The sequence below is a fragment of the Syngnathus floridae genome, chromosome 3 (genome assembly GCF_059516105.1).
Source record: "Syngnathus floridae isolate MCC-2025c chromosome 3, RoL_Sflo_1.0, whole genome shotgun sequence".
Lineage (NCBI taxonomy): Eukaryota > Metazoa > Chordata > Actinopteri > Syngnathiformes > Syngnathidae > Syngnathus > Syngnathus floridae.
The window spans coordinates 8,132,470-8,204,558 of NC_142415.1; the positions used below are offsets into that span (position 1 = coordinate 8,132,470).

Genomic DNA, 72,089 nt, shown 5'->3' on the forward strand with positions numbered 1-72,089 from the left:
TGCACACGCTCACACGCACGCCCTGAGAGGCACTACCCGTCACTGCCTCAGCCTCCATGATTCTTGTCTCCCGTTGTTATTTGAACAAGAAATACAGCTATTTTGACTATGAAAATGATCCAAATGTATAGGAAACACACCAAAATTGCATTAAAAGCATAGACCACAGGACAGATATTACATTATGTCTTATTATATTATTCATTTTTTAACAACTTATGGTGACAGATGAGGAAACCATGTTGAGCCCTTTACCGCCCCTGGTGGCAAGGTGAGGCACTGCCTCACCTGCCTCCTATGAGTGCACGTGCCTGACCTCATTGTGGTCTGCCAAGTTTGCTGCTTACAATTGTGGAGTATGTTCAGATTGGGGACAATAAAGGTGTTTAAGCATTAAATTGCACTGTCTGGACTATTAATGGAAGGCCATGCAAATGAGCAAAAGCTCTGCTTGGCTGCCCAGTTGCTGGCTTCAAAACAAAATCAAGTGGTTATTTCCAAGTCTGCCTATTTTAAATTAAGGCTTGGGATGAGTTCAGTTTATCACCAACAATATTTAACCATGTCTTCACTGAATGAGTTGTGGATATTACTGGATAAATAGGAATATATGACTGATCTGTTGGGTTGCTTTAAAAAAAATAAGATGGTGAAAAATGTACTACTTTAATGAGCGGCTAAAACTTAAAATCAGAATGAATGCTAGCCCTATTGCACTTTTTCTATCGGAGTCAATCATCTGCTGATATTGTTTCTAATCCATTACTTCTGCAATGCACTTCAGAGACCACATTCTACTTGTCTAATTTTTATTTGAATATAAGTATCCATGATACATTTCCTATAGTTGCGAGTCAATGGTTTAAAGCTAGTAATATTTTTCTTAAGAAATTTCACCCAATACAATCAGTTAAAAATCAATCAAGGTGATTTAGTGCTGCTGCTTCTTCTGTAAGGGTGCACTGGTTGACCCTGACATAAATAGTGCACTCCAATCGGATGTTGTAGGAATAGCATTTTATCAAAGAAAAAATATATAATGCTTGTTTTTCTTGCATTCATCCTGCAGACTGAATTGGGACCCCTGCTGGCCAGTTATGGCCCGTGGGCTTTATGTTTGACACCACTGTCGTAGATGCTCACTATAGAGAAAAAGCCTAACATGGCTTAATGTTAGAAAACTACAACCAATCGTAATGATAATTCTCATGCACATCTCTTCATGCCCACCTCAATCTTCGAAAATATCAAAATAAAATATCTTAATATACTAAATGGTTTTATGAAATCATCTGGTTACAGATACATTTTAATACTATATGTATATTAGACTTTAAAGACTATACATCTACTGACAAGTGATTCCAGTTTACTATCATTAAGCTACATTAAACTCTCAGTATTACTGTATACATCTATGGAGACTACATATGTCGGCAATCTATTTTTAAAATGTATATGGATTCAGATGAATATATTTTGTACATCCACTTGATGAAAGAAAACAAAGTCAATATTTTTTTTCAGAGTACTTTAATGGTAACCTGTATGACTTTATTACAAACAAAACGACATCAGCCAAAAAGCAACATTCAAGAACAGAACCCCAACTGGCTGGAGGACCACAACAGAATGTTTACATGGTAGAAAAAAAGAAGCCAATTTTTACAGCTGAACTTGAACGTGTCATATTTTTGCGGTAATCAGTCTCAACAACAGTATCACAATCTGTTGAAATTCACTTTAAATGAAGGGTCATCAACCTCTTTGAAACTGAGAGCTACTTTTTGGGGTTTCAATCTTTGGGCAGTAGGGTTGCTCGCTAGCCAATCACAGCGCACACGGTAACAAACCATTCACACTCACACACACACACCTACGAGCATATCGGCATACCATGCATGTCTTTGGTAAGTGAGAGGAAACCCACACAGGCACGAGGAGAACATGCAAATGCCACACTGACTGAAGCCAGAATGGAACCCTGCACCTCTGATCTGAGGCGTGCGATCCAGTGCCACAACATACTGCCCAATATTTTTATTGATTTTTTTCAACCAGTTCAAGTGGCCTTGTGGTATGAGTGTCCGCCCTGAGACTGGGAGGTCGTGGGTTTGATCCCCGGCCGAGTCACACAAATAGACTATAAAATGGAACTCGATTCCTCCCTGTGCGACACTGAGCATTAAGGGTTGGACTGCGGATACTATGAGGAGCTGCGCCCCACAGTCATTACTAGCATTGTATAGCTTTACACGGAAGCTCGTCTGAGGACAACCTAACTTATGTGAAATCTTTTAATGTGAAAATGTATTATTCACAGATTTTGAATATAGACAAGTTCTGGACAAAATAAAAATCTATATAAACTAGGGCAGGGGTGTCAAACTCCAGTTCTTGGGGGGCCGCATTCCAACATGTTTTCCAACATTACCTCGTTAAGCGCACCTGTGTGAAAAGTTGGGCTCCTGCAGAACGTGAAAATGAACTGAACTTTTCACGCAGGTGTGTTTAACGAGGGTAACTTGGAAAACATATTGGAACGCGGCCCCTCGAGGACTGGAGGTCGACATCCCTGGTTTAAGTGAAAAGTGCCACTAACTAAGTACCCTAACCCTCCCTTACCCCCACTTTCTGATTGGTTGTTTGATCTGTGACGTCACTCGGACACACCACTAGGTACGCCGCCATTTTCAAGTGTACCTAACAACAGGCCACTTTATTAGGGAAATATCATGGTATTAGGTCACAGGTATCAAGCTCAAGTCTTCAGGGCCGCATTCCAACATGTTTAACAAGATTCCCTCGTTACGTGCACCTGCGTGAAAAGTTTTAGCTCCTGTAGAACGTGAAAATGACCAAAATCTTTTCACGCAGGTGTGTTTAACGAGGGTAACTTGGAAAACATATTGGAATGCGGCCCCTCGAGGACTGGAGGTCGTCACCCCTGGTTTAAGTGAACAGTGCCACACCCGCCCTCACCCCCACTTTCTGATTGGCTGTTGGATTGGTGACGTCATTCGGACACTCTATTAGGCACACCGCCATTTTCTGGTGTACCTAATAACAGGCTACTTCATTAGGGAAAAATCTTGGTCAAAGATTAAATGAAAGTGAAAAGTGCTACACCCGCCCTCACCCCCACTTGCTGATTGGCTGTTTGATCGGTGACGCATTCGGACACTCCATTAGGTACACCGCCATTTCCAGGTGTACCTAATAACAGGCCACTTCATTAGGGAAAAATCATGGTCAAAGCTTCACGGAAAGTGAAAAGTGCCACGCCCGCCCTCACCCCCACTTTCTGATTGGCTGTTTGATCTGTGGCATCATTCGGACACTCTATAAGGTACACCACCATTTTCAGGTTCGTTCGCGAAGGTTCACGAGTGAGTGACAGACAGCGTTGCTGCTATACCAGCCGACACATGTTATACCGACATTAATGTTTTAATTTTGTATTTGTTGGATTGTAGTTCGTGTTATTATACCGAATGTGTTTATATTTGAATAAAAGGTTGAAAAAAAGAATCCGTTATGCCGACATTTGTTATTTTGGGGGACACCAACTCATATAACAACGTAAAACACATATTGTCATATAAAGCAGTTAACCAAATGTCTGATTTTCATGTTTTAATTGGCGAATATAAAAACAAGGAATAAAACACCAGACAAGTTTTAACATAAATGTTTATTAAAAATATATATATATTAAAAGTAAATTTCAAACCAGCAATCCAATGTGAAATTGCAGTACATATATTGGCTAACAATATTTAGGCTTATATATGCATACACGTTATTTAAAAACTACTATAAGTGTTATAAAATCAACATTACCCAAAGAGAAGCATAATCTCTCCGTTGTTGCATAACGGCGCATCCCTTCATGCAATAAAGTTAGCTGTTAGCTTGGAGAAAACGTGCATAAAACAAGTGGTGCTTCAGTGAGTGGTTCATTCTTTCCTTGGCAAATCGTAAATGTACATTCTGGCTTACAAAGTTCACGCCAGGAGACGCAACACGTTCACTGACTGATCCGTTGATGCACGGAAAGGCAGTTCACCCATTAACTTAAAAAGTCAGGATTCTTTCCCTCACTGATCCGTTCTCGCAATGAACTGGAAATGCAAATCACTGACTTGACCCGTTCAGTTGGTGAACGGGAAATGGAATTCGCGACTCGTTCGTGAACGGGAAGTTACGTCATTTTCTTCTTCGTTTTGTTTTACGGCGAGGTGGCACCAGCTTCAATGCACATTACCGACACCTACTGGTTGAAGTCATATGAACTGAAAAAAGAACGAATGAAGTGATTCGTTCACTCTCGTTCACTGAAAACAATCTTTCTATTGAACGAAATGTTCACTCACGAGCCAACACTATTTTGTACTTACCCAACGCGCGCAGAACGCAATACTGAACGGATAAGAATGACTCAAAGTGAAAGCGGGGTAACTGCCAAGCTCGTCACGTTTGGCGAGTGGCTCCGTCGCTGCGGTCGAACACCTCAGATTTCGGGTTCGACACCCCACCTCTGCGAAATGTGCTAAGCATTAATGTACTAACGCTTGTCAAACTTCTCCCCGCAGCACAATCCGCATTCCATTGCGCCCTTCTCTGCACAGGGAAAAATATGGCAGTAACTCTTTTTGAAGTTTAGCAAGTTTTTTTTCTTTATTGTTATTTACTTGTCTAGGCTGTTCTAAAACACCAGCTTGTATGCTTGATACATATTAGATGAGGTAAAAACAATCTCGTAATTTACTTCATATGGTGTACCGGCACACCAGCTTGTATGCTTGATACATATTAGATGAGGTAAAAACAATCCCGTAATGTACTTCATATGGTGTACCGGCACAAAAGTTTGCAGTGCTGAGGACATGTGGAGCCATAGAACGAAGTTATTTTGAAGCACCAATGGCTGAGCGGATGGGCACCCTTCCAGGCTCTTCCGCCCTTGGTGGATGACAAACTCAGGAAGGTGGTCGGGTAATAGCTTTCCTGCACCTGCTTATTCATCCCAAATCCTTCACTTAAAGGACGAATGAGATTAATTTCTCCTCAGGCATCCCTCTCCTCCTAAACCTACTGACCCTTGCTGATTGAGTCATCAATATTGAGCCAACTTAAAGCTTTTGAAGTCCAACTATCTTGCACAGCATAACCAAGAGGCTCAGACTTGAAAACGAAGACAAATGCTGGAAAGGTGCCATTTTTAGAAACGTTTAAACCCGTCCTCTCGTTTAATCACTCTCAAACCACAGATTTAACTATGTGTACTGAATATGATGTGATTTAAGTGGTTGCAAACATACTGTGAGCAAGCTGTGCCAGAAATCTCTCTTGCTCTGCATCACGAAAAATTATGGCCCTTCCCATGATTTACATAATAGTTGAATCCAGTGGTTTGAATGCACGATATAAAAAGACAGATACACATCACCTGTATGATGCAGGTACACAATTGAGTGCACTCAAATTGTATCTAGCCAAATTGGATTTGTCATCTGTTGTACTATGACGTACTGACAAATGACGGGCTGGCGGATCGATTGGTGAAATTTACTAACGTCCAAATATCGCGGTAACAAACTGTAATCTATTGTAGACAGAAGCGCAGGTAAAATAACAATGAAATGACAGATAAATACAATTTGGTTCAGCTTGGTTATAATAACTGACGATGATGAACGGGTGGACTATGGCCATTGATGGATGTCGAATGTACTCACGCCTGACTGACAGTAGAAAATGTGTACGTGCACAAAGTGAAATCTTACCAAGCTGTCTTCCTTTAATGCATTGAAAAGATAGGAAGATATTTAGTTGTGGCAACTTTATGTCATAATAAGCGGTGTCAGATCACTCTGACAGCAACTGAACTGCTCCAGTGTTGGTTTGGATTCGTTGACCACGGACTGTTCGATCACACCTTGGAGGAAAATCAACGTTTTGATTCAATGACCTACAAAGCGTATGAAGGTGGGCACACTGTAAGTTTACATTAAGATACCGCCTCAATACTGTGTTTATGTGATGTGGAACCAATGAAAAAAAACCGAAAAAAAAAAAACCCTGCACCCGTCCTCCAAAGCGCTCCTCGACCCAACTCTCAAACTCACTCACGTGTACTTTACTTTTTTCTATCATTTTAGCACTGGTCGGTTTTGCACTTAAATTTTCGCGAACAACACCTGAGTTCACTTACAAACAGACCGAGATGCCTCTTCAAGATGTCTCAGTCCATTTGTTCGGTACGCGCCGGGATTTGGATGACCCCAAGCAAATCAGAGAGGAATCACGTGTTCCATTTTGTATGCCACTTCACACATTGAATGCCATCTCTATGCAATAACAAATTCATTTTTGCATGTTTTTGCACGACTGAGTGTGATATATTTGTGTCCTCAAGAGGCCTTGACAACAGCAAATAATGTTGGCCGCCAGCTCTCTAGGATGATCTGCCATTTCTTGACAAAAGAGAATGGCATCCTTCTTGCTTAGTCGAGACACGAGGACTATGGTTGAACCTAAAAAAAAATAGGGGTGGAAAAACAAATTTAGCCATTTCTGCAATTTTTCCCTCACCTCGTCTCCTGGAATGTTGGAATGGGAGGTGTATAAAAGCACCAGGGAGCACGACAAAGACAGCCTGGGAGGCCACGGACAAAATATCCCTAAAAATATGCAACCAAGCTATAAATAAACAAGCAGCAATATCCTCTGTTATGAATATATAATTTCTGTTCTTAATAACTATTGAGGCTCGGGGGATGGTCTACAAACAGCACAGCGAACACTAATATTTGAATATAACTTATATTGAATTATTAAGGCACCGGCAGACTGGTCTATTTCCTGTCAGGTGATTGGCTCTTCTGCCCACCGACGCCCGTTTGGGAGCCTGAGGTTGAATTCAAATCATCAGCACAAATGAAATGAACACCAATGACAAGGTTCAACCGCGGCAAATATATTTCCCAGATTCCAGGCAATAGAATGGAACGTGATTGTCGCTCCCTGACTCTGCAGGGGCAATAATTGATTTCTGGAATGATATGAATCCTTGTTCTTGCCACCTCGAAATGAAAAATAAAAATAAACACACAAACATACGAATGCATTTGCGCACACACGCACATATATATACGTATGTATATATGTGTATATATATATATATATATATACATATATATATATACACACACACACTATATATATATATATATATATATATATATATATATATATATATATATATTATATATATATCATATATATATATATATATATATATATTATATATATATCATATATATATATATATATATATATATATATATATATATATATATATATATATATAATATATATATATATATATATATATATAGACAGAGAGAGAGAGAGAGAGAGATTATATATATAATCTATATATATATTATATTATATTATATTATATTATATTATATTATATTATATTATATTATATTATATTATATTATATTATATTATATTATATTATATATAAAACACTCTCCCAATCTGCCACCAGTTCCCAGGGTAACAGTGTTCGACTTACTTTGTATACTGCTCCTTGTGTTTGCAAAGGATCACAATCAAAGGTGTCCTGTCAGTGAACAAACTGAGAAAAATGAGTTGGGTTTTCACAGAGAAATACATCTTGTTAGAAAAGAGACCACAACAAGTTGGCCATTAACATACTGTTTGTTTCCCTGTAAGTGGGTCACTTTGTATAATACATTGCCAAATTAACAGGAGTGCATTCTTGTCAAGAAGGAATCAGTAATAATGGAAACTGAAGAAAAACAAAATGAAACAAGTCGTATGTTTCCCCAAGGCCAAGAGCAGTCTCTCTTTCTCTCCCTCCCTCGCTCATACACCGACATACTTCCCAGGCTGATAATCAGGCGATTATTCCATAAACAATGATGGAACCGACTTGGGATTTGCCTAACAATGTCTCATTACTAGTGTATGAGCATCTTTTCCTTGAGATAATGCAATTCGTCAAGGAGAACAGATGAGGGAGGGGTGAGAGCGCGGGGGTGGACTTTGAGGGAGGAGGACAAACATTTATTAATTTGCACGGAATGGAATTAGCAGCGGGGAGTTAGAGACAGCGGAGTTTCTAATTTTACTCTTGCCCCCGTGCGCCGATGGTAAATGGAGATTTGTCACACTCCACTTGGCTGGCTCCCCAGTTTGATGAGCTGTCTCCCTCGCCTAAATCTCAGGCAGTGGCCACAATGCCAGCGCTCAAATCACTGCCACAGCCCCACTGAGACATCAGGCCAGTGGGAGGAAGTGTCACCAGATGTCACATTTCACTAGTGACACTGGATTTAAAAGACAAGTATTATTTTCAGCTCCCTTGTATGGAGACGCTGAGTCGTGGATATCCCCAATCGGACATTTTGGGGAAGGCCCTTTTCCTTTTCAGCAAGAAACTTGTGGTCTACATGGCGGAAGCGAAAACACACTCACTGCAGTTCATGCAGGAGATCGACATACGCAATGTACGGTTCTAAGGAACTGCAAGATGATCTGAAGTTTGCCATTGTGAAGTGAGTACTTGGAGACTGATGTAAAAGATAAATGGAATAATAATAACACAATCAACAAATTGATTTCGGCAATGATTCAACGGGTTCTGTTGTCATATTTATGAAAGATGACATCCACCACAAACATCTAGTGTGTCGAAACGATCTACGTGCACCTCGATCAAATCCACCAAACCAGCGATACGTCACCCTCGCCACCACATAAACACATCTTTTAACTGGTCGCAAGATTAGTTTGCTTTCTGTCACCAGTGGTCTGCCAAATTAACAAACATGCTAAAAGAGGCTTCCACCAAAATGTGCCAGTTTTATATGTCCCAACACACGTGAGCCCTGACCTAAGCACATCAAACTCTTTTGGGCTACAGTACAAAAATATGAAGCATATCCGCAGTTGTTATAACTCTAGCTTGCTAGTGTAAATATACTTCAAATCTCTCTCCTGCTATTTTCAGCAAAGCTGCAGCTAAAATCTGTTTGTGTTGTACTTGCAGATAATTGCACGCCTGCCTATACATTCTCCCCCACGTGCACAGAGGAGCATGAGAAAGAGGGGAGGAAGGAACAAACACTGTCAGACAGCCCTAAAATCAAAAGCAAGAGGCAGATCTGGTTTCCCTGTCAACGTATTTGTTGTTATGTCTGCAGATTGTTCGCTAAAGTCCCTCCATAGATTTCTCAGGTCATTCAGTCCGCGAGGCCACTGAGTGATTAAAGGGAAGCCACTGAGACACACACAAACAGCTCTTGCCTGGCGATAAGGATCCCGATGTGTCTGACAGCGAGGTTGACTGCCGAGTGTGAGGGAATTAGAGGGATTAGGGGGTTATAGAGTAGCGTGATAGCCTCGGGGATGACGGAGGGATTAGCCCGATTATCTCCGCTTCTCCCTCTTCCAGCCGGGTAGGCCTCGTCTGGATCTGCCAGATGTGGCACCCACGGAGCCAAAGCGGCAACCAAAACAACAACGGTGGAGGAGGAACCTTATGGAGAGCAAATTGTGGGGGAGAAGGAGAAGCAATGTGAGAAAGAACGGATGAAGTGAGGCAGGGATGCTTTTTACAGACAGCCAATAAGAGAAGAGAAATATTAGAGAGGAAATTGTGTGGGAAGAGATAAGCAAGGTAATAATAGCGTAGAGAAGGGATGAGACAGGAGGCACAACTCCCTGTTGGATTGCCTTCACCCTCCTTCCCTCCAGTGCACATTGACTCCTTGCTCACCTTAATGTGGGATTTCATTAAGATGGGGCTCTGAGGAGCTTTACATTTTAATTTGCACATCTCTCTCCATACCAGAGGCAGTCTACATTCGACAGACTATCAGGACAATCTCATTCGGGGCCATGTTACAAAGTACATAGTTTAGTGTCAGTTGTACAAGTCAACTTGTTTTGTCATGAAAACTTCCTTTTGGTGCTGCCGCGATATTGTTTTTGTAGTTTCGTAGTTCACATATCTAACTTTCATGTAGCTCACGTGAGCGTAGTTCATTGGGATCCTTTTTCTACTGCCTACATGACTTAACGCAACTCTACTGATGTTGACACAGAAGCAGATATTAGAAGTGACATTCATTAGATTTGGTTGCTGCATTGGTCAAGCACATTTCTCTTTCTGTTTTTGCTGCTCTTAGTTTTCTCTTTAAAAGGCAAGTTTTCTTGGCTTGGTCAGCTGACAAATTGCTGACCTCTTAGAATTAGAGTTTCGTATGTTATTGAGTTACTTGGTTTGAATGTAATGCAGTAATGACATCTTGCACTCAACAAGGCCAAAGTGTGTGGATGTTTCTCAGACGTTTTGGTTACCTTAGCAGATGTGTGCTAAAATTAGTTCAACTTGTTAATATGTCCCTTTTGTACTGTTTATTACTTTAGCTGAAACGTAGGGGGAAAGTCAAGTTAATGCATGACTTTTTAGTTGACAATTCTGTAAGATTTCGTTATGGCTTGGCCCTGTATGTCCCCTTTCCATCCTCTGCAATTCTTGTCCCTCATCTTAATGTAGGTCGTTTGCCCATTTTTCAATCTGTATAATTTAACTGCTTACTTACATTTTCAACTTCTTTCATCACATCAATGGAGTTGTCACAGGCTGCAAAACCAGACAGGCAGACTATTTAAAGGCGAGTTTTTCCCTCTCTTTCTCTCTATGTGTCACTGTCTGACACCCGAGTAGTGGCTCACACAACCTAAATATGTTGCTGACAAGGAAACTGAACCGTTACATCTCATGCGAAAGCCCACAAACCTCCAAACCACAAGCGGAACCCAGCGCTCTCCCCCTTTGTGCACTAAAACTGTTAAAGCTTTGAACACGTACCCAATAGAATAATAAGTCTGCACTTTGCACCATCTTCTTAACATTTTATTGCAGCTTTGATGAAGGTGTTAAATCAAGTGTTTTATCGACGTTTTTTTTTTCTGTGTTAAGGAGAGTTTAGTTCCGGATGTCTGACGCAACAACTCTCACAACTCTCAACACCACATGCTTATGCGCTTGTGGGTTATTGTACACTCCATTGGCTCACAACAAGACAGGATGTCGCGGCTGAGCTGCACGACAGTGCTGTTGTGGTGAAATGCGTCCATTGTTTCCATGCATTTAGGTAGTGTATGCTTGTGTGAATGTGTCTCTGTGAGAGTGTAAACAAGATTTGGTTTTGGCCTCAAATTGTGGCCAAGATGTCGTGAGCGTAATAGGAACACACACTTTCCCACAGGTTACGAGGTTAAGTGGTGTTCTCATGGTAACTCTACTCTCTTTTCCTGTTTATTCACAAAAGATGAATAAGCACAAATCAAATCAGCATAAAAATTGAACATGTTATTTTGTGGCCCTGTATTCCCAAAGTGTAGTGAAAAAACATTTCAATAATAATAATAGTACTCTTTTGGGGTGTAAAGTGTAGTGAAAAACAGTTTCAATGATAATAATACTCTTAATTTTTTTTGTTAAATGTATGTAGTTAATAAAAAAAAAAAAAAAAGTACTCACCCTTTGTGTGGTCATAACCAAAGCTGTCAGCAAGGCAGGCATTTTGATGACCATGTCACCAAAACAGACATTAGTTGCTGGCAGAAGTTTGGAAATCACATTGCCTGAAATAGTGAGTCTTAAGTTTAGGTTTCTGTGAATATTTTTTTTCCATGTTGACATTCTTGACATTGGATGTCCATGGATTTCTTTCACGTATGCTTTATTGGTGCACATGTGCTTGTGTCAGTGTTGAAGCGAGTGAGCAAATTGAGCATTAAATGTAAACATCAGAAGACAAAATTGCAAATTGCAGTGCAGACAAGACCACCCGTGAACATTTTGGCTGACTGTAAGTGAACTGAATTAGATGCTGTCTTAAAAACTTTACCACAGATTTCCGAGACGCTCCACAAGAAACAGATATGAACATCATGTGGCCTTTTGATTTGATCAAGAAGGTCTTACCACTTGCGGAAGGATGTTCTGTTCCACTTCAGATTTCAGGAAAAACATTCCTGAAATGAAAGGGCATGAATTGAATTGCACTGTATCGTAGGTTTGATTGTAAGTGTGACACATGGGAATAGATTCTGAGGTGGAAAATTGTGACTGGCACTTGGAGACAGTTATGGGCTTGCACTGCCAAACTGAGCCTGTTTCTTCTGGAAAGTGAGCTGCCAAAAATTAAAAACTCACAAGAGAAAAAATAAAGACTTGTCTCTTGTTTCTAGGAAATTTTTCTTTTAACCTCAGAGAAAAATTATCTCAATAAGCATTTTGCATCAGAAAACAAATCTTATTATAAGCATAAATGTCAAAGGTTTTCTGAGTAAGATTTACAGTTAATATTAAATTGGAGTAGTAACCGGTTACAAGCTAAAATATATTTGAATAGTTACATGAGGTCCCAGCCAAATAAGACCCCCCCCCCATTTTAAAAGCAAATTAATAGCATTACTTCTCAATTCAATTAATATTTGTAACCACATTTTTTATTGACAAGGAAGGAAATCTAATCCACGCAACAATAAAAAAAAGATTTCAACAATACTTACTGGTACAAGGCAAAAAAGCCTAAAAATTGCTTGTGGGGACAGCGAAGCCTTGCTAATTCCCATAATGCTTTTGAAGATGCTTTTTAATGGGTTTTGATTTTAGGTTGCATGACAAACAAAGTCGTATTTAAAATGACGAATTTCTATAGGCACTGTACGACAATTTTATTAAATGTTTAACACACACGAGAAAATGATTATGGACTGATTGTTCTTCACTTGTTTGTAAGGAATAGGCTACGCACATAACGAAATGTTAAGGCTCATTCTTCTCTTGTAGCGTGTGTTTCACATGATTCTGAAATCCGATTTCCATGAATAGACTGAAAGAGAAGGCTACAAAACTACAGGGCTCTGAATTGTGGGCAAGCAGCAGGAGCGAGGCTCGTGACACCATTATTGGTTTTAATGGATGTGGTCAGTGCAACTGTTGTCCTGCTTGGACTATTTTTACGAGTGACCATAAAATAACAGTGGCCTGGATGATTTCCATGTATTGCAATCAGAATTTACAGTACGCAATGCCTCATTACCCAGCTTTCCACTGGTTACTCTTGCAACATTAGCAAATATTTTCACATGGGTTGCCCTCATAAAACCAATAATCTAGTGATTTAAAGCCTTGGTGAGGCTGTAGGAGAGAGGCCTTCCCCTTTTAGATTTTAGGCTGCGATTAGATTATCTTTCCAAGAACAAATTACATCTGAGTTTGGCCAAAGAAAACAATGGAGGGGCTATCCCAGCAGCTGAAGCAATTGAAACTGCAGAAGCATGTGTCTCGCGTAGAAACAGTTTTATCTAGCTATTTGTGTGTTTTGTGTAGTTGTTCAGTGTAGGAGTATGCCCTTAGTGTGTTCATGGATATGAATTGCTTCAGAAAATGGTGGGAGTAGAGTTCAGGAAGATGTGCAGTTATCAACATGGCTAGGAGAATAAATAGGTAGAAAAAGCGGAAAATTAAAACAACTGATGTGATCATTTGGAGGAAATTGAGCTTAAAAGCCTACGTTAAAAAAATGGACTCTCACCGAAGGACAACAGAGAAGGGTATCAGGTATGAGCAAGAATGTGAGAAAATGGCTGAAATAGGACACTATAGATTTGGCTTACCATTTTCCTAAACTGACGGGTGATCTTTTGTTGTTTTTTTTGTCTCGCAAACGGTTGAAGTCCAGTGACGCTCAGTGAACTACAAAAAAGGGCCACTCACTCGCATAGTCCTCAAGACAGTTGAGTCTTTTTCTGGTTCATGAAAGACATGGGTCAGTCGCCTGCTCGTGTTTGACTTCTATTTTCGAAACCTGGGGTCCATTTGAAAGAGTCTGGCTGTGTTTTAGTTGTGGGGACCTTTTTTTTCGTCATAATTTGGCTTTTAATGTGGTGAGCTTGCCCAAACCAAAACACACATATGTTCACATTAAACATATAATCTGAGGGAACAGATGCACGCAGAGAAATTAAGACTCACCCAAGCAACTACGAGTACACTAACTCACAGACAAAAATGGCTGACGCACACAGTGTGGTCCAACGTTTGGCTCTCAAGTCTGTCATGAAGCTTTAGTGAAGGTCTACCGAGGAGGCCTGAGCAGTCAGCCAAGACGGCCTGCGGTCTCATTCAGACAACCACCTATCCTAAGTGGCTTGGCTGGCCTCAGTGCTCATTCAGTGGGTGGGATTCTCCGGTGAGCTAATCTGGCACAGCAGAGGGTGGAGGTTTGAAAAAGTCCTGGTCAGATGTGGTGATTGTGGGACACCATGAAGGCCCGTCATTTATTTGCCGCCACTAAAGGGCAAAGGCGGCTTCTTGAGTCCTCTAGACTCATCTTCACCTTCCGGCTTGATGAGGGCTCAAAGCCCACATCAATGAGAAACACATCATAAAGTCATCTGTCCTGTGTTTACACACCTCTTCCACAATAACAAACACTCAGGCACTATTTCAGAATGGAACTCAAGGCTATGAAAAGATCGCACTTTCCACTGGCACACCACAAAGACTAACACGTACACAAAGACATAGATTCACTGAACTACAACATGGAAGCTTCCTTCATAAATACAATATGAATGCCACCAAGACCAGGTCAGTCCGCTTCGGCTGCTCTCTATAATGATGTAGGATGTGTGCAGGCTATTGAGTGATTTGACGACTTCCGACATCGTATCAGAGACGGAACGTGGCCAGCCGCGATCAGAGAGTAAACTGGCCTTTCACACCCGAGCCTCACGCTGCTTCACGTTGCCATTGCTTTTTTTTCACCCACATGTCCAACTCTGTTAATAAAGCAACAATACATCGTTTCTATGAACTGGGGTTCTTATAGCTTTCAATTTTTCCTTATTCCATTCCAATTGGAATTTTTTTTAATTCAGTTTGAGCGGTTTTTTGATTTTTTTTTTTATGTAATATTTTGTTAATGTTATTTTTTTTGCCTCGCTTTAATTTTTATTATTTTTCGTATATCTGTCAAGTGCAAGATTAAGTTCACTGAATGTTGTGCAATGACTTAAATTACAATTTCCTACTGGGTGTTTGATCGTACTTCTTCTTTACAGCCACACAAGTTTTACGAATGCAGACAATCATGATTAGTCCATCACTTATTGATTTTGGGGAACAAGGAGTCAGGAAGGTTGCAATTAACATACTTGAGATGAGCCCTAAGAATGTCAAAGTACTGCATTGACAATTGGATGTTCTTCAGCAGCATATATTTTCTTGTCCTCATTAGGGTCACAGGAGCCCAGATGACATTTGGTGACAAGCGGGGTACACATTGACTGGTTGAGCAGCATTTACAAAATGTACCTCCCGTGTGCATTATGTAATTTATCGTTTCACGTTGCCCGTGTAACTGCCATGTCTGTGCCTGACTTCCCACTCAATTGCTCCACCGTACCAGACGAGATGACATTTTAGTCCGGCTCGCATTGGCAATTACGCCCGTCACACAGTAAATGGTTACCAAGGCAATTTCCTCTTGCCATTTCTCACTTTCCTGGAATGGCTTTGTCTGTTTTTTGATGCTGATGCTTTTCTGCCCTCCTTTTGTCCTCTTCTGTTCTTGCTGATGGCTAAAATGGTACGGCTGTCGTTTTTATGAGACAGTAATTGTATAGTTCAAAATGACTTGAAGCAGACACAGACAAAGATGAAGAGCAAGGATAAGGGGGAGAGCAGATGAGGGAGGAGGTCGTGTCCCCAGAGTTGCCTGTGTGTTTCCAGTGGAATTGATGACAACCTCAAGTGAAGTCTGAAACCTTGGAGCGCTTGTCAACATTTCATGCAAGTTGGACAGCATGAGCTCACTTCTATTGGAATTATATTTTCGTGTTCTGCGGTCTTGAGGCACGTCTGTTTTGCCCATGTAGTCATCTGCAGGAGGCTAATTTAAAGACACCATTTCCCATCGTCAACACCGCATTTGCAACCCACGTTTGCTGTCTTACTGATCTCTGTGCCAGTCAACATAAATACTATTCACCGCTTGCGCAAGGAGATTTCTTTAGAACAAAGATTGTCAACCAGTGGTCCACGGCCCTCGAGTGGTCCGTGATGGTATTGCAGGTGGTCCGCGAAATTGGAACTGGAAAATAATCGTAACGTTTTAAAAATAGAATTGATTCATAAATTAGACTTGATTTATTTTTCATTTAATTTTTTGAACAATCAACTGACTTTTTCTGTGTCTTCCTGGGGATGTTTTCACCAAGTGTAGCATATTTGAACAGGCCCCCCTTCCCCAAGCAAAGTTACAAGGGCCGTGGCTCGGTTATAGAGTGATAGACTTCAACCTTGAAGGTGGTGGATTCAATCGTCAAGTAAATTTAGACTAGATTTATTTTCCAGCTAATTTTGTGAATCATTTACCCGTCCAAATGATATGAAATGTAGCTGAGCTTCCCAATCTAGACATACAGGTGCAAATAAATAGCCTGTATAGGTCTATCCTCCTTTGGTGCAAAATAAAATAATATTCCGGCAAAGTTGCGTCTTGGTTATAATGGTGGTCCCTTGGACACAACCAGTTGAAAACCCCTGCTTTAGAAATCAGCAGGTACTTGTGAATTAAAACATCCAAGAATGAGACAACAAATGATGCCTGTTATGGAAGAATGGTTAGGGAAAGAAAAAAAAGTTTTGTTGGAGCGACTGCTGTCTAATTCACTCTCTGGAGTCTGGCAAGAGTAGCACCATGTTAAGTGGCTCCGTGAGTTTATCCAGTGAGGTCAGAGAGAAAATAAAAACATCACGCAAGGCCTACAATTACAGCCCTCGAACATGACAACCGTCTGTTTTTGTGCTTTTGACTGAGGGCCCGCTTTTAATGGTCGGTTCAGCTGCAAGACAAACAAACAGTCATCGGGTTAGCGTAACCTCTGTCTAGGCCCTGCCAGTGAAGACAGCCAGGGAAGCTTTGCTCTGCTGCAGAAGTAGCTGTGGTTTTGGTGGAGGGCTAAATTACAGCACACAGCAAAATTGTGGTTAGTGTGCAACCTACTCACACACTCACTCTAGTGTCTCTTCTCAAACACATAGTCAAGCGCCTGTAGACAGAACTGCTTTGTGAGAATTTGGGAAAACATGTTAACATTCTACCGATAACATTTGACGTACAAAACAGTCAAGAATATTACAGTAATCTTATAAAATGAGAAGTCAATGACATGGAAGAGACAACAACTGTTAGCTTGTCTCCAAATGTGGCCTGATACTTGCAGTTTTTGGGTTACAGCTTAAGAAGTACTAACTGACTATAGAAATGGTATCAAATAAAGTTTCAAACAAAACAATTTGCCTTGCATCTTTTTATAGCCTGTGCACTTGAGTGTCAAATATGTGATAGTCAAAAAAATGTAGAAGTATTATTTCTCCTGATTTAACAACATCAGCTTGCACTTTTGTATTGGAGTACGTGGTAGTCTGCCTTTATAATTAAATGATTCAGGCTCCATCCAGTTCTCAAACGAAATGCCTTGCTGTGGGTGCTCAACAAGGGCAACAATGACCGACCACGGCAACAGCACAAACCTGCCGGGACGGTCTTCTTCAGGACTATTTGTATTTTAAGACCAGTTCTAAGCCAAATGGGAACTTGTGAACCGTTGGGCTCTCATTACAGTAAAACCTCAACTTCCAAACGCCTATATTTGCGAAGATTTCGAGATAAGACCTGGAGCCTCACTTATGAACCAAATTCGACATGAGCGACTCTGTCAGAGCATGTCAGGTGACGTTTTGACTTGTGTGTGTCTCTACCCTTTGCTTGGCCACTTCCTGTGTTTGTCTCGGCGCGCGTTAGCATATTGACAAGTTCATTCGTAGTTTATCTTCAGTTTTTGTAGTTAGTCATGTCTCCCAAGAAAGCTAGTGCAAAAAACAGTAAGGTTACTCAGAAGAGGGTGTAGCAAATGTAGAAATTAAGCACGGTACATGATTCTCCCACTCCGTCTCTCAAGCGCTTGTTGCATCAGTTTGTGTTTGCTAGCATTCAGGCCCGAGGGACTAATCAGATTATCCTAGACAAATTTCCATTCAGAGACGCCTTGTTTGCAACTACCTGCTGGATGATTGGTTAAAGTCGTTTCAGCTCACGGTGTTCGTTGATACTTTAAATGGCTACAGAGTGAAATGAGCTACAGTGTGTCTGCTTCTATGTGCCGAGTGATTAGACATTGTGGAATTTTGGTGCTATTGAACCCAAGTTTTTCCCATGTCAGACTGCTTTTGTTCTGTCGAAATACACACGACACAGAATATCCAATTACAGACTGGAAGAAACACACGGATACGACACACCTGCTGCTCATCCTTCGCCACAGCCCCTTGCGTTAATGGATGGGAGTCTAATTACCACTCTCACACAGACGACTTTCTCCACACTTGTCTCAGGACACGAGCGCATGTGTGTGCCTGCCAATGGCGGGGTTAGCTACTGTCAACTCCAACACACTTCTCATTAGACCAACTCTCCTGTCATTCGTACATAGACAAAACAGAACGTAACGTTTCAACTCAAAAGACAAAGCAGGAGCATCTCTGCAAGGTTCGTTTTTTTGTTGAGACAATCTTTACGTCCAAGATATATTTTTCATGTTACAAAAAAGTCCTGATAGGAAGCCACAGAATGTTGAATGGAATATAAAAATGCATGACACGTCCTTTAAGTGTAAAAATAGCAATGCGAGAAAGCTGCTGACTATTTGTATTGAGATTTTTGTACACTCCCACTGTTCGTGAATGACCTTTATGTTTTGACTCTGTTGATCGGGACAGACTCTTCTGTAAAAAAACAAAAATGACCTCGAGCAAGACTTCCCGTGTGTACTGTCTCTATACCAACAAAGAGCTGCAGGCAAGTCTACAGAGGAAAAGTAGCTCAACAAAGCAAAACAAAAGGCCACCTGGCTTCGAGCGGCATGACGGACACCGACGCTCCTTGGTGACTGTCCAGGTCTTTGCCAAAAACAAAGTCCTTACCCTTGAGGCCTAATTAGCCTTTCAGCGAATGTGTTGCTAATCGTTTATAAATGTGCCTACTCTAATTTATCTGACCCACGGTGTCACTGTGTTTTAATACAGGGGGGGAGTGGTGATCCATTTACTTGTCCCAACTAATGTTGCATTAAAACAGCGTTAATGATGAGCTTTTAATGATGCAATCATTACAAGCTCTCCTCGTAATGAGTTACAATCAATGACTATATTTAAATCTTTTTATCATGATGGACTCATTATACATAGCCGGTGACCAGGTTTTCAAAATGACAATTTCTATAATTGCGTGTCAAAGGGACACTCGTTTTGTGCTATCGGGGAAAATAATATGAATGCATCTTTAGCGGGTTTCAATAGATATCAATGTGAAAAGTAAACACAAAGACATTTTTTAGAATGAGCTTTTGTATTTCCCTATCTATCCGTGTCTATGACTGCTTTTCGGATTTTGTCAGCGGGTGTAGTGACTCCCAAGTGCCTGGATAATCATAAAGAGGCCATTCAGTGTGACCTGATCATTTGACATACACCACAAGACTAATAATGTGTGCATAGCAATTATTCATTTATGAATGTTTTCCCAATCATCAGGTCACAAGATAAATAAATCACAAGATAAATATCTTGTGTAGGTTCATTAAAATTTTTCATTAATAATCACTTCAAATGTTGTATCATGGAACAATGTGTCCGCACTTGTGGTTTGCCTTCATTGTTTTGTAGGTGACATGTTGTCGATTCTGCTTTTGTGTGTGTCCGGGTGGAAAAACTGGCGTGTCATTAACTCATCTTTCTTGTTTGCGAAGAGATCATCCCTTCAGTGTCTTCGGAAGATTTCAAATGATTGAAATAAGAATCATGGTTATGTTTAAAAAAAAAAAAAAAAAAACTGTGCACCTGTTTAATGTTGTGAAGTCATAATGCTTGCCTGAGCTTGTTTCCAGCTGAAACATTGTGTCAGACTGAGCAACCTTTGGCTGACAGACTTAACAGTTCACCGGACCGTGTGTGCATGTGGAGCAGAGTCTTTGACTGCATGGTCTTGCTTTTGTGCAATAGCGTGTGTCAATATGGGTGAATGCCTGTGTGACTCCATACGCATGTCCTTTGTGTGTCTGTGTGTGTTTGTTTGCAAATCTCCCAGGGTTGCGATTCATCCTGACAGTCTGTGTAGCCCCATCACTTCACTGCCACTCCGTCGTCTCACTCGGACGAGCGATGGAAGGAGTCCGGGGGGCGGATGACAAAGAGAGTGACGGATCACATCGGACTCAACAAGAAAAAGTGCTGTGACGCACACTCAATAATAGCTGACCGTGCCATTCAAGGAGGAACAAAATAAACAGGAATCAACTCCCCACGCATCTCTGATGGAAAACTTCCACTCCGTGCTTTGATTGGCAATGTCAAAAGGGTATTATCCAAAAAGAGTTAGAAGTGATGCAGACATTTTTCTACTATTGTAAAAAGCTACACTACATATAACTTATTTAGTGGATAACTTTAAAATGGTCTGGTAAAGAGTGAGCGCAAAGTATGAACCACATACTGGTGCTGGTGGCCAAACTCCAGCTCCTGGGGAATTGGCCCACATTGCGTACATCCCTATGCTGTTTGGGGAATGGAACACACATTGTTAAAAAAAAAACCCACAGAACCACAGCTTCCTCCATTGAGCTTTCATTTTCCTTAAAAAAAAAAACCTTTTAGAAACCACAGACTGTGTTGTTATTGGGTATAAGATTCAGAATGCCGTGGCTCCTGTCTACGACAATATTTTCCTCGATTTGTTTTTGTTTAGTTTAATTTATTTATTTATTTTTTGGTTATAATGGCAATAGAAATAAAAAACAAGAGAGTATTCATAATATTACTTGTGAATTTGTATTTCACTAAGTTACCCACATAAACATTTATCGTGACAACTCAGACTGGACAAAAAAAGCTTCTCCTTCTTTCTGATTTGAAGATGATTGATTAAGTGAATTAAAATTTGTTTCCAAGGACAATTTCAACACCTGCTTCAAATGTTTGCAGTTTCGGCTTCAAAATGTTGTTGCCGTGTATCTAGACAGCCAAAGCATTTATCTTAAACTGCATTTTCGTTAAAAACAACCCCCAAGCCGTAATCTTATTTGGTGACATCTTTATCGTTGGAATAACATAAACAGAAGCATAAAAGTACATATAAAAAATAATTATGTGATTTAAAAAAGAGAAACCACCTCTCTGTTGTGCATCGTCTATTATTTGTGCTGAATAGAAATGTAGAAAAAAAATGTGATGATGATGATGACTTGCCTTCATGAATTGAAAAGAAAAATACTAATAATTTTTTGTTCATAATTTGCGAAAATAACAGCATGCTGGCTTCCTCCAGGTACACCAGCTTTCTACCGCATTTTGTGTGTGTGCGCGTGTGTGTGGGTGCGTGCATGCGTGCGTGTGTGTTTCCCTGTAACTCTAAGATCTTATTAAGTCAAGTCAAATTTACATAAGATGTTCTATTTGCAGCTGCAGTTCACACAAAAAGCAGTACTCCTTCATAAAGTCAAATATTGGTGCTGGAATTACGGTTTCCTGCATTGTCTTTTATGTTTGTGCCTCTCAAACAAATCCCTTCAAACGTGTCCAGTTGGGACAATGTTCACTCAGCTTCGGTTCCTTTCAGAGGAAGCCAAAGTAAATCGTCAATGTTTTCTGGAATCAGTCGTTCTTTCTTGTCTCAAAAATTCTTCTGACGTTTTTTCTCTTCATTGATTGTGCTTGGCTGTCAATTTGACTAAAAATCCAGGAAATGTCATCATTGTTGTTTTGAAAAACAGGACTAAGAACCCTGGACTGGAGAGAGGTTTGGCTTGCTTGAAGATGCTGCCTCTAACCAAACAATCTTCTGATTATGACCCAAATATCAGCAGAACCGCATCCAATGATTTTGTTTTGGTTTCTTCAGATGTACAAAACCTCTTTCACACTCAAATATTTCAAACTGTGCTCAAAATGTGGCGTAAAGATGTCAAAGTTGTTTCTGCACCCGATGGCCAAGTCCCTTTTTCAGAACAATGATGATGGTCAAGGTAAGAGATGACGATAAATAACGGCAAAATTAAGTTAGATTATGAAATGGCTAATTAAACAAACTCTAAATCGACAATGTAAACTCAGTTGAAACCAACAGTAAATAAAAACAGACAGGAGAGCTTGGATCTACAAGGGAGTTCCATTCCTACGACACATTTTGTGTCAATCAAATGAATCCAGGTGTCATAAACCGACTATAACACACTTGCAAAAATTGAATTACAGAATGTATTGTATGGTATACTGTAAAACACGGTCAAACGGATGTTGCGTTGTTACTTTAAAACATTGTAGGTCAAGAGTCAAGACGCACTGCACGGAAACACACGATTTTAACATACGGCTGGTAACAGCCGTGAGCTCTGAGCTTGCCATAAGGTTCTTCTCAGGAATTGTCCTGCATGGCTGCTTGTCATTTATTTTCCAACGGCGACACATGAAAAAGTATTTTTAATATGCTAAACTCAACTTTGACTGTATAGTTTTAAATGTATTTAGAAACATGTTGACTGTGCACTAATATATATTGTCTTACTCTACAGTGGTGTAAAAACTGCCCTGTATCTTACTTATGCTGTTATTTTGCTTTTATTTTGCTCCCCCCACACACTTCCTATAATTACAAATAAACTATTACAAAGATCACTCAGTATGCTTCAAGTAGCAACCCAAATTCATCTAAATGTAATATCTCAATAATAGTGTCAACTACTTTAGTGATCACTACTTTAGTATATTACGTAAGAGCGTACAGTTGTATTCTTACAATCTAGATGTTTTAAGCCTAGTTACAAGCGCCTGGGCCAGAGAGTCACTAACAATTAAAAATGTGCTAAGGCGCATCATCTGCTTCAAAGCCATTCGATGTGCTCCTAAAGAAAATGAGATTTGAAAACGATGATCAGCATCAGAGTCAAACAGTAAGTAGATAATGCAAAACACGCCATACCGGCTTTGACCAACAGAAGATGCTGTTTATTCAATGACAGCTCCAAATGGAAGAGTAGAATACAACTGTACCCTTGGGAATATTTGTTGCCCTTAATTTTCAAACCAGCACTGGCACCATCTTCCCTTCCATTGCCGCCGAAGCCATCTGTGCTGCAGCCCCAAACAACCAATCCTGACCATTCTCCATCCACCCATTATTTTACCCATTTGAATTGTGAGTGTACATGTGAATGTAAGCTTTGGTTCAGAATTTCTAAGAGCGCTGCACACACTCAGTGCTCATCTTGTGAACCCTAGAATAGCCTCTGTCTATTATAAAGACATCAAATGCCAGGGCCACTTAAAAACAGTGACGCACGACAACGAGGTGGTGTTCTTTGTGGATGGATCATTGAAGGAGTGGGCTGTCGTTGAAGAGCCACTTGAGTCGGCTCCTAAAATACATTTGTGAGTGCTGCTACAAAGAGCAGGAGACAGAAGCACACGGCGCTTCAGGTGTTCGAAAGCTTCACGTCGTGACCCCTGAGAGGATGTTGAACACGTTTCGCAGCAATCTCATCTTCACGGGCCAAGAAGATGGAACGTCTCAAGGAGTCGCTCTATCATTCACTAAGCACCACTTGAACCTCCAACCGAGGAAACCCAGGTACTCCCCGAATCCCAATTAATAAGGAAAAGGTTTCAAGTGGCTGCTCTTGACTCTGGTCGTGACGGTTTAATTGTAATTTTGGCAAGGCCCCTCTAGCGCCAATCTCCTCTACTTGAAGGTCCTGCGACCCTGAAAGGCCTCTTTTGCATACACATGTATTTTCAGCAATGGCGTCCGCTGATAGGTGACATGCTGCACCTGCTGTCGTGTATTTGGTGGTAAGAAACAATGTTTCGTCCTCATGTGTCGTAGGAGAACTATAACTGCTTTTTTTAGCACTAATTTGCTGAGCAGAAGATTCAACAGAACATGATTGCGCAAATACGTACATCGAGAGCACTTTTGTTAATTAGTTAATAATTTATTTAAATAACCTCACCTTCTAATGAATAATAGATTGATAAATCCACTATTGCAAATCATTTTTAAAGCGCAAAATAAGAGCATATGCCAATCATAGTTTATATTCAGACTTTATAGTACGTGACCTTTACATCCACTTGCAAGAATAATGAAGTGAACCCTTCAGAAATACCTGCATTGGTGCATAAAGTAGTCTGCTTTAAGCCACGGCAATCCACTTTTTTCCTGGGGACTATGAAGAACTGAACAATTATGGGCGCAAATTTCCCATGAGACAAAGGAAGTTGCAGTGACCAATTTATTACTGCAGCTCTCATTTCCCAGAGCAGTTCATTTCAAAGTTTTTTGTTTCCTTCTCTAAACGATCATCAACCTTGATGGCATTTCAAAATTGTGGTGGAATAACTAATTAAATAATTGAATAAGTTGAATCTGTGACTATAAGTAAAATGTTTTGAAGATGTACCAAAGAGAGCAGTTACAGCTGTTACTATGTACCAGCTTTTACCTCTATTGAGGTACAAACATAGCGACGCAGTAGCTAAAAGTTGGTGTTAATGGATGGACGGCCGTGTCCATTATCAATCGACAGAAATGTCACTCCAATGTGAGGATTCAATCAGAAGAATAAAAACTAAGTCGTGTTTTTTTTCTTCTTTCAGATCTTGACTTTTAAGATGAAAATAATGCCCGTAACTCATTAAGGTTATCCTATAACATCCGATATCTATTTCTGTTCTCGTATTTTTTTCTGAATTGCATACAATTGTCAAATTATCCACACAAAAAAAGCACATAGGAATATATTGAAAGATGGGATAATTCACAGTGACTTCTTTGCTGTCTGTAGTGCTACAGCTAACAATCAGCTAACGTTTATGAACTTATTGTCCTCATTACATTTCTTCCATGGCCATATCATGTCCTAGCATTCATAAGAAATTACTGAGGGAATTCTTATACTACTAGTTTTTAATAATGTCCTTAATGTCTGGCAAAACTATTGCCACAAAACGTATAGCGGAGACGGTGGTGCTATACAATCTTTTGAATGTGAGAAACCATTTATTCTTCTGCAACATCTGGCACGACACCTTCTTCCTATTAGCATAACATTAACTTTGAAAAGACTGGCCGGCCCTAAATGCATTTTTCGGCATGAATAATGTAAAGAAAGAGGATTTTTTTTTTTTTAAATATATTCCTCCTGTAACAATTTAGTAGCACACACTGTCTAATGCAGAAGTTCCTAAAAGCCTTCCCCGTCTGTGATGGACAACAAAGCCCAACTCGAGGTGAGTGTTTCAATGATGCATGGAGGTTGTCAGATTAAAGCAACTCATTACACTTTGGTGGCACTTTGTTGAGCGGTGAAACACAATCAGTCCTGAAGGATGGCTCCCTGGGGTAATGTTTAAAGAGCTAACAGCTCTCTGTTGATGACAAAATGAATAACATTAGATTTCCCCAAAGACCAAAACCTCATTAATACTTAAGTGTGTTTCAAGTTTTACGGTCGTTTTTATAGTATTTCTATTCTGTTGGATATAATAGTTCACAACTTCAGACAACAAAGATGGAAAATGGAATGTACAGTCTTTCACCTGACACGGTATGTTGTAAATGCAATAAAAACATGAACATGTGTCCTGCAAGTGTTAATGTTTATGGAACCGTAACATTTTGAAAAGTGTATTGAGATGATTGTAGTTCTTGTGACATATTATCAGCTGTGTGGCCAGAGCTTGAGAGGATGCAGCAACAGGCATGCCCAACATATTTAAACCCGTGTTAATACACGTGCTAACAAGCAAACAATATGGTGACATTTGGCATAGTTCATTCAAGTAAGACATACAAACAGGCTATCCAAAGATATCAAATGTGCTAGATATAGAAAGTCCCGGTACACTCGAGGCTAAAATTCACAAATGCCATTCTTCACTCTGTCACTTGTTTAAATGGTGATTTTTCCTGGATATACCCTAGCTCTTAACCTCGTGCCCCCTTTTCACTCAACAGTAGCTACCACCGTTTATAGACTATGGTTACTGAAAACCACTCTATGTTGTGTACAAATCTGTCATCACCTCATAACCTTAACATCGGAGACACACTGCAAGGAATGCCGGAATTAAACACACATGCTAACGTTAGCTTAGCAATGCTTTGCTCATACACTATATGCCGTAGAAGAATTTGAAGTGCAGTCAACATGAATAAACAATGTTCTTATTATCGTCAGGAAAATACACACACAAGACAACTGCAACATTGTGTGGTGTTCCACAAAAGGAATTCCTTGAAAACATAATATGATAGCCTCTGTATTTACAGCTGTGGGAGGAGCAGGGTAATTGGAGTTATTGATCAGGTTAAACGATAGCCTTTTCCAATCGCTGAAGGGTCGTTTTCCCAGCCGTGACAGGCTCTATCAGATGACCCATAAAATCCATGACCCGGCTGCAATCTCCCAGGTGACTTATCTCATTCCATTTTGTTGCCAGGGTGTGTGGGTCAGCCTTGTGACTAAAAACAGCGCACACACAAGGCCACCGGGCGCACGCACATGCACGCATCCATTAATGTTGTACAATCCTCAGTGCAAGTATACAAGTTCAAACACCTCATCTAGACTGCCTTCTGAAGGGACTACATGGAGGGCCTTGTTCCCTTGGAAACCATATTTTTTCTCTTCTACCAAAATGAACTCCATTTTCAGGTCTCCCGCTGAGTGGCTGATGAAAAAAGATCATTACACAGAGAAGACATTGCAAGTCCTGCAAAGTTGCGAGGCTGTTCATTGAAGCTTAAAGCACATTTTTCTTCGTTGTAGCTAGCGTGAGCTAAATTCCCAATTTGCTAATAGAGAATTTTAGTAATGTAATGACATTAATGGGTGCAGGTTTTTTTGTTTTTTTTTTTAAATTCCTTTATGTTATTTTTATAATTCAATGTCAAATACAGTCCAGCGCAACCATGAAAACTTAACAAAATCTTTTCAGGGATGCTTGAAAAGGCTCTAAGATTGAACAACATCTTTTCAGAAATGCTTGACAATGCTCTTAATAAGTTCCAGAGTCAACAATTGTTTTAACACTCTGTGTCTCACAAGCCATCCCACGAGAGAATGGCTGAATAACAAACTTTGCGGCAGTCCCAGTTGATTATCTATTTTTCCTCCTGTGCACGACAGCAGTCAGTGTGTAGCAACAAAGTGGGCATCACTATCAACTATGTGTTGTTCAAGCTGAAGGACAGGATAAGGTCATTTTGTTGACCTAGTTTTTATAACAGCCACTTGGACTGAAAACACAGAAAATGACACCGGGCTCTCGAAAGAGCCTTTCACTGTGCGAGCCAGTAGACCCGCTCACAGTGAGTGTCGGATGAGCTTATTAATCATGCGCTGCGCCAGAGGCGCTCTCAATTCAATACCTGACTAAAGCAGTTGGATGAGGAGTGAACTCATTTCAAATTGAAACATTACATACTCAAAGTACTTAAATTGTATGATTGCTTCATTGTACACAAAGTTTTTTCCTCAGTACATTTATTCCTAGAGAAAATCTACAATCTCTACTTCATCATGATTTTGACCTTTGAACATAATTGGATTGTCTGTGTTCTCCCACACTTCCTGTAAAATTTAAAACTGTAGCCAAGCAACCCATTACGACACATTTTATAAGGCCATGTTTATAATTAAGTGGTGGTGTTACGCACATTGTATTCATTCATGTCTCTTTTCGACATGGACAGTAGAAAATCATGGGACAAACCGGATCCACTGCTTTAAGTGAGATAACACGAGTGCTAATCCTCAATGATTTATGAGAAGGTAGATAAAATATAAGAAGGTAGAAAAACATCTGCAACGCATTCAGGATGTTTGGGATGTGAAATTTATCTCAAGGCCTACTGTGTGGAATAGAAATCTTCTCCTGGATTTTCAAGGGTGGTCATGCTCATGTTTACGAGTTAGAATAATCGGAGACCCTACATTGCTGTGTATGGGAATTGTCTATCCCGTATGTTCCCTGAGATTGACTGGCGACCTGCGGCAGCTGAGTCTCGACACACAATATTTTCAAGTGTCGACAACGTTGTATATCGACTGTACTATTGTGATTGACAATAATTGTGCAGGGTGTTTATATTGCTTTTCCAGACGACAGACGGGATAGAGGCAGGATCAAGTAAACTGTGCAAACCTCTCACAGCAGGTGGGCTTCTAGGAGACGCGTGTAGCCCCGTTGGCCTTAAGCATCTACCAGGGAGGGGGCATCCGCAGAGCCCCACCCCCAATTCCCCGCTCGATACAGCTAATTGTATGCGCTCGATGTTCGGCTGATCAATCATAGATTGGTGAGCTTGTTGGATGGACATCCCACTGGGATAGAGGGGGGTATACTTCCTACACCTCTGTTACGTTCCCATCCCAAGAAACAGAAATCAAGAGTAAAAAAGAGAACGGATTGGTCACTGCAATGTTAGCCTCATCTTTTAGAATACTGTGAAACAACTGCGTTACTTTGCACGACCTCACCTTCTTTTCACACTGTAGGTGAGTGAACACGGTCCCCCTTTTTCGGAAAGTATCAGGCAGACAGCCGGACCTGCAACCACTCCTTGGTCAGTATAGAAGCTGCCGCCTGAGCAATGAGAACATGTTTGTGCTGAGAAGCCGATATCGTAAGCAAAAGAAATGAGATTGGAGTCTTTAGTGGCCATTGAAAATATACCTCCAATGTATTTATTTTAGGGTGAGTTTGTGTGAGGGAAGCTCGCGGGATGAAGGAATCCAGTTCTTGCAGAGATGGGAATAAAATGAGCCAATCGTTGCTCTGCAAAGGATTAAAACCACCTCTGCAAATAGGTCCAATATTTGTGTAGTACCTCTGAGTAGAAGTTTCACAGCGTCTGGGTTTCCTGTGCAAATAAACAGTGGAGCGGTCCACAAGTGTTAAATGCCCCCCCCCTCCCCCACTTGTCCCTGAGGTGAAGCCCACTTTGTTGTTGTTGCTTAATCAGGTTCACTCTCGACTGAGAGCTGATCAGATAAAGCTTTGTGATAATGTCTTTCTATATGGGACTCTTGAATCAGCATCTCAGACTGCCACAGTATTTGCCAGCTTTAAGTTAATCCACTTCCTTGACCCCCCCTCCCCTCCCCACACACACTAAGAAATCCGAAAAGCGTTTTGGCACCGAGAGAACAGACAGATATTGACATGAGTGTCTAATATTTCTGTTCTGAGGACAGGAGAAAGTTGATTGAGTACTGATGTCAGAGTTGTAGTGGTATGATATGAAAGATCTGAAGATGTAAAACAATTTTTAGACTTTACCCAATCCAAATCAGACTGTCGTGTGGGCTGTTAAGACACCCTTTTCCTTTAAGGATATGAAGCTTGCTTGTTTTGTCAGTTCACTGCACACCATTGATTTGGTGCCAAAGCAGGTTTCAAAGCAGACGTTTATGTCACGGAATGAGTGGAGCTGGGCGACCAAATGCAGCTTGGACCAGGGTTTATTGAGGGAAGAGGTAGTTGGAAGGGAGGATGAGGGAAAAACCAACAGAACCGGCAAACTAACATAACTTAACGGGGGCAGAGTGACAGGGGTAACCGACAGACGGACAGACCAACTTGGAGAGAAACTAACCAAACAGAAAGACGAGACAAAACGACGCGAAATGACGACAGACGAGAACAATCCGACAGGGGAGTGAGAGGCAGACAGGACTTAAATACAAGACAGCTAACGAGAGGCAGGTAAGGGTGATCACACTGATCATGGGCAGACACAGGAGGGGAGGGGCGAGTACACAGCGATGCAAACTGAAACTATGGCAACATATACACATAATAAAACGACTGGGGACGAGTCGTGACAGTTTTATCAGAGTGTCGATTCCGTGGAGTACAATGCGGAGAACAAAGCGTAATTCCAACCAGCTTGAAAGTTGATTTTGCAAGGGAATTAAATGGGCTGCTATTTTATTTATGATTATACCCATCTGTGACACAATGTCAATCAAATATCTTATTTAATACGGCTATTTTTCTAGTCTGGAAGTAAGATGGCTGGTTCACTAAAACATTTATTTCATTTATTTATTTATTTGATGTACCGAAATCAGAACAGCCGTAGTATGTCAACTCAAGTTGTAGTGACAGCTGCTCTGACGAAATGAGCGTGTGTGTTGAGTCTGCTGGGCCAGTGCTGTGATGTCACAAAGTGAGAACCCGGTCATTTTCTTGGATTGGGCCGGGCTGCTGCTGAGAGAAGAGGAATGAGCAGGAATGCTGCAAGATGAGAAAGTGGAGGAAAACACCACTTCAGGGGTGTGGAAATAGTATTTGAATGTGGCTAAAAGCTAAAAAAAAAAAAAAAAAACTCAATTATGCATGATATGGCTCCTTTATTCATTCATTCATCATCTTATCCTCCCTCTCGAGGGTTGCGGGCGTGATGGAGCCTACCCAAGCAGTCCTTGGGCGAGAGGCGGGGTACACCCTGAACCCGTCTTTTAGGAACTTATTTGCAAAAGCTAAACACTATGAAACATTGTCATGGGCCGTGATTGGTTATTACTCAAGCCCTGAGCAACTGTAACAAACTTCCCCTATTTAGTGTTATCTAAACATGCAGAAGACAATGTAACTCACTCTTATACAACTACACCGTCATGTTAGTTCATATAATATTCTAACTTGGTCACACTCAAGTGTTGAAGCACCAAAACAAACTACAACATACTGCATGAATGAATCACTCAAGTCACAAGACTCTTCCAAAGATTACATTGTTGTTTTAGTTGTCTCATTGTTGTGCAAATATTTCGTAATGAATAATTGTTATTCTTCACATGCAAAGGAGAGTCTGATTAACCCAAAGCTTGTTCTCCAATGTTTTATCACACCCTATTCAATTAGACACAACTGAAGAAGTAGAGTTGCATTTTTGTGCCTCACCAAAAAAAAAATTAAAAGAGGCAAACATATCTCAGTCAAGGAAATTCAATATGAATTAAGAATGCTATATAATATAAGAAGCTTGTCCGGTAATCTCCGTATATACACTATGTATGATGTCATGAATTCATTTATACTGCGAATTATGTAGGCCGCCTACATTTTATTTAAAACAAAAAATGTACCATTTAGAAATTGTTAACTTACGTAACTTGTTTGTGTCCTTTGAAAATATTTCTGTAATCCTCGCTGTGCAAATCATTTGTACACCTAAATGCAGTTGTCAAATTTTGCACTGATTTTCCCGCCTCCCCCCAGTGCATATCAATGCATCTCCAGGAGGGATACATTTGTTGCTTAGCAACAGCTCCAGTTTGCACCATGCTACATTGTGTTCAAATTGTGATACACTTCATGACTTTTAGTGAAGTCAAAGCCGCCCCCACCCCCACGCAACCAGTTGTAGTCGAAAATAGCATTTCTATTATGAGTTGTTGGCTTTAATCTTCACTATAAGGTGTAGAAAAGCAACACATTTCAAATGCAATTGTGAAGGCCCACCTTGGGGCAATATAGAAGCCAAGGGTACAAATGATCGAATGTATATTTGTTTCGACAGCATCAGATCAAATCAACCATTCAAATCCAAATAGCAAAATACTTTGTTGTGTTACTTAGACATTTGAACATGACAGCTGTCTGTTTTGCTGTTTTTTCTAGTTATGATTGACTCCAACTTAGACAACAATTTATACATGTGGTACAATCAGTCTGACATATTCAGGGCTAAACTCCCCCCTCACAACTGTTTGAATGATTCACATATTTAATTGGTTTAACTCGTTCTCCTGTCAAACGTCTTCATTCCCATCATGACACATTGCGGTTTTGCACATAAATATACCACCCAGATAAAGAAATTGAACATTTTTGGAAGAGAGTGAGGACGCAACTGCGCAAGAAGCCAATGTTTGAGCGAGGTAAAAGCTTTGTTTTACAGAAAACGTTTTCATGGGGGAGGAAGAGAAGTGGAATCATACTGATATTTAGCCCCTACTGGCTTTTTTCCCCCCTGCTTTTGTTTTATGCAAAGCTCTTTTTACCACATGGTACTGACAGATTGTTTGAGCTGAAAGGAAAAGCCATTCGAAGCTAATTAAGCAGCCATTCCAGCCTCTATTCGCAGGCAGGAGGGAGAGGAACGCCGGCATTTGTCAGCGCCGAATCCAACGTGGGTTTAATTGACAGTGCTACGTGTTTGACTGACAGCTTCTACTACACTGGACCAATTACAAGCAGTACAAGAAGACAGCTGGAAGCTTATTGGATAAAATGCGTTGCTTGGGGGCGGGTCGACCCACGTGGGCTTGTGCATTGAAGGCAACACGTCATAGGCTGATGCCCTCAAGAACAGACGCGTTGTCGCGCGCTGACTTGCTGATAAAGAGAAAGCTTGGAGATACTTGAGGTCTCATTTGAAATTGCTCGATCAATTTGAGCCTGTTAATGGAAACGCTGCTGCGAAATAGGCGCTTTTCACATCGTGGGCATTTAAAGTTATTTTCGTGTAATGTTTAACAGCAGAATAGCCATGAGGGGAAATTATCATGTTTGTTCCGATTGAGTATGTTTGCACTGTTGCACAGTCTCTCGCTGTTTTTGTGTATCAATGACGAGAGTGCACTGATATTTAAATGATCTTTGTTTTGAACAAGTTGTCGGACACACCGATAGCTGTCTGACTTCAGATCCAAAATGGCGAATTCGTGAGCTCACATGTCACCCGACCAATTGGAACAACGGGTGATTTCTTCACCCCACGTGGGATTTGCTGGTTCTGATTGGCTAAAGTACCCAATTGGTTAGCGAGTGGTCCTCTCACGTCAGTCGCGTCCTCGTGTCAGTACTCAGTCTGTGTGTGGTACAACGCGCGACGGAGGAAGCGGGTGTATGCTACCCTGTGCTTTATTTCATAACTACGGACATTTATTTTTTAACTCTAGCTGTGCAATTACCCGACAACCATCCACGGGACACCTTGGAGGCTACTTTGACTACTACTGGATTTAATATAACCTCTATTTGAAGGTGTTTTTTCCCACAATATCGAAGGGGGTTCCATAGTCCAGCTGGACAGACGGAGGACGGGACCAGGGAGGTCTGAAACAGCACTGTGGAAGAGCGAAAAACGACGTAAAGCAAAAGGGAGCGGATATTTCTTGCTTCTTTGTGGTGACTTGTGCGAATGAAGGATATGCAACGACCTGTTTGTGGATATTAACATAAAACCTGTGCAAGAGGGGAGGCGAGGGAGTCACTGGAGACAAAGGTAAAAAGCGTGCGACATTACATATCCGCTAGAGAAAACGTGCGCGCGGCGGTGCGCGTGCACTGACTTTGTTCCCTGTGTCTAGGCATAGCCCACTAGAATAAGCCCACTGAGAGCGAGAGATCGCGTGTGCATGAGCGCGTACGTGTTCGCTGAACGCCTCTCAACTCGTTAGATACGAGAAAACAAGCCCAAAGTGTTTCACCAAGGGTGTGATCCAAACTATCAGTGTATACACAGGAGCGTTGTTCTCACTTCTGACTTATTCTAAGAGCTGGAATTAGATCCACGATATGTGGGAAAAAAAGAAGGTGAGATCCACTTCCACACTGCTGTGTATGTGTGTGTGTGTAGGAGAAGTGAGAGCTTCGATGACTGAGCGCCTCGCAGCCGCGAACGGTACTTTGTCCGCCGCCATCCCGCACCACCCTGGGAGGGGGTGGTGGTGAGCTACTGCACTCGGGTTACTTGAAGAAAAACACAGGAAAACAACCGGTTCCCTTGCGTGAAGGACAGATATGTATCCACAAGGCCGGCATCCGGTAAGTAGCTGTTTGATTTGGAAATTGACAAGCCCTTTCAGGTAGCCTCCTCAGTGTGGAGCTACAACACACCTTGCTACTACTCAAGGAGGATTGGCGAGACTCGAGCCTCAGTTGCTATTTCAACATGCCTTTTTAATTCAAATGCATTCCTGCATCGGCGTATTGAGCATTTGTGCACATTGCATCTGTGTGATCAAGTCTGTACAGAGGAACTTGGAGGTCGTTGACCAAAGTGTTGTTTTGGTTTTACAGGCACCTCACCAGCCAGGGCAGCCTGGCTTCAAATTCACCGTGGCAGAGTCGTGTGACAGAATCAAAGACGAATTTCAGTTCTTGCAGGCTCAGTATCACAGGTAACGGTGAACCTACTTGTGTAAACATCACTGGCTTCCAGCTGGAAAGTAGAGAAAGCTTGCAATGTTTTCTTTTTTTCGTATAGCTTTAAGTACAGCTCTGCTAATTAAAGACGGCTAATTTATGAATGAGACAACACCAGCTAAACGGTGATTGCCATTGCCACAAATGGAGTATGTAATCAAATATTTATCCTTCCCTCTCAAGTCTCAAAGTGGAATACGACAAACTGGCCAACGAAAAGACGGAGATGCAGCGCCACTATGTCATGGTAAGCAGAATTGTTGTCAAGATGTCGGTTTGAGTGAGCGCCCGCCCGATCCTCCCTTTAGCCCCAGGTAAGCGGTCACAGGTGGTGTCGAGTCGTGATGTTTTGCAGACGCCGTGTTAGCGCTTGTGCCTGCTGCCGAGTTGTTGACTCACCACGTTTGTGTATTCATTGGATTAGCTGGGGCAGGGCGAGGAGCAGTTGAAACTCGAGCAGGGGTCAAATGCCCGTCTATTGATTGTGGGGTGTGACGACCCCCTCCCCCCAGGGTCCTGTTTATGACCCGACGCGACCCTTCCCAACACACCAAGCGTGACCTGCGGTGGGTTAATGGTCGCTCTGCAGGCTTTGAGCACGAATCAAAGAGTTTTTTGTATTCCCCCCCCTCCCCTTAACTATCCCAACGTGACACTCCTGACACCCAGGGGGTCCCGAGATATGAGGGGCACTTGGTGTGTTTTTCATCAGCCCCTGAGATAATAGAGGTCATGTGTCTATTTTAAGAGATATTTCAAATAATCAACTTGGAGTCCAATCCAACCAAGATCCATGTGTTAAGATTGATGTCAAGCACTGTTTATCATTAGACAATTGGCCATTTGAAATAAATGTATTTTTAATTCAACCAGTTCCAACCAAAGCAATCACGTTGATTGTAATTTACAGGCTTTGCGCTTTGTTCTTTATATGTACAAGTCAGTACACTTTGAATTCACACTATGTTAAGTATAGTAAGCAGTAAAAACATCCCACTGATGTGTTTTGACCGCAATACGCCAAAAAATAAAAAATAAAGTTTATCAGGTGTGAATAACCCTTGTGTCAGTCCGAATGCACATTGTTCTAATGGGGCAAGATAATATGGTGCAGTTTTAGAGTTTAGCCTCTAGTAGTATGTCTTGATGTTGGCGCACGCGCAGTGGTTAGCATTAGCACGTCCTAATGCTTTGTCTTCTCTTTGGCCTGCAGTACTACGAGATGTCCTACGGGCTCAATATTGAGATGCACAAACAGGTATGTAGCCATATCGCCCCAGTCTGTGTTTAGCCAAAACAATCTTGTTGTCCCTCCGGTCTTTGTAGAGTGCACGCACGCATCTGACCTTAGTTCCTACCCTCATCTTGCAATGCCTTCAGGAGGCACACACTGGCTTTCTGTAGTGAAAATGCTGACAGGCTAAACAACAACATGAAGGCCACGCTGCCTGATGGGGATGGTTTGATAAGATTAAAGTGAAGTATTTGGCAGACTGTCTGAGAGGGTGTGTTTTAGCGTCCCGTCTGAATGCTCTCTTGTGTGTATGTGCACGGCGCCGTGCACGTCTCTGCGTTGTAATCTTGCTCCCTCGCCTTGTTCCAGATGCACAAAAAGCTCATTAGTTTAGCTGCCATCCTGCACCGGGCGGGCGGGCATGGTGCTGTAGGCTACGGCTGAAGATGAAAAGGAGAACGTGATTAGTACTTCCGTACGATGGCCGAGCTTCGCAAAAGAGGAGATGAGAATCCGATATGTCAAAGTCCTTAGATAGTGCCCGCATTTCAGACTTCAGGGTTGGTTTGTGTCATTTTTTTCAATTCATACCAGCTTATAAAATCTATCTGTTATACATCTTGACTGGGCATTTCACCGTTTTTTGATTGGAGCTTGACTTTGAATCTGAACCAAAACCATCTCCTTTGAATAAGGAATGTCACCTTGGTTACATGGAAGGCTGCAACTCGCGCTTATGTAAATAATTGTAATTTGTCGATTATTGTGTCGTTTAATCGATGAATGCGATGATGTAAATGCAAATGTTTGGTTTTCATTCAACAATATCATTATTCTACTTTCATGGAGGGTGACAGATATTCGAGAATATTAACTGCTTAACTGAAATTCAAGGGTTTTGGACAATTTTAAGTAAAAAAAACTATTTCTTAACGCTCATGATCAAAATCATAATGTGTTAATTTGGTTATCGATTTATTGTCGATTCATCGTTTCACCTCTGGGTTAAGGTTTGGTATGATGAGTGAGGAGACTTTGTTGATAGCAATTCATGCTAAATTAAAAATCTAGCCAGATGATATTTAAACAGCATTTCCTCCGTTCGTATCGGCTTTTAACTCTCAAGCCCTCATCACTGTGTTGTCTCATCAGGCGTCATTTCATATTCATTCATTTCCAGTCCCTCTCATTGTTGCATCGTGTTTCCTGCCATCATTTCCACTTCCTCCCTGTACCCTTTCATTGCTTTCCCGGCTAACCCCAGCACCCCATTGATGTGACGTGAACAATGGCCCTGCTGTCGTTAGCGCTTCAATATGATGTATGATAGTCGGAGGAAGCGAGAGGGGAGCTATGGAGACGAATCTAGAAGGTTAATGGCATCAGTGAAAAAGCCAGCTGGAACGGCAGCCTACCACACCATTTATCAGCCATTGCTATTTTTGTGGTCATGCGCTGTATGTTTTGGGGGAGCAGGATCCGCTCCCTCCCATCTTGAGTGTTGTTGCGGGTCAGCCACTGCGGGTGGCTGCCTTTGCATGGTGGTGGCGGTGTACAAAACAACAGGGTTAAAGTGGCCAAAGAGACAGGAAAGGAGCGAGACGCTTCAGGGTAAATGAGTTAATCGACTGCTCCTCTCCCGTGTGTGTGTGTGTGGGTGTGTGTGTCCTTTTATTTTATCAATAAAGCCTGCCGGTGTCAAGCGGAGCCCCTGAATAATGCATGATTCCCGCCACCCCCCTTATCTATCCCAAGCTTGATGAGCGAGTGTTTGTGATGACATCAGCGAGAGGTAAATGGACAGCCCCTTGGCCTTGGATTATTGGATGCAGGCAGCCATATTACTTTGCCGGCCTGGAAGATTTATTGCAGTGTGGAACAAAAAGACATCAACTGGCTTTGTTGTTATCAGTAACAAAGCAGATTTGAGAAGCGCAGTAAGGAGCTCACACCCTTGTGCATATAAATAAATACTCTTATCGCTGACACGGTAATGCCGGCGATATGTTGACCAAAGCACACGTCCATCCGCAGAGCTGAGGAGAGCTCAGTGGCTGCCAGGGGCTAATTTGTTTTGACAGTGTCTGCTATGATGGCAAAGACTTCACGCTGGAGGTAATCACCCTCGCTTGCTGTCAATAAGTGATTTTAATTAGTGCAGCTCATTAGACTTCCTCAGCGCCGTGCCCTGCCGACTTTGTGGCAGCGCTCGCGCTCCCTTTCCACTACTGTTGTTTTCGTTTGTAGTACCTATTTAGACGTCATTTGTCAATTCCATAAGAAGATGGAGAGAAAACACATTTGCCCGAAGAGTCTGTGCTTTTGTTCTGTGTACATATCATGTCCCGACTCAGTTTTGGAAGCGTTCCATCAAGAGGCATATTGGCTTCCTAAATGGAGAAAAAAGAGAGTGTGAGGAAGAGCGAAGAGCAGCAGAAAGCAAGCTTGTGCAAATGAATAATTTATAGCGGATTCCTGGAATTGTTTGCCAAGGTGATGATGGCCGACCTGTCTCTAAGCCAAAACAAACTAAGTCGGTGAACACACACACTGCCTCTCAAGGGAGGTTGATGAGGTTACTGGGGGTCTGTGCTTTATTTTGGTAGCCTTGCAAAGGGGAGTGGTCAGGTTGGAGGGTGTGCCTTTGGGCTTTTGTACTCCCAACCACTGGATCATCATGATAGTTGGAGTAGAGAGGAAGCGACGCTTTGTCCGAGTCTATGAAAGGCTCCGGACAGAGAGAGCATTAGAACAACATTGGCTTACTGTATTTGATGATTCCAGCCAGTGGCACCACCAAAAAATGTTGGACAAAAATATATAAGCTCTTCATTTGAGTTTTGCACGTATGCGCTCACAATTAAATGACACGCATGCTAAAAGCGTTTTTAATGAACAAGACACCTCTACACTTGGTGGTTCTTTCTTCCTGTGCTCTAGCTGAGCTGAGAAGACTATTCCCAAACAACTTCCCTCATCACATGCCACTTATTTTCCTCTGCAATTGAATTCTCATCTCTGCTCTCCACTTGGGGACTAATGCCTGCCGCGACAAACAGCCAAATGGCTTTCAACGCACCATTGACAGAGGGACACGGTGGAGAGAGAGCGAGCGAGGGAACTCTCCATGCTGTGTTGCTGCTAAACAACCCTGAGTACCTGTAATTGTGGAGCTGCAGCGAAAACCCCCCATCGCCCTCCAAGGCTTCTGTTTTCAACGATTTCAAGTGACAATAAACGTTTTCCAGTGCCTATCCCTGCCGCTAAAAGCCCGGCGATAAGTCGTCGCTTTTAAGTGGCAGTGAGAAGAATATAGGCACCTGTCAGTCAGTCATGTAGGCCTACAAGCTGTTTGTTTTCTTTGTCAAAGTACGTAGCTATTGTGAAAAGTAAGCAAGTGGCCACTTAGCGAGTCCATTTGAAAGGTTTCGTGTTGTCTAATTGTTGACTTGAGTTCCATTTAGTGCTGCAAACTCTTCATATTTTTGACAAATTTGTTGCAGTGTTGCCAAGATTGGGAGGCAAATGTGGTCGTGAGGGAAGTTGGCTACACGCTCAAATGGATGTTTGGATCTGGGGTTCCTTTTCCTATGAGAGCAGTGGTTTTGAAAAAGCCGCTTTGACAAACACCTGGCGCTCCAGATCTGCCGGTGCATTTGACGACATGGCCAATAGATTCCGGGATGGCTCCGTGTAGTGTCTTTGTCGGGGCTGTTTACTGTGAACAAATGGATGTTCTTTATGAGTGGCTTCATTGTCTCTTTGGTTTGTTGTGGCTTTAATAGCCGAGCGTATCGGCACGCCGCTGTTTTCTCTTCACTCCTTTTTGCTCCCCTTGTAGCCGTTTCCAGACAAGTGGCGTGATGGTGAAACACTCTAATCCTACTGTGTGTCATTGCATCCATCCCCCCGCTAATGATGACTGTTAATGAGTTGCCTCTCTTGTCGTCCTTTTTTGTCAGGCCCCTCCTCACTTAGCCGCTCGCTCCCCAGTTATCCCTCATTAATTTCCTGTGCCGATCACATCGACAGGCTGAAAATTCAATTTAATGACCTTCCTCTGCGCGGCACCTAATATGATTTTACGGGCTGTTCTGGTCAGGACCCTGGTCTCATTTACATAATGATCATTTCTGCCAGATAGTGTTGCCCCAGCAACAGATGTTGGATGGGGGTGGGGGGAATGTCACGTGAGCAAGTGGAGGAAGGGTGTAGTGGAGACTCCCTAACAAGGAGGGACGTGAGGAGGCGTTGGAAGGATGAAAGAGGCCAGATGAAGAGAGACAACACTGTGAGACAGGTCGGACAGAACACCGAGGTAATTCCATGCTCTTATTTTTCGTCCTGCTCGCCCCACCCCCACCCACCACCTCTGCTGCAAAATGAACAGAGTGATACAAAGGGTTGTGGGAAAAGGCCAATGGCAGCTGCTGTCTCTTCCGATCCACTTTGACCGTCAAACAAGTCTAAGGTTGAAAAGGAGTGGAATGCGGCACACACACACACACCTGCTGGGCCTCCACCGCGAATCTCTCAGAATCAATTAGTTCACCTCCCCTGCTTTAGTCAAACCACATTAGCTCGCCGTCAAATCAAAGCATTTCACGTCACCAATCTTGGCTACCCCTCTTTAAGCTTTTCTGCTTGTCTTCATCCCCTCCTCATTCTCTGCGTAGTACAGATTTTAAAAAGGTTTAAAAGGTACATTAGCTTTAAAGGAATATGTTGGGACATCTAAGTGCCGTGGGCAGGCAGCGCAACCTCCATTCATCCAAATACAACACTGAAAAGTACTCTATGTGCCTTATGATGGCCTTCCTCTCTCAGCTAATAATCTGGTCGATACCAAATGTGCCTGTGATAGATAGCGTCCGAGACTTAAGATGACTGCTTTAGCCTGCCCCAAGCGCTCTATGGGCAGTAATTATGAAGTATGGGCCTCATTAGTTTCGTTCCAGCCAGATGGCATTAGCATATTTCAGCCTCCTAATTATATAAGGGCTGAGTCTAATGGTGGCAGTCGAGAGTGTGACGTACATTTCTTTCTCTCCAATTTAGTTAAGGCCATCCTTGATCCAACTGAACCTTGAAGAAATTTGTACAAAATGAATGACACGTTTTGTTGTATTGTCTGTTTGACTGCTTCATTCAAATTTATTCTGTAAACACATAGACTGCCCAAGTAAGATTTTTGTCTCCTTTCTCCTGTAGACTGAAATTGCCAAACGCCTCAATGCGATCCTGGCTCAGATAATGCCATTCTTGTCACAAGAGGTAGGTGCAGCGCCAAGCGACTCATTTTCACAAGAACAGTGGAACCTCAAACACGATGCAATTGGGATGACCTACCTCAGAGGGTCCCCACAACTTTGAATGTTATTGTTACCACGCCTTGATACCGTATTTTCCGGACTATAAGGTGCACCTTCAATGAATGGCCCATTTTAAAACTTTGTCCTTATACAAGGCGCACCGGACTATAAGGCGCACCATTAATGCATCATGTCAGATTTTTAATCCAAATCAAATCATTCTCCTTTTTATCTTTTTTGTTTCAACTTCAGACGCAACAAATTATTTTATAATCACAAAATAATGATCCATGGTCTTTTTGATTCATGATTCATAGTCTTCAGTGGGCCACTTATGATTGATTTCATGACACAATGCTTCGGGCCAGTTTAAATTTAGGAATTTGGTCCATATATTAAGCGCACAGGACTATAAGGCGCACTGTCGGCTTTGGAGAAAATTTTAGGTTTTAGGTGCGCCTTATAGTCCGGAAAATACGGTAATTGGGAACAATTAAGCTTGAAACTCAAGCATATACACACATATACTGGATAATTGTTGGGCTCATTTTGTTTCCAATGTAAATAATGCTTTTTCTTCCTGGTGTGTTTCTTGCAGCACCAACAGCAGGTTGCTCAAGCTGTTGAGCGAGCTAAACAGGTGACAATGACTGAGCTGAATGCTATCATCGGGGTACGTGGACTTCCCAATCTGCCTCTCACCGTGTGTATACCCACTCTTCTTTTTTTATTCCACCTGAGAACAAAGACAAGCCCGCACGTAGAGAGGAGTGTTGGCACCCTTAACCAAGACAAATAGTACTGTTGATATTCAAGCGTGCCGCATGAAGCTTTCAATTGGCCCAACTTTTGCTTTCAGCGTACGCTTAAGACAAATGGGGAAAGGGCAACAGATTGGGGAAGGCAAAAATGGCTTTGTTAGTTTGGTTTTATCATCTGGTTAGATGAAACCAGGCAGTAGCGTTTGAACATTCAGACTGAATACAAATCACAACTTCCTCTTTACAAGTGCAGACTTGTCTCTGATTTCAGTGTGGTAGCATGTTGATTGTTGTGATGTTTACTATGATTTACAGTGTTTACAAAGCAGATCTCACATATTCCCTCCACGGCTGAATCAACATACATTACATCAGATTTACGATCATCCAGCACTGATTTGATATTGTTTGTCATGGCTGCTCCTCAATTAGCTTTAAGGTTCCAGCGAACAGACTTGCCTCGCCTCCCCAGTAAGCTAATGGTCTTTTTTACGACGAGTGAGATCAGAGCTAATGCTATTTATGAGCCAAAAGTTTTGCTTGCTTTGACCGTGTTTGGGGCCTCACTTAAACTTTGTATTTTCCTCTTTTTGATTCAAGGGCAGCAATCTAATTGCACTTTAAAAACCAGTAATTGGCCTTTTAATAGTTACAAGGCAACATTGCTCTCCAGCCAACGAAACCTTTTACTTATTTGGTCCTCCATCTGCTTTTATTTAACCTCAAGACGCTTCCTAATAGCCATCTTGGACCCAGATGTTAGAGTGACCCTTTTGATTAGTCCCTTTCTGTAGCAGAGGTTAGTCAGTGGTTAGCTTGTCCCAGTGGCAGGGGGTCAAGTCTAATGAGAGGTGGATAGTGAAATTCGATTAAACAAAATGAGCCCTGAGCACAGCCCCCAGTTTTAGAGATAATTACTTCCTATTTCCCCTTGAAAGAGGTCAGTCTGTCAGCAACGGGAATGACCTTTCTTTAATTACAGATGGGCAGGAACAGACAGAACGCAGGCGGAGGAAAGAAAAGCTTTATTATTTGCTAGCAGACGTGGCAGGTAATCAATCTCCCTGCCGACTTGACATTCCAAAACTGGCTCACCAAAATCCAATCAAACGAGAGACATTTTTGTGTTCTCACCATGTTCAAAGCATAGTTGGATATTTTTCATCGCAGTGACCAGCACCAACTGTGTGTATGAGGAGGTCATTTATCGTTGTCTTGATTTTCCATCCTGAAACTATACGTTAGCATTCAAATCATGCTTGGCGACGTTGCGTCTCGGTTCACAGAGGTGTACTTAAGTTGGCAATGCTACATTCTATACATGATGTTTCTCCTCATTTGTCTGAATCTGTACCCCCTGTCCTCTTTTGTCCTTCAGAAGCAGCAGCCGCCTCACTGTATCTATCCAACCTTCATGGTCAGAAATGATTCAAAGCACTACGTATCTGTTTAATCCAGCTTGCCCGCAAAATAACATGCATCGCTTTTCACAGGAAGATGTTGAGGATGATGCTTGATTTGTGTGTGTGTGTTGGCGTCTCGTCAGTCGTCCGTGTTGGGCGGGTATCGCAGGTTTGCAGGAGACGAGATGATTACTTGGGAGTAAAAAGCAGCAAGAGCCGCATAGACATTTTGCTGCTGATTAATTTGTGTAATCAGCCAGGTGTGTTTTTAGGTAGCTAATGTGCTGATCAATGATCATTGTCCCACTTGTTAAGCTTGTGTGCCAGCTGCTTTGTGCTGGTGCTGGTGTTGACGCTGCTCACTCCGCCTGACGCCTGTTTTGTTCTGCGGGGAGTCGGTTTCACCTAGTTAACTTTAATTGCCTGTTTCCTGTGGAAGTTGCCTGGGCTGCAATGGCGTTTACGCATAATGAAAAAAGATAAGAGTGAAAGGGAACCAGCTCTTTAGCCATGAATATTGAATTGGAAGCAATTTATTTCACTTCCTCCCTCCCCCTCTCTCCCCCATTCCCTTTCTCGCCCTTTTCCTCACTCGTCTGCCCAACCACATTTTACTAATGAGGCTTCTTGATAACAATCCCTGCGCACTTTTCCTCATTAGGCGCACTGAATAGGGATGCCCATGCCCCAATCCCATGCTCACTCTTCCACCCTCTTGTTAGCGGCTGATTCTGTCTCACCACACTTTTGTCTCTTTTGTTTACATTTTGTCACCTCTGTAGGAAACGTGCACATTTAGCAATAAGCAGTGCTGTCTCTCAGTTGCCTTCATTTACAAAATGCTTCCATGTTTAGTTTGAAAAACAGAACTAGTGGTCATTTTATCAGGCTTTTTTTTTAAATTTTTTAAATAATCTGTTTTAGTCCAATGTCAAGTGTGCTTATTAGTTTTTTGCAACCTCAGGTTTTACTCGACTATGTCGAGCATTTTAGTCCCTTTGTTTTTGTTTTTACTTCAAGAAAACATAATTTTGTTCATTTAGGTTTAACCAAGAAAAAGTGTCAGCATTTTTGTCTAGTGTTAGTTGCTAGAATAAACAATTTCATGTTCATACAGTTAGTTTGGTTAGCCAGCATTAGTTTACAGTTAGTTTAATGTTATTGTTGGAACATTTTTGTCTCGTCTTCATTAATCCACAAGAAATGCATACTAATTTCGTCCCCATCGTTGTTTATTAATGAAGGTCGCACTCCCGTCTAGTTTTCGTGCAATGAAAAATGTGTGTTGACAATATTTGTGTCTAATTTTTTATAGTGAAGTTAACACTCCAGAGAACCAACTAATATTCAACAAGTTCCATCTTTTTAATAAGCCTCTGTGTAATAACTCCAATGCTAGTCTATTTCCTGCATTGCATGTATGGATGAGGTCATGGTGATCCCATCTACGATCAAAATAGCAGTCATGATTTTTGTGAGCTGTTGATGGATGCGCTTAGTGTTATTTAACCTTGTAAGCTTGCACTTGCTTCCCTTTTGCCTGAGTGGCTGATTAACTCGACTCTGACTCTGTGACTAAAGTGACTGTCGACTCACTTTACCCCGACTGCCTTTTACATAGAGACAGACATCTGAGGCCTCTTGGGGGTTGTGGGTCCGCATGCGTATGACTCTGCTCCAAAGGGTTTTAGTTGAGCTGATTCTGCTCTCATTGTTTTTTAATGACTGTGCTGACCAAAGTGTTTAAACATACCTCTCCATTAAAAGCATTGATTCATTGTGACTTGATTTAGAGCACTCCAATCTGGACATCTGAAGACTTTGGAAAAGTCTTTGCTTTAAATGCTTCTGATACATCATCACTGTGTCCTTGAGAACAAGGCTAGGTCCATAATGGAAAGGTTTAATAAGATTGGTGGGGAGGAACTGTACTTTTCCATCATAGCCTTGACTTCGCTCAAACATCTTAGACCACTCACCCCAGGAATGTGGAAGATGGGGTCAAAGCTAATCTTCCTGTAATAGCTACTTAATAGCTTTAGTTGTTGACGTTATTTTGTTGCGAACAAAACTGCCAAGCTGGGCATGTCAAGAACCAGCTGTCATTCTCCTTTACGGGTTGAATTGTGGAAAAAATGATATGCAGGGAAAGGCCACATTATATTTGCCCACAATAGTGAAGTGAATTGCTTTCCTTTCAGTGAATGAGCTCAGCTTGTTGGCGATCACCGTCATCTTGCTATTATGATCCATAAATGGTTTGGCCTGGAAATAAATGTTGGTGTAAGCATGCATAGATAGAGTGCAGCCATTCAAGGATTCACTTCCCAGCCAACCCACGTGTCCTCTTGTCTTCCCTCCTGCCTCCCTCTATTTGTTGCAGCAGCAGCAGCTACAGGCCCAGCACCTCTCCCACGCAGCCCACGGGCCACCTGTGCAACTGCCCCCACACCCTTCGGGTTTACAGCCACCCGGCATCCCCCCTGTGACGGGTGCTGGCTCTGGCCTGCTTGCACTCGGTGCTCTCGGAAGCCAGGCGCACCTGCCTGTCAAGGATGAGAAGAACCATCACGACCTGGAGCACAGAGGTGAGGCGCACTCACTCACTCACTCACTCACTCACTCACTCACTCACTCACTCACTCACTCACTCACTCACTCACTCACTCACTCACTCACTCACTCACTCACTCACTCACTCACTCACTCACTCACTCACTCGCTCGCTCGCTAGAACGAGGAGGTTTCAAATGTAAATTGGTTGAGTAGATTAAATGGGGTGGGTGGGGAGCATGTTTGATTGGTTTACAGGTTACGGTGCAGTTAATTGACCGTAGTGCAATTTGCATTCACAACCCTGAACTGGAGACATTTTAAAATACCAATTTGTCACTGGCCTATTGAGCATTAACAAACATTTATTAATCAGTAATGAAGGTATTAAATATAGCCTATAAAATGGTTCTAATGATACCTTATCAGACACAGGTATTAAAATGAATTATGCAGTTGATCACATCAGCAATGAGATTAATCTTTGATCTGAATAATGTATTACTTTTGTCTGATGAAAGCACAGAGACCTGTGACACCCATACTAATTTGCTTTTTGCTTTTCTCTCTCCTGGCCCCTCATCTTTTCATTCGCCTCTGGCTATTCCTCTGAAAGAACGGGAGTCGAGCACGGTACGTTTACTCCCCACTCTTTTTTTGTACCTGTCTTTGCTGGTGATTAGGTGTACCTAACGGAGACTCAAGATCCTCCGAAATCCATGTTCTCCATGTAAGAACACACATTTTGTGTATACGAGTGCACTAGCACGAAGTTATTCGCTGACTGAAGTCAAATATTGAAGTCTAACCAAATAAAGTCTAAAGCCATCTAATCCTGGAGGAAAATGACTCTGATCGGACAGAGCGGATTAGTAGGCAGCTCTAGCTCCTTTAATTTCATCTCAACTTGGACTGTCCTTCTATTCTCAAGCAGTTGGCTGGCCAATAACTGACTCCCTTTCAACAGCTTTTATTCCAATACTCTTTGTGTGCTTTCATTTTTTTTTTTGGGTGTACTCCTCTTGAACAATGTTCACCAGTCACCCCACTCACGCCATTTTATCACTCTGCCCTCTCATGTTAAAGTCCCCGTTTATTGGAGTGCCTCGTAGCGCTCCGATAACTGGAGCGTAATGCTCCGTTGGACGGGATGGGACAGATTACGTTCCCATTGACTGGCCTTTGTGAATGGGCCCACTCATGTCTGAAGGGAAGCCAAACTATGCCTCCGCCTTGTGTCGTGACAAGCGCCCACCAGTGCCGGCACACCTGATCTCGCCACACCTCTTTCCACTCGGGCTTCAAGGTAATCCAACACCAGACAAGGTGGAAAGTCGACGGTTACTGAGTGCAAGCGCAGCCCTTTAAAGGTCACCCACCGGCTTGCATACAAAGACGAGCTGTATTCCATCAATCAATGCGTCTCCTTCCCCGTGCCTCAAATGAGCACTTACTGCACAAATTTTCATATATTGAGCAAGATGTAGGAAATTGGAAATGATTGAATCGTGCTTAGCTGGATCAAGGAAGTCTGACTCTTTATGTGCTGGCCTGTGCCAAAGCATTTTCCAAAGGGCTTGTGGTGTTATTGGCTGCGTGTGTCATTAAGAGCCAGGAGAGGCAGCTTCCCTTCCTTTTCTAAGTCATCACTTAGCCTTCGTCTGACTTCTTTCCCCGACCGCTTTTCCTGCTCATTCCTCTTTTCCGATGAAGGCGCGTGTTTCGGTGTGGGCTGCCCTCAGAGTTCTCTCTCCTCACCCAATGTTGTTGCCTGTCAGCGTGTTTGACCGCAGCACCGGAGGCCCGACTACAAAGATCCCTTTTGCAGTTACTTGGAAAGTGCCAGTTCATGAGGGCATTCCCACTATGTGGGCAGAAGCTCATTGCCTGCCACACAGCTCTGCTTTCAAGCTATTTTCATTTGACTCTCGTTCCTTTCCTCGACCTATTTTCCCCATACACTCTTTGTGTTGTCACATTAATTTAGTGGCACCTTTTTAGCCTGGAGTTGATTTTTGATCAACTTTGCTGTCAGTTGTTGATAGTAAATGATCGTGTCATACTGCACACATTTAGATGTTCCTGCAGTAAATGTCTTTACTTCTTATTTGCAAGCGTGTGCATGTTGCTAATCTACAAGTATTTCAGTGTATAATAAAGCACCTTTGCTCATATCCTTGTTTGATTTAAATGACTAAATTGCTTCAGGCATGTTTCTGAATGCGTTTAAGAGGATTAAGTATGGATGTGTGTTTGTTATGGTTCAGGAATAATGATGGGTATTTCCAGGGGCCATTCCGCCAGTCTTTCTTTACCCTTCAATGACAAATCTATCCAGAGCCACTGTGCACTTGCTTTTATTCAACATTGCCACAGCTTTGAAGAATAAAAGCCAGAGTCATGTCTCCAGTGTTGGCTAGAAGTTGACGAAGCAGTGGTTTCTTGGTCCCTTGCATCTGGCGCTTTCCTTGACTAAATGGTCAATTTATGTGTTTACTTGCTTACCATCAGTGCCATGATAGAGGAAGATGACAGACTCCAGGCTGAGCTAGCTTCCGACAGTGTTTTTTTTTACCCTCCAATATTTCTTTGATGTAAATAATGAAAGATCTTCCATCTTTTGGAGCATTTAATTTACACTGACACATCTTTGTATTTGTTGGCAGAATAATTCTGTGTCGCCATCAGACAGCCTGCGGGCAGCAAGTGAAAAGCACCGCGGCTCCTCAGATTATGGACTTGACCCTAAGAAACGTAAAGTGGACGACAAGGACAACATGAACAGATATGTGAGTCTTTTTGCTTCAAATGAAAAAGGCACTCAACAGGGCCCAATGGCAGAAGTAAAGTGCACCAATAATGGAGAAAAGTAAAAGGACACACGGCTATGGAACTATCATAAACATTGGATGAATTCAAAATTGAAAGCATTTTGTTGTCCTCAATGTCTCGGTAAAAGTACTAATTAGGCCGTAGCAGAATGAAAAGAAGAAAAAAAAACTCAACCCACAAGTGTGTGGTACTTTTTTGTCATCTACTAATTCATTGCTAGACTAATCCAGACAGCGAGCAGCGATTTCCATTTCGCTCATTGTTTTGTTTTTTTCTTTCAGATAATGCATGAGAAACGTCATTTTTGAAAATGTAATTATAAATAAAGCAACACTTTTTGATGTGAATTCTCAGGTGGATTAAATGAACCAGTCTGCTGATTAGACTAAAACGCAAACTTGTCTATTTAGGTTAATATTGTCCTATGATTTTCAGAGGTTATTTACTTAGCGTATTCTGCCTCCGGCATGCCTTCATTTCAGGATAGCGACGGAGACAAGAGCGATGACTTGGTGGTGGACGTTTCTAATGAGGTAAGACGGCGTCGGGACAATGCTGCCCGGCCGCATTCCACAGTGTTAGCATTGCTAATGACAACTGTCTGTGAAGGAATCAAGGCCTCCCACCCACACTGTTGCCAAAATGTCTGTCCTGGTGTTGATTGTATTTCGTTGTTATCATTCTTTTGGCGCCCATGCGTAAAATAAGACAAGGATAAAAGGGAGCGGCAGGTGAATGAGAAGTGTTTGTGTATGAGAGCGTTAGAGCACACATGAGTATACTATATATTATCTGTGTTTGCACATGAGGCCCCAGTTTGTTTGACCTACGTGTACATGCCAGTCACTTTCCTCCGGTCTGTTTGCTCAGTCTCTCTCCTCGTCTGTCTCGTTTCGTTCCCTCCGTAGGATCCGGCCACCCCGCGTGGGAGCCCCGCTCACTCTCCTCCGGAGAACGGGCTGGATAAATCACGGGTTCTGAAGAAAGACGCCGCCCCTAACAGCCCTGCTTCGGTGGCGTCCTCAGGAAGCACGCCGTCCACCAAAGCAAAGGACCACACCCATATGACGGTGAGTGACATTTCGAAATAAATAAAGACTGGATGAAGTAAAAAGATGCTCTCCCTAACAGGCTTGAAGTGACGGACTAAAACGTATTTGTACAATGGAATGGGTAGTTTTGAAGGACTAGTATTGAGAAGGCTTAGCAGGAGGCGACAATGAGGGGGCAGTGGGTCGATGCTCAGTGGAAATCAAACCTCCTTTCAATCGCATTTCTGGCTTAGCCAATAAGTGGCCATTCCTTCTTCACTGAGACTATAAATAAGAGTGAGACATGCTCCATTTTCCTTGTTATTTTCTCCTTCCATCGTTTCCCTTTTCGCTAATGTCGTAACCTCGCCTGGTTTGACATTAACCGTTCCAGTAAAGAATGACACTCCGCAGCCCTTTGCTAGACACTCAGCTTCCTTCTCTCATCCCTCCTTAATGTGTTTGACCAGGCTGAGAAGCCAAGCTCTTTTCTCTTGATTGCGGATGGAAGAAAGAGCTTCATTATGACAAAGTGTTAGGGCCATCATCTAGCTTGTCTGGCTATGTTTAATGAGTTTGACCTCTTAGCAAAGGTTTATGCCTTGACTCCCACTCAAACCATGACTGTAATGAAGTGCCAGTGTGGGATTGGATTACCCTGAGCTATCCGCTCAGATTGTCACTCTGGATTTCCTGGGACTGTTTTTAGCTCTTTTTTTTTTTTTTTTTTATGTAACTGGCTGGTTTTATTCGGCGGGGACACTGAACATTTTCCGGACAAAATAAAGGCACCAAACGAGTAAAAGATGTTTATTGTTTTAGAATGACAAGTCATCTACACCGAGCCTGAAGTCCAACACGCCCACACCCAGAAATGAGGCACCCACACCAGGAACAAGCACCACTCCAGGGCTGAGGCCTCTGACTATGGGTAAACCGCCTGGCATGGAGGCGTTAGGTATTAAGCATACTTATGCCCCAGACCTGTTGCAAACTTATTTTGGGTACCTGAATGGAAATAATGAACCTGACTTTATGTTCTATCGTCGGGGTCACCAACTTTTTTTGAAACTGAGAGCTACTTCTTTGGCAACCACTTTCATACGCCCTTCTGAAATAAGAAATTTGTTTCAAATATTTTGGGATAAATCTTGTCAGCACTAATGTAAATGTTTCAGTACTATACAACACTGTACTGTTGTTTTCAAATTTAAAACAATGCAAGCTTATTCAAACAAATAGCAACAAACAACTTAAATCCAGTTCAGATCTAAGTAGAACTATTTATTAAATCCGCACTTTGTTTTTGTAGTCCCGTAACATGATGTTTGTCCTCTGTAGCTGCCCCTGCCCTTCGCACACCCCTTTCCATTGCGGGTTCCTACGCCACCCCCTTTGCCATGATGGGTCATCACGAGATGAACGGATCCCTCACCAGCCCGGGTGTCTATCCTGGTCTGATTTCACCTCAGATGAGTGCCGCGGCAGCCGCCGCAGCTGCTTATGGACGCTCACCCATTGTAAATATCTTTTCGTCAATCTTGAGTTTCGCACATTTTGCATACTTCAGCCTCATCATTGTGGCACTAACGTTGACGTGAATTAATCATCTCAGCTCGTGCAATGTGTATGCAAAATGACTCGTGGAAAGTTAAGTATTCAGTCTGTATTTCCATAATTCTGCGAATATCTCTGCTCCCCTGGCTATAGCTTTGTGTACGTAATGAAAAAGAACAAAGACTGCCAAGATCCCATTACTTTGATGTTCACTAGTTAGCATTCTAAAGGCTTGAAAAAGGCGCTTCCCTAAAATGAATCTCATGTTTGAAAATCTCCCAGGTTTTCATTAGTATTACCAAGTGGGATGTTGTGTTATCTTGTGTAAAGCTTCTCTGTTCGCAGTCGGGTCGAAACTCTGGTTTTCAGGGAATTTGCCTTCAAACGATTATATGGGGCCTCCGTGTGCTTTCAATAGATGAAAGAAGGCGTAATTTCCCATTTGAGTCTTTTAATAGTCCAACTTATATCAGCAGCTTATCATATGCTTTTTATGCTTTACACAACTTGTTTATGCAGGCAGGGTTTGACCCGCATCCCCACATGAGAGCTCCAGGTCTGCCAACCAGCCTCCCTTCCATTTCAGGAGGAAAACCGTGAGTATTTGAAGCTCTCGTGTTGCTTGCAGTGCATACATCATCTGACTGAGTTAAAGAGTTTGAGATGTAATATAAATATCGGTTACCACGGATTCAATTTGTGGCATAGTTAGGCTATAACGCTCACATTTTGAATTTCTGACCTATTTTCGGTGTGATGACGCATTCTCGGTAGAGCTCACTCTCCCAGTTCAACTTGGCTAAATTTCCTACAGATCATTGGTTTGATAATAGCATAGCATATCAGCTTGTTATGAATTCTTTCCGTTAGTGCTCTATGTTTCACCCCCTGTGTCAAAATGACAAAGCTACTCTGACAAGAGACATACATTTCTCAAGTTGATCTCCTCTCCTCGCCCCTTCTGGCTTTTTTTTTTTTTTGCAGGGCATATTCTTTTCACGTGAGTGCGGACGGTCAGATGCAGCCTGTGCCCTTCCCCCCAGACGCACTGATAGGCCCGGGCATCCCGCGGCACGCTCGTCAGATCAACACACTGAGCCACGGGGAAGTCGTGTGCGCTGTCACCATCAGCAACCCCACTCGTCACGTCTACACAGGCGGCAAGGGCTGCGTCAAGATCTGGGACATCAGCCAGCCAGGCAGCAAGAGCCCTGTGTCCCAACTTGACTGTCTGGTAATTAGTTGTCATTGTTTCTTACACAGTCATGGCACAATGCCTTTTTTACAGGCCTCCTAGCAGCCGGGATATATTATATACTCCCGCTATAACAGCTCATTGCTTGAGTCCGGTTCCCCATCCCCACTGTAGCTTAACCCCACATCCCTGTGGGAGTGAAATGTGAGTAATTTGGCGGTGCCGCGCTATGCTGAAATAATCCTTTGGTGCGGAGGGGGGGAAAAAAATCCTGCTGAGTAAAGATGTTCTGATTGGCTGACCTTGTCTGCCATTACCGAGCTCGTTGCTCCCTTCCAATTGCCTTCCATTTTGCATTTTGATACTGCGGCTTCATCCCCTTTACATGGCTGCAAACATCCTCAAGGTGCATTGGGAGTGCAATTGGCTCTTATAAAGCCGTCAGGGGGCTGTTTTAATTCGGCTGAGAGCACCCACGCTCCTGACTCTTGCCCTGTCTGCTTCCCTATAACTCTTGTTAAAGCTGACACGTTTGTCTTCACTTTATCACAAGAGACAAAAAGGTTTTTCCAAAACTGCTCTCGTCCATTGAAGTGTTGAACTCCGTCCTAATCGTTGTTACCCTACATACTTGCAATTGGAGGTCTTTTTCTTAGTGTAGCTGGGAAAAAAGTATGAAGATGTTCCCCATTTATCCGGACAATGCTCACCTCTTGTTTGTGCTTCAGAACAGGGACAATTACATCCGCTCGTGCAAGCTGTTGCCTGATGGCCGCACCCTAATTGTGGGCGGCGAGGCCAGCACACTGACCATCTGGGACTTGGCATCGCAGACACCACGAATTAAGGCGGAGCTTACTTCCTCCGCCCCAGCCTGCTACGCGCTGGCCATAAGCCCCGATGCAAAGGTCTGCTTCTCCTGCTGCTCGGATGGCAACATCGCCGTGTGGGATCTCCATAATCAGACTCTTGTCAGGTAAGTACACCAACATGGTAATAGAAATGTACAAGCGGATTCAGTTGGGCCTTCACGGACCCTCCTGTCTTGTTCCAGGCAGTTCCAGGGCCACACGGACGGAGCCAGCTGTATCGACATTTCGCATGATGGGACCAAGCTCTGGACCGGAGGCCTGGACAACACAGTCCGCTCTTGGGATTTGAGAGAAGGACGGCAGCTCCAGCAGCATGACTTTACCTCACAGGTGAAGAACAGGCACATTCAGGCTGCCAAGAGTGAATATTTTGATTCCTGCAAGTGTCATAGTCAGTTCTTTGGTTGGTCCTCGTTGCAGATCTTCTCCTTAGGCTACTGTCCCACTGGAGAATGGCTGGCTGTGGGCATGGAGAGCAGCAATGTGGAGGTGTTGCACCACACTAAGCCTGACAAGTACCAGCTACATCTGCACGAAAGTTGCGTCCTCTCACTCAAGTTTGCCTACTGTGGTGAGAAATTTAAAGCATATGTACACGTGAGCGATGGGAAAGATTGCAATGAGAACAGCCAATTATAAGAAAAACTGAAGACAAACGGTTTTGTTGTTGCTGAGCACGGGAGCACTCTGAGAAGTCTTGAATACACAGAGAAAGTTGGAGTTCTCAAGAAATCACACATCATTACTCAGCTCGACATGTTGAGTAGTAAGCAAAGTATCTGCTAGATGAGGGAGACAACCGGGTCACAAATCCTGTTCATATTCTGAAGAACCCTTAATGTTCTGAACTGTTAATGAGTTATTGACTGTGCTAGTTGTATTTTTTTCCTTGTGGAATTCTTGATGCAGCCCAGGCAGTTTGAGAATCCTGTCTTAAGTAGTACAGGTAATGCGCATACTGTGTGTATACTCACCTAAGTATTATAACTTTGCCGTTATTTGAGTTCGGGTTGCTTGGATATTTTTTTTTCATGGCCAAGTGTAATTAGGACAATCGCTATAAATATTAACTTTAACCTGAGGAAAAGAATGTACTTCTGTGTCAGAGTGACTCTCTGTTGTACACGTTATATAAGGTAAAATAACATTACTTTGGAACAAACAAAGTCGGGAAACAATTCTGCACAGGAAACTACTCCAAGTGGGTTGTTGAATGTTGGCCCGCGTTTGCCCATGGCCCGATTGTCGAGTTTATTATTATTTTTTTTGGTCAGGGTTTGTTCAAAGTCACGGATGGTCCTAAAGACAGTTTTAATAGTCACAAACAGCTTTGTAAGAAAAAGTGCTTGCAACCTTTTGAAGCTGTTTGCAACCTTAAGGAACCCAGATGAAAAACAACACCATTCGGCATGTGTACAAACACTTGCAGCTGAGTGAGATTGCGGCTTAATCCCTCCTACGGCACTCTGTCGTATTTCAGCCACTCCAGAGCTGGTTCACTCAAATGGTGCTTCTTCCGGGCTCTTGCCGCCATTAATTACACCATTAGCTGACTAGTCATTTGGGTAATTAGTCAGAAGCTGATTTAAATAATTATCTGAGCGGAAATAGTGCAGGACGCCATTATGAGATTTTTTTCTGATCGTTTATGTTGTGCTATTTTCCCCAATTAGCTTTTATGGCCATTGATGGACAAATTCAGTCATTATGCATTTGCCTCCTGGCTACAGTTACGGCGTCAGGACATAAATGTCACCAAATGATCAGAGCAGATTCCAGATCATTTTCTGAAGGCAATTATTCTGTGTTTGCAGGTAAATGGTTTGTGAGCACGGGGAAGGACAATCTGCTGAATGCATGGAGGACTCCCTATGGTGCCAGCATATTCCAGGTATTAACATCAGACAATTCACATTGAATAAGCAGAACATGCTACACAACGGCAATTCTCCTCCATAGATGTTGTCTGGGCTAGAGTTGAGATTCTGCTTTTTTTTTTTTTTTTTTCCCCCTTGGTCTAAATTTAGGATTTGTAAACGTAATCATCAAATCTATGTTACGAGTGTAGGCCTGTACGCAATAGAAGTGCTAAACATGACCTTGTTTTATTTGCGCAGTCCAAGGAGTCGTCTTCGGTCCTAAGCTGTGACATCTCGGCAGATGACAAATACATTGTGACGGGTTCTGGTGACAAGAAAGCCACAGTCTATGAGGTCATCTACTAGAGACACTCTCACTCTGCTTTAGCACTTCTACTGAGACTACTCTTCGCCCTGACTCTGCCATCTAGTATCTGCAAAGTGGAACACAAGACTTTTATCCACCCCTGAATACATCTGCCACAGGGAAGCTGATTTTTATGTGCAGCCTTTTGTCGGGGGAGAGGGGTGGTTCACATTTTTGTGTCTTATTGTCTTTTGTATTTTCTTTTTTTTTGAGTATTTGAGCCTAACCCAATGAAGCAGTGCTTCAGCCCTGAGAACCATGGTCCACAGATGTCTTGTGAAAAGTGTACATATTGGATTAAATAAAATTACCTTTTATATATATTATAAAATATATATATATTTTCATGTCCTGGGTGTACTTGTGATAAGTTTTGGCCCTCACCGTCTTACTGAAAATGTGAGCGCAAATCATAGATTAGAACTTTTGAACTGTAACTCACTTTTGTTGTTTCCTTGAAGCACATTCTTCGGGCTGACCTTTACAGCGAGATGCAGTGAAACGGGACATTGTAAACTTGAACGTTGTGGAACATCTAAATGGCCTTTCAGCTCAGTGCTCTTGCGAGATAATGTGGTCTGATCTGCATTGCGTGACTCTTTTGTGCCACAGTGGGACCCAGTGAGACTGATCAAAAAGAAGAGATTGAGCGAGTTTAATGTTTAGCGAAATCCTTGGACCTCAGTTGGCAGCGGAAGCACTGCAGGAGCCATGAACTTAACGACAATGTGCTTTTAGCTAACTTTACATAACAAGGGTTGTAGAATTGCACCATCGATTTCTTAACTTGAGGCTACTGTTAAAAAGTCCATCCCAAGCCATTGGAGTCAATCTGCCTCCTCTGTTTTTTCATTTTTGCATTTTATTCATTGAATGTGTTTGGTCGCTCATGACTGGGAGGCAGGTAGGCGTCATCGATGTCGTTGACTCCACCTTTCAGTCCTTTAGGAAATGATCAGTGCCTGTTCTTGATGAAGCCGTGGGAGACAAAAAAAATACGCACGACTGAATCAAGTTGCTCATGTTGACATGAGCACTGAATTGGACTGGTTTTTTTACACTGTGCTCCCAATGTCAGTCTTTCCTACAGAAAACAATAGGGGAGGTGTTGTGGGGAGGATTGCACTTCCCACTGTATCACACCAAAGTATGTAGCAAATGCTGTCAGCACTGGGAAGAAATGTATAGTTGTTAATAAATCAATAAACCTTTTTGTAGAAATTGTCTTGTTCTCTCTGATAGATACTGAAGGGGCTTCAGTTGGGTCCATTCGTGCCAGGTAGCAATGGCGCTTTGCATGCCACTGTACTCATGTCACGATTAAGCGCTCAAAGGAGTGTTAGGACCACAATTTAAAAAAAAAACAACAAAAAAAAACATTATCCTAACAAATTGAACCTCCGATTTCTAAGATCAACCTAAAAGCAGCAGTTTGTAATCACTGTCTTCTGAATTGCATGTTATGAATGCTGAGAAAGTAGTAAATATGCTTTGTCATTGCATTTGAGCACCTAAATCAAAGTGACAGATTGAAGTTATCTTTAATCTGCTCACAATGATTAAGAGACATGCATAATTTGTCTGCTGGGTATCTGGAGATTGCAATTTTAAGATTTGACAACAGCATCAAGTGTTGAGTCACTTCTTGCGTACTGATTAATGCAAAATGTTTAAATACGCACTTGTCAAATTGCCTTCATAATCATTTGATTGAGCTACTGTTATGTATTTGAAGACACGAATCATATTTAGGATTTCTTACAATTACAGCAAACCAACTCTATATTTCCATACAGTCCATTTACATATAACTTTGATGACATTCCCAGGAAGTCACAATGGCCCATTACTGCTGAGTTATTTTTAGAACAGGTCTGCAGGCGACTCATGTGGCCGGGTCCTTGGTGACCCCTGCGTTATGGTAATCACTTTGGCACGTCAGCTCAGCAAACGTTCATTTCCGCATTTGTTTTCTCGTTTAACATTTGGAAAAATATTTTGCAGGAGAGTCACCAAAATATCCATCTTATGGTCTTTTTTTTCCTCAAGCTAAAGATTTATTGGAGCAAGATGAAAAGCTATGATCGATCACGCTGCTTTTCTTCTCTTCACACGGACGCACACTAACATTTCACACACACCCACTCTTACTCTTCGAACAATGACAAACCACTTTGGAAATTTGCCGCGTGTTGCTCACCTATTATGTGTGATGCTTGAGTTTGTGTGTGTGTGATTACGACTACACTGCTACATTGTGTTTCAATAAGCAGTCCTTGCATATCATATGCTCATACGGATCTTTGCATCCTGTCCTACTTACTAGCCAAGCGATTCATTTTCTTTTTGTTTGCCACCCTTCCTTCCTCTCTCACATCCTTTCCTACTCGCTTTATCTGCTCCCACCGCAGGAGGTGTAAGCGTTCATTTTCACTTTTGTGGGAGAGCTAGGTGTGAGGCTGTGATTTCTGACCGTGTGTGAGAGAGTGGGAGACAGTGTGGTTCGGCATGCAATATGGGACCATTTGCTTGCCATGCATCTCCTCACGGAGTGGGCTCATATGGCCTGTGTTGCCATATCTTTCCTTAGTCTTTCTACAATTACCATTTTCTATATCCCTTGAAAGTAATGAGGTCAACTTACAATTCAAAATGTAATAAATACAATTCGTTATTTTTTTCCTGATTTCACTTTCAGTTTTGTGGGAATAGGCAAACAATAGATAGTTTTTAAAAATTTTAAATTTTACATCAAAAAGTAAAATTTTGTATGTTGTTTTGAAATGCAGGACTGGCGCTTTTGCTGCCATAAGTACGACTATTACTAGAAATATCCATCCATTTTCTATAGTGCTTAGCCCCACGGGGGTCGTGGGCATCAGCGGGGAATACCCAGAACCGGTTGCCAGCCAATCGCATGGCACAAAGAGACGAAAAACCATCCGCACTCGCATCTAGGAGCAATTCCGTGTGCTCAATCGGCCTACCAAGCATGTTTTTGGAATGTGGGAGGAACTGGGAGTTCCCGGAGAAGACCCACGCGGGCATGGGAAGAACATGCAAACTCCACGCAAAAAGGAGTGGAGGTGGAATCGAACCGGCACCCTCGTAGCTGTGAGGCGGTCGTGCTAATCAGTGCGCCACCGGGCCAACCTACTAGGAATATGAATATTCAAATAGATTGTTCAGGAAGTGAATTTTTTCATTGGTTGGCATCTATACTACTCCATATGCACTCATAGACCATGAGGACGGTTTACTTGAATTGCTTTCCTGTGGTATAAATTGCCACGTGTCACACTCCCAATGAAAGCTACCCTTTAAGAAAACCAGCCTGCTGTGCCAAAAGCTCAAGTGAAGGCCTCTTAGCCTTTGACAGGCTCAGCCGATATAATACTGACTCAGAATGCTTTTGTTCTCTTGACAGTCAACAGCTTTTTCAGCAAAGGAAAAATGATGTACGTCATTTTACCTGCCTCGTCGTTCCATTACAGGAAGCAGGTAAAGCTTCTATTTTTTCACATGACAGCGCTTTCATTTAATCTTTTATAGCACAGCGAGACAAGACGGAGAGCAAAACTGATGAGCCTTTTCCATCTTTCTTTTCTCATCTCGACAGCCTTTTTCATTTTCATCATACACCTCTCACTTTTCCCCCCCGCATCCATTCCGCCGTGATAGTCCAATGCCTTTGTGCCATGTCTTTGTTTTTGACGTAGATCCACTCCTGCTGGCACCAACTAATAAAAACGTGATTGACGCTGCAGTAATTCCTTAAAAAGCAGAATAGATTAAAAATGTATTTCTTTCAACGCTTGTAGCTCAGAGCTCGCAGAGGAAGATTAAAGGAGGCCTACGTGTGTACAGCCAAGGAATACTGGTGTTCCATCTCCAAGGAGTAATATACGTATACCACTCCTTCTTCCTCTCTTATGCTGACCATCCTTTAGATGTGTAGCTTTCATCAGGACACGCAAACGCACTCAAATCATCACTGATATTGTGTTGAATGGTCGCATTGTTATGGTCAGTATACAAGAACCTTTCCTTCTTTGATCATCTCAATTACTGGGATCAATGGTTCAAATTCTTTTCAGAAAGATTTTATATTCAAAGCTTGAAATTAATATGAATGGGTTGTTGCAGCGCACAGCACTAATACTGGAGGTAGCTAATTGATTCAGGTTCCGTTGAAGTCATTTCTTGGAGGCATCCAAGCTGACAACATTCCAGTTGAGTTGGAAAAGTATGATGGATGCCTTTTGGAAACAGTTAACCCCAGTATTTAATTTTGACCTGCAAAGTCCACAACTAATTATTGTTCTGGTCGCCATTATGGTTGACATGGTCTTTGTCAAACAGTACCTGGACAAACCACAGTCCATCTGGAAAATTTGCACAGATGAAAACAAGAGGGGAGTTTTTGAGGTCAAGTGATTTATTGTGGGACTTAAAATGTACCTCTTCATCCTTGGTCGCATCGTACGTATTAGCAATCATCAGAGGGAAGGATAACCAATTGATTTTTTTTTTTCAACAAAGCAACAATAAAAACACGACAAACCTTAGTGTAAAATAAGAAACTGGAAAACGCTGCTGACGCAAAGAGAAAATTGTCTTTGACAAAGTACAAGAATAAAAGACCAAAGCACAAAAATAAAAAATATCCAGCAAAAGATATGTGTCCAGAACGGGAGTGAGATGAGATGTAGCACAGCAGACGGAAGACAAAGAAATGATCTGGCATCCTCCTCGTGTGGCCACAGACTTGAAGTGGAATGTAACAATGTCTGGAATGTGTGATTGATAGCTGTGTATCTACAGTAGCTTAGTGCATCGCTGTGTCTGTGTCATGTAACATGGGGCGTGATACGATTCCATGACAGTACATTTTAAAGTTGACCATTTTGCCTCGCTTCGAAACGAACCTTTTAATAAAATCCATTTATTTGCTGTGATGTATCATTCATGCGTAATGTCACTCTTGGACGGCAGAAGACCATCTTCATTCAAAATGGCGTGCAGCAACGACATGATAGTTGATTAACATCATTCAACATGAAATCAATTTTAGCTAACAAAAAACACAGCATTAAGCATTTATTTGGCTTTCGTTGACATTATGTTCGCTCTTTGCTGATTAGTTCATTTTGCTGTCTGTTTGTTGACACTTAGCCTACTTCGGAAATGCGCTTGATCAGACAACTCACCAGACTTGGTTGCCATAAATCTCCTCTTACTTGGAGCTAACATCATAATATTTTATTTGGGCTTTTATGTAGGCCTTGAATATTAATTTCAAATACACTTGACTGAATGTATTTTGATATATTCAACTGATTATAATTATCGTTTGCCAAGGACAAATAATTTATACAGAATTTAAGCTACAAAAAGTACTTAAACAAACAAAGCAGTGCATTGAATTGCCTACATATTTGATCTTAATTCAAATATTCGCTTTTATGTCACAAGCTTCTGACAGGAGTATTCAAGCTGCATTAATGTGGACATAATGGGACAATTTCACACTTTGCATAAAAGCCCATTGAAATTGCTGTCATCTGCTTGTCACGTTACCTTGGCATTTCACCTCTCGCAGCCGTGACCCCTCCCCGAAACAAATGACCCTTTCATCCAGTGCAATGACTGCCTGTCAACCTTCAACTCACTTTTCCTTGCCCACAGTAACCTCATCTAACCCTCCTTCCTCTTCTTTTGGTATTCATCTCCGTCTTTGTGTTCTCTTTCAATATGCTGCTGAATAAAGTGCAACGCACCTCACACACCTAAAGTATGGGCTTTATAAACATTGCTACTGATAATATTTAGCTTGTTGGTTCATTGGCTGATCATCATTACCTACTATTAATATATGTACAAGATTTAGATTGAAAACAGTAAGTGGTATATATGGATTTAACCTCATATAGAGACTATTTATAGATATTGTTTTTGTTGCCGAATACAATTCAATGTAGCCTTTCCAAACATGGGGGGAGACCCCCATAAACAAGACTCACAAAGGATTTAATAATGTATTATTATTTAATAATAGTAATATTGCACATAAAGGTAATGTTAATAATAATAAAAAATAATGATGATAATAATAATAATAATAGTAATAATAAAAATGATAATGATAAAAAATAAAATAATAATAATTAAGATTTAAAAACAGACACACCGACCCATTTGTGTCCATTTAGGGACCTGTCTTGGTGTAAAAAAAAAAAAAATCCAGTACATTTCCGTCAGTTGTTGTACACACAGATGCAGCCTATTCTCTTCCCCTGTCCCTCGAACTGTCTCACACACCATTACCTCTGTGAGGGGAAGAGACAACCCTGGGCCGGTGGCAAGGCAGGGGAGCACCGTGGGTAATGGCAGTAGACACACGTCAAAAGTACAGCCTGTGTCCTGAAAAAGCTGTGCACGCTGTGACAGCAGTCCGCCTAGCTCCCTTCAAGCAGTACCTCCCCCAACTGTGTCCAGTACAGACACAAAAGCTTAGTGTGTTCTTCCCCAGGGAGGTGAAACCAGCAGGGAGCGTCATCAGCCACACTCCACTGGGATAAATGCTTTTCCTCTCATAGTTTCACCTCAATGCACAGCTATTGTCATCTGAAAAAGTGCACATGGCCTGTGTGTGTGTCTGTGTCCAAAGCAACAGCATGAAGTGTTTGTGTGTGCGCGTATGTGTGTGTTAAAAGTGTGTCGGGGGTTTGCAGAAATAAAGGATTTACCATTTCACGGCAAAATCACTTGAAAATGTCACAACTAAAAATGATCACAGGGAAAAATCACTGTAATGTAATCTGATGTGCAGATAATATCATCGTGATTCATGCAGTGGCGACATTTTGTTGAACTGGAATATTTTTAGACAGCAAAAACAAAACAAAATTAATGAAAACTATTTTATTGGTTTTCCCTCTTTCACATTTTATGTAACCAACAGTGCTTTTGTTGAAATGTTCAGTGTTCACAGTTGTTGAAATTTAATAAGAAATGTATATTCATGCATTCAAGTAGTTGTTTAGAGTGCCTTGTGTGCCTGTTACAATTTATATATATATATATATATATATATATATATATATATTATTATATATATATATATATATATATATATATATATATATATATATATATATATATATATATTACAAAATTCAATAAAAGAACAAAAGGAACTCTATCAATGTCTCGGTCTTTTACCACATTGTTGTATCATTTTGAGCTAAAAGATAACCATTTAATAAATAACATTCTCTCTAACACATCTCACATAACAATCATAATTTGAGTCTTTGTTGTCCAACCACATGATCTTAAGTGAGATTGCGCAGACATGAGGTGATGAGTTCAGGCTTGCTATTTGGCTCTTGTTGAGGTCAAGGATCGGCTTGCTCCAATAGCCAAGTGGGAAAATCAGCTCCTTATGTTTGAGTTTGGGACTAATTCCTGGCTCTTTTCACGATCCAAGGCCTCTGGCATTATCTGGGGGGAGGAGCTTCGGGTCAAAGCTTTTGACCAGGAATAAGTGGACAGCTGGAGAAAGATTCAAGTGTAATTTGGACTCAGACTTACTTCCATTCATGGGTTTTGGCAGATTTAACAAACTATATTGACTGTAATGAGATCATATGTTATCTTAAAATGAAGCTCTTTTGTGATGAAAAATATAACACAATTAAATGCACTATGTGAACATATTCATGTTCTTTTTTGTTGAGTTTACATGAGTGCCCAATGAATTAGCATTCTATTCTGGTCTGATTCAGGTTTTATTATTATTACTCTTATCCATGTATCCATTATCCATACCACTTGTCCCCACGGGACATTATTATTATGATTGTCATTATTATTATTATGAGAGCAGACTCATTTTTATGTCTAATTGGAGAAATTTGAGATATTCCAAAGTGGTGATATTTATATGAGGCACACTGAGTGTTCTAAATGTTTACTAGTGAGTTGGTTGCAGCACTTTATTGGGTCCAAGGACCTCTTACAGCACTACCATGCATGTAGAATGTGAGCAGCAGAGATTTATGGTTATGTTGGAAACTTCTGACCTGAGGTATTAAACTCAACTCAACCCAGGATAAGATGAAGAAAATCAATGGATGTATGAATTCCTACATTTTCAACCCCCGACTCCAACGACAAGGTCAACATGAACAAAATGATGACAATACAAAGACAAAGGAGCCTGGAAAAGCGCATTACATGTTCAAATCCTCAGGTCAATTTTCGGCTCACCTTCAATCAGTGACCCTAATCTTACCAAGGAAAGAGCTTCATATTTAGACAAAGTAACCAATGCACTTCAGTAACCCTTTGTCTGTTGCAGTATTTCCTGAGTTAGATAAAGACGGCAGCAGCGAGCATTGTGAGAGGCATAGGTAATTGCCCTCATTTGTGGCATTGACAAAAGCCAATGTTCCTGCTGCACTTAAGTAATCTGGAGTGTGTCACTCAAGCATTCTTCAAGGCTGCTGGAAATTGGATGTCTCTTTTTTTCCACTTTTACAACCGAACAGAGGCTATTATGAGACTCAGTGAGGCGTTCTTGCTACATTTCACTTTTAGCTGGTTCTAACTCGGCATTAGCGGCTGCACTCCGGTGAGATGGAAAAGTGTTGGGATTTGTGTGCCACAGTGCATGACAATGACATATCATATTTAACATTTCTGATGATGCAGCCATAACTCTCTTCAAAGACTCTATGGTGATGTCCTATCAGATTTAGTTGCAACACGAGTGGAATATGGAAAATTCATTAATTTATAAGCATTTTGGCTAACCACACTATGTATAGAGCATAGTGTGTCTATGACCCTTCATTCACTCATTCATTCATTCATTGGTTTATTTGAATATTGTCAACACATCGGAAGAAACAGATGAATTGTTTTAGCACAAGTGCAAATTCTTAACGCTTTAAATACGACACAGGGAATACAAGGTGTAAAATACAAGAAGGTGGATAGAATACAAGAATTAAGATCAAATCAGATCCTTTTTTTAATTAAATCCAGCTAATCCTTATTTAAAATCAGTGTCGTAGTACAAATAGGAGGGTACAATCACTTGTTGCATGTGCGCTGGAATAAACCGACTCATTTCGAGAAAGGTTTTAGTGTCTATGATTTAATATTGAACGTGTTGCTAAACCACACAGCTTTGAACATATATTCTACATAAATGTGCATGTCTTTTGTTGACATGTAATAAGCATTATTATTATTATTACTCATTATTCTCAGGCTAAAGCCATCTATTTAAATTCCCAAACTGTTGTTAACGGGAAAGCAGCCGGTGTGAACATCTGAAAAGTATAACCTTTCCAGCTAAGAATCCAAAATGGACAATCAACGCTCACTGAATATGATTGCACAACTCACCCTCGAAATCATACAAAATCTGCCAATCAGAATCCATCTGCCTAGGATTGTTTTCAGGCTCACAATGTGCCATCAGAGCGGCAGCTCGAGCGCTGACTTCAAGGGACATTTAGCCATCTATTCAGCCATTAACAAAAGACGGCCATTCACACGCAAGCAGGGAGGTTGCGCTTGCTGAGCTGCCACAAAGCTCAATTGTTCCTTTCTGTTTACTTAAGCGCTTTGCTCGCTTTTCTCTCTCCAACCTCCAGGGACTTCAAGCTTGGATGGCTGACTGATTGGGAGTCCGCCTTCCATCATTTCATCCCGGTGGGAGTGATAAAAAGCAATTCAAAAGGTAGTCAGGAGAATGCTTTCGTGTACCTGCATCTTAACAGTTCATCTTTTTATATTTAGCACCATTTTTAGGAATGTGTACATTATGTCTGTATAAAAACATTTGATTTTCCTCACATTGATGTGTCTCTGCACTGTTTTTGTGTCTTTACTCTCTGAGAATCTCTAGATGTACTGTCGCTGAGCGGCTTCTATCTCATTCCTGCCATCATCCACCAACATTGCGCACTTTGAAGAAAAGTGCCTGGGAAAGAGGTATTGTATCACAGGTATTGAAAAGTTTTTTAGATTGGAACATTGTAGATGAGGGCAAGCTGGCAGTTGTGTAATAGTGAGGGCTGCGGTGCTAACTTCAGTCATGGCCAATCAAAGTGGTCATTTCATATCCTGTTAATGTAGCATGCTAATCCTGCAATAGTCTCAATGCATTTCTGTGCCATTAAGTGGGACCTTGGAGATCTTTGCTTCCCCACTCTTAACATATTTATGATTGAAATATATAGATGCATCTTCTACAGAGGACAAAAACTGATCGCTGGGTCTCAGATGGATAGTTTACCCTTTTGGGGATTTTGGCGGACGGCACTGGGCCATGCTGCGTATTCCAGCAGACCAAGGGCATTTTCTTTTAGAGACCCAAGCGCACTGACAATTTAGTGACAGAAAGTAGACAAGACGTTCTACCAACCCAAAGCATGTCAAAATTGTGGGTTTGTGTAATGCTATTTTGCACCCGATCATTCGTATCCATCCATGCATGAATCGCCACACTTGCATTACTGAGTGGGGGAGGTTAAGCACTTTACAGAAACGCAGACCTTGGAGGTATTTATGGCATGTTGCTTTGTGTATTCGTGCCTCTAAACACAAACAAATTGAATATGCATTTTAAAATTTCTGGATATATGTTACTAGACATTCAAAACATTCAGTTAAAGGCATCAGCACACCAGCGACTCTCGTGGTTGGGAAGATGAATGAATGAATAAATGAATGAATGAATGAATGAATGAATGAATGAATGAATGAATGAATGAATGTTTCCAGGTTTTAATTGTGCGTGTGTGTTTTTGTGTGTCTTTATCCACTCAGCAGGGAGTAATCTAGGGGTTAAAGGGCTCACGACTGTTTTGACATAAACAAAGACTTTTGGACAAACCGCAGGGAGTGAAAGAGTGCCAAATCCTGGAGTCTGGCTGAGGGCCACTGCTCTATGCAGATTACACCTCAGGCAGCCAGTGGACATCACACTGGTCATGGTAATTAAGCGGGCAGCTTGATTAAAGCGGCTTGGAACTGCTGTTGCACAATATGCTATGTTAAATCTGATGATTGACCCTGGTATGTAATTCTCAGATTGACAGTCGCTAAAGATGTTTAGCTGATTGGCTTAAACAGTGACTCACATGACCTATTTTTTCTACTACCAGTCAGTTCCATGATATCAATATGTAAATACAAATACTTTACATATCTCATCAAATGTGAAAAAAAGGTCTCCTTTCAAGTAGTTGCCTCCTTCATACTTTCTGCAATTGAGCGAATAAAGTGCTCCGGGCACAACTCTCTTTTTTTTGACTGCTCTGTTGTTGTAGTTGGTTCAGAAGAGACTTTTTGAACTTCCAGTAAGTTATTTTCACCGCAAGGCTGCTGATCGCAGAAGTGTGCCTGTTTGACTTTTTAGTACACACACACCACACACACACACACACACGCACACACACACACGCACACACACACACACACACACACACACACACACACACACACACACGCACACACACACACGAGAGCCATGCATTCATATAGTACATGAACCAAAAAAAAACACTTTCTTTTAATTAAAAAAAAAAAAGGGCAGAGTGAGCCCACCATGGCGCCTCCAGTGGATTATAATCAAATTGTTCTGCTCCTAACAGCCATGTTTCTGGATGCCTGTCCAACAGAGGACATTTTGCACTGATTGAGTGGCTGCTTTGGGAGTCATGCAAATTGACTGGAACGGTTGATTGAATGTTAGTAGGGTTACTCAGAAAGTGTGCATGCACGGTGAGAAACGAAGCACTTCACAAATTAGAGTTTGCCAAAAATGAGCCAGAATGTGGTGGTTAAATGCATGTGTAAATTGCTACAATGATATCCATCTGGTCCAAAACCAACTATAACATTTGCTTGCTGCTTATCTGACAATCCAAGGGCATCTGCTGTCTATGCAAATAGACAGCCAGCTGCAACTTTTTAAAAAATTTGCACATTGTTGAATTTGGCAGCATGCAGCCGTACAAGATGTGATAAGTGAACAGCCATAACTCTTAAACGTGTGCTCATTTTTACTCGTCCTTGATAAAGACAAATGACAATTGCCTTTTATTATAGTACAGGTGTACTGACTGTTATAACTGCCGGCAAGTATAAAAGTAAACAATGCAAATTATATGTGTACAAGTCAATATGCCCTGCAGCTAAGCACATTAGTTATTGTTCTCTCACATTGTGTTCCAAAACAGAAGAAAGCTTGGGCCAAAGATCTTTATTACCCTTATTTACAGCATGTTCCTACCAGCAGGAGCTTCTTTAGTTGATATAAGGAGGCTTGATATGGGCTATACTTTCATTCTTTAATTTTTCAAAGCGCTTCATCTTCATGAGGGTTAGGCATGCTGGAGCCTAACCCACCAGTCTTGGGGTGGTAGCAAGGTATACTTTAAACTGGTCACCAGCCAATCGCAGGGCACACATAGACAAACAACCATTTATACTCACACGTAATTTGGAGTGCTCATTGGCCTACCAAGTATATTTTGGTAATGTGGGAGGAAACCGGAGTACCCTGAGGAAAACCATGCAGTGTTCCTGTTAATTTTTTTTTTCACATTCACCTTTTTTAAATTGGCATAGAGCAGTCTAAAAGCATTTCAGTCTCATCCCTAAAACCACCTTCTCCCATCAACCCTTGCACAGAAGAATTTCACGTTCAATTTAACTTCCATTTATCAAGCTGTATTACGCCTGTCTTGGGTCAAAAATCACACTTTTCCTCTCATTTCCTTTTTTGCCATGCTCCGCAATACCCTCTACTTGTTTCCACACTGATCTGGTAAAATTGAATATGATGGCTCTGTGTGAGCACCAAGCTCTTTGTAAAAAGCACAAGAATTGAACTGTCACTCACGTTCACCTTTTTTGCAGCAGAGAGCTTTTGTGTTTGGTTCACATGTGGATTATTTCGGTGCACTCAAAGGTGTGCAAGCTCTTCTGCAGTGATTGCAGACCAAACCAACATGAAATACGTAGCTGGAACACACCAAGTAATGACCTGTTGACCTTCCCTCCTCCAAATAAAGATGAGATTTGAAGCTGTGCATACAGGAGAGATGCTGCAATTATTCTTCCCTGTGGATAATCAGACAATGAAGCTACTGACAAGAGGTGTTTTGGAAGAAAGACTTCAGGATCGTCGATAAGTTACAAATTGGCATGTTCTCAGGCAGGCAGAATTGGAGTCTTTTTATTTCACAACATTTGGTGAAATAAAAAAAGCCTTCCAAACGATTACTTATAGTTATTTTGTTTCTTTTGAAAAGAGGCAGGATGACTCATCCAGTGAGATTGGGTACTCCAAACCGTTTTTGCGTCTGCTCTTTTGTAATTGTCATTCTTCACACATTCATTCTTCTTTTAGCTCACATTCAAAGGAATAAAAACAATATCATGCAACAAAGAACATAGGTTTAAAACCGCTCCCAACTGCCTGCCTGCTAGTGAGGGTGCTGGTCCTATAATGGGCGCCACAATGTAACTTTTATGTCAGCGTTTATTTCAATCATCATCACTTTGTCAGGTGGAAACCTCGAGCTGTCAAAATGTTTTTTTTACAGGAATTAAAAAAAAAAGTCAGCTCGTCTTTAAAAAAAAAAAAAAAAAAAGAATGACCTCACAAGCAGAGACAATATTTAGGAGGAGTAACTACTTACTAGAAGTACATATTTCATTGCTCTTTATGCAAGACGTCAGAAGATTTGTCTGGCGTGAATCCTTAATCCGCGGGCTAAAATAATCTGCTTCAGAATGTAATAATTCACACGGTACAGTATGTCTTTTGATTTGGATTAGTTGCATACAATCCTCTTAGTTCGATAGCTCAGTCGAGGTTCTCAGTGACAAGTTCACAAGTCCACATAGCTTGTGTACACTCTCTCCCTAGACCATTAACTCAAATCTTACTCAGAAACGTCATAAATCTGTTATGTCAGATTGTACGTATATCAAATGGCATCGTAAACAGCCTGTGATAGCTTTATTTGTGACTGTTGGTTTTTTTTTTATGGAGGGATGAAAAATAGTTTCAAAATCAAACTTGATTGTAAGAAAGAATGGCGTCTCAGTTATTGCCATGATGCCCACAATTAATTTGGATTTTAATCACAATCACTTTCAATAGTTTATTCTTTTCACTGTATAAAACCTTTTTAAAAAAGTGTCACTTTTATTAAAAAACAATACAATTTGAAAAATATAGTGTATTTATTTATTCATTTGTATTCAATTATTCTACTCTCTTTATATATACATATATAGAAATAGGATTTTATTTACATAGCACGTTCACAACGTCTTTTGTAGTATAACTAATTTTAATATAGAAGCTGGTGTAACGCCTAACAGATTTTTGTTGGTGGTGTGCCTTGAGATTTTTTCCAATGAAAAGGTGTGCCTTGGATGAAAAAAGGTTGGAAAAAACACTGGACTAATTGATATTGAACAAACTCAACATATTTTGTGTTTAGTGTTAAAAACTAATTAGTCTGCCATTCACATGGGATCCATTGCTATCAAATACGTAGCTCACCCTAAAACATGAGGGGAAAAAATAACCCTGAATCTTTCAAATCCTCCACTCAGTATTCTTTATCTTTATCCTTTAAGGTTCTTTATAATTCAATAAACAGGATTAAAGTCATTGGGTAGAACAGAGCTCCGAGAAGCTCGTTCCACATTTTCTGTTTTAGCCTGCACTTCGCATACTGAGTCTTATTAAGCCCTCGCAAGATTACAGGCCTTTAATCTCCGGGAACACATGTTGTGGAGAATAAAAGCAATTTTATTTGGGAAACCAGTGTCCAAGTTTAGCAGGAAATGAGCTTTCGCCATAATCTCATTTTTTTGCCTGAATAAATGAAAAGTCGCCTGTTACAGAACCGAGTGCTCTCTGGGTATTGACTAATTAGCTTTGTATTGTGTGCACATTCAGTGTGTGAATTTGGTCTCCCTATGTCGCCCTAACCCACACAAAATGGGTCCACAAATAACCTCAGCAGTTGACCAGCTTTTACCCAGCAAGCCAGCTTTGAATTCCTCGGAATGCAAATCCACCTGTTTCTGAGCCGACGTGTTTCCAGACGCATTTTATTTATTGACGCCCCCCAGCCCCTTTCCTCTCAGTGTTCTGAGCTTCTCTCACTCCCGCCGTCATCCACCGGGCATCCTATGCAGATTGCTGGGCTATGCTTACTGCACTTTGCAGTGAAAGCCTTGTAAAGATGACGATAAGCTAAAGCTCTAAATCCCAGACTTAGCTCTCTTATCGCCAGCAGCAGGAGCGAAAGGAACGCTTTAATAAAAGATCTGTATATTGCGGTGCAATCGTGTGTGTGTGCGTGTGTGTGTGTGTGTCTGTGAGAAACGGGTATTGCAAAAGCATTATGGCTTATTTTTCTTTCACAGCTTCCATGAGCACTTGCAAGGTCTCCATAAACTCAAAGGATTCTACAAACAGTTAACGCAGTTAAACCAATAAATGTTGTTTACGATCACTAATCACGGTGTCAGCAAATATGAAAAGCCATTAAACACATTTAAGTCTAAGTGTTCACATGTGTTCACGTGTTATGGCACTAAGATAATATCTGTTAAATGTCTCGATGCGTCATTTTCGAAGGACTTAAAATTGATTTGCAGTTTACTTTATGGGATGGTAGCAGCTCGTTTGGATCAGTGCTTAACATGTCTGCATTATACTTCTGAGTTTCAGGATGTGGCGACCCTACAATGTGAAGTTTGAATGAGTGAAATATCAATCATTTGTCAAGATGCGGCCATGCGTGTGTGTGTACAAAGTGCTGGTTTTGGAGATGCAAGGTTTCATTCCGCACAATGTCAATGTCATCAACTTCGTATTTGTATTTGGAAGTCAGCTTCCAAGGAGCTCTCTGGATTCAACTTTGGATAAGATTTACTTACTTTTTAACTGTTGATAACATCTCTTTATTCAGATGATATTTTCATCAATAATCACTGAGTTTTATTGTTGAGTTTAATAAGCGTAGTTTTGGTTTTGTCCTGTTTCTTACTTTGCATCATTGCAGTTGCTAATGTTGACCCAGTTACCAACTGATCTGCGTTGGACATTTTTGAATACCATTGACATTTTCCACAGACATTTAATCGTGAATCACCTTCCCTACCACTTTTTCTATTCAGTCATGGGGAAGCTGAACCCTACAGCAAGTGAGCTGACAAACCCTGGACTGTAGATACATGTTCTGCACATGCTCTGCACATGCGCTGCTTTGCGACTGCCCCCACTTGCCCCTGCAGTTGCCGAGCCCTTGCATTCAGGTGCATGCACATAATGAACTCCAAGGTAGACTTTACCATTTCACTTGCTTCTCACAAAGACAAAATGCCAAAACAAATCTTGTCATAATTAGGCATAATCCAACTCATTACCATTTACCTAATTATCCTATTAATAACACTTCCTGGGAGAGACTGTTTGCATCAACAGCAGCAGCTGCAGCCGTGCGCTAAGGCAAATATTTGTTCCTAAATAAGCAAACACAAAGAAGACAACAGCATTGTTTAAACACTGGAGCTGTTATAATGGGAAAAGCTGGGCCAGGATTAATAGCGCAGGTTTTTGTTTCCCATTGAGGCTCTGCTTCATAAT

At 41.6% G+C, this 72,089-nt stretch overlaps 1 protein-coding gene across 12 annotated transcripts; it reads left to right on the forward strand.

The window, feature by feature from the left end:
- Window positions 1-32,584: 32,584 nt before the first annotated feature.
- Window positions 32,585-56,605, forward strand: tle3b (TLE family member 3, transcriptional corepressor b). 12 transcript variants are annotated; one of them, XM_088371100.1, is made up of 22 exons: window positions 32,585-33,485; window positions 33,840-34,027; window positions 34,283-34,383; window positions 34,592-34,655; window positions 35,622-35,666; window positions 40,854-40,916; window positions 41,553-41,657; window positions 43,094-43,132; window positions 45,502-45,705; window positions 46,245-46,304; window positions 48,338-48,460; window positions 48,986-49,036; window positions 49,412-49,573; window positions 50,357-50,492; window positions 50,876-51,054; window positions 51,611-51,687; window positions 52,076-52,325; window positions 53,015-53,262; window positions 53,341-53,488; window positions 53,579-53,729; window positions 54,973-55,049; window positions 55,276-56,605. In XM_088371100.1, exons 2-22 carry the CDS (start codon window positions 34,004-34,006, stop codon window positions 55,381-55,383), a joined length of 2,415 nt encoding a protein of 804 aa, XP_088227226.1. In that variant the 5' UTR covers window positions 32,585-33,485; window positions 33,840-34,003; the 3' UTR covers window positions 55,384-56,605. The 12 variants fall into 12 exon arrangements, with proteins under 12 accessions (XP_088227226.1, XP_088227227.1, XP_088227229.1 ...); XM_088371101.1 differs by having other exon boundaries at window positions 45,505-45,705; XM_088371103.1 differs by having other exon boundaries at window positions 41,553-41,627.
- The last annotated feature ends 15,484 nt before the right edge of the window (window positions 56,606-72,089 follow it).

Coding starts and splice junctions, on each gene's coding strand:
- tle3b (XM_088371100.1), top strand. CDS start 34,004: ATGTATCCACAAGGCCGGCATCCG. Junction 34,384..34,591: donor TTGCAGGCTCAGTATCACAG/GTAACGGTGAAC, acceptor TTCCCTCTCAAG/TCTCAAAGTGGAATACGACA. Junction 50,493..50,875: donor GCCTGGCATGGAGGCGTTAG/GTATTAAGCATA, acceptor TGTCCTCTGTAG/CTGCCCCTGCCCTTCGCACA.